Source organism: Hemibagrus wyckioides, linkage group LG13 (assembly GCF_019097595.1).
Source record: "Hemibagrus wyckioides isolate EC202008001 linkage group LG13, SWU_Hwy_1.0, whole genome shotgun sequence".
NCBI lineage: Eukaryota > Metazoa > Chordata > Actinopteri > Siluriformes > Bagridae > Hemibagrus > Hemibagrus wyckioides.
This window is the reverse complement of record NC_080722.1, coordinates 26,748,832-26,820,920: the sequence shown is the minus strand read 5'-3', so window position 1 is coordinate 26,820,920 and position 72,089 is coordinate 26,748,832. Positions and strand designations below refer to the sequence as shown.

At 40.8% G+C, this 72,089-nt stretch overlaps 4 protein-coding genes across 15 annotated transcripts in view; 3 read left to right on the top strand and 1 right to left on the bottom strand.

Moving 5' to 3' along the window:
- Window positions 1–3,524, top strand: part of exoc6 (exocyst complex component 6) — a 46,803-nt gene extending 43,279 nt beyond the window's left edge. For all 9 annotated transcript variants that reach the window (XM_058405676.1, XM_058405674.1, XM_058405672.1 and 6 more), the window contains one exon: window positions 2,000–3,524. In XM_058405676.1, the coding sequence (XP_058261659.1) occupies window positions 2,000–2,132 (133 nt within the window). In that variant the 3' untranslated portion in view covers window positions 2,133–3,524. The remainder of the gene's footprint in view (window positions 1–1,999) is intronic.
- Window positions 3,525–10,710: 7,186 nt separating this feature from the next.
- LOC131363255 (cytochrome P450 26A1) lies at window positions 10,711–13,473 on the top strand. The gene is made up of 7 exons (XM_058405599.1): window positions 10,711–11,016; window positions 11,120–11,344; window positions 11,797–12,078; window positions 12,187–12,342; window positions 12,449–12,583; window positions 12,680–12,832; window positions 12,952–13,473. Exons 1-7 carry the CDS (start codon window positions 10,828–10,830, stop codon window positions 13,288–13,290), a joined length of 1,479 nt encoding a protein of 492 aa, XP_058261582.1. The 5' UTR covers window positions 10,711–10,827; the 3' UTR covers window positions 13,291–13,473.
- Window positions 13,474–41,060: 27,587 nt separating this feature from the next.
- reep3b (receptor accessory protein 3b) lies at window positions 41,061–64,790 on the bottom strand. Of its 2 annotated transcripts, XM_058406295.1 has the most exons (8): window positions 64,458–64,789; window positions 53,041–53,113; window positions 47,797–47,873; window positions 47,396–47,516; window positions 46,400–46,513; window positions 45,157–45,310; window positions 43,457–43,596; window positions 41,061–42,170 (listed from the first exon to the last, which is right to left on the bottom strand). In XM_058406295.1, exons 1-8 carry the CDS (start codon window positions 64,487–64,489, stop codon window positions 42,090–42,092), a joined length of 792 nt encoding a protein of 263 aa, XP_058262278.1. In that variant the 5' UTR covers window positions 64,490–64,789; the 3' UTR covers window positions 41,061–42,089. The 2 variants fall into 2 exon arrangements, with proteins under 2 accessions (XP_058262278.1, XP_058262279.1); XM_058406296.1 differs by lacking the exon at window positions 53,041–53,113 and having other exon boundaries at window positions 64,458–64,790.
- A 5,357-nt stretch (window positions 64,791–70,147) lies between these two features.
- Window positions 70,148–72,089, top strand: part of jmjd1cb (jumonji domain containing 1Cb) — a 115,871-nt gene continuing 113,929 nt past the window's right edge. For all 3 annotated transcript variants that reach the window (XM_058406538.1, XM_058406537.1, XM_058406536.1), the window contains exon 1: window positions 70,148–70,565. In XM_058406538.1, coding sequence (XP_058262521.1) covers window positions 70,398–70,565 — 168 coding nt within the window. In that variant the 5' untranslated portion in view covers window positions 70,148–70,397. The remainder of the gene's footprint in view (window positions 70,566–72,089) is intronic.

Sequence of the window (72,089 nt, the reverse complement as noted above, 5' to 3'; positions counted from 1 at the left end):
CACCTGAAATCGTGACCCGCTGGGTGAATGTAAACTCCGGGTAAACACAATCCTTGACCGTTCACACTGCTCATCCTTTACTCAGAGTTAACAGTGAATCCTGTCTCTTCATAATCTGACCTTTCACACTGTACATTTCTAAACCCTGTCTTAATGTTCTTATTTGCCTATTTGCATCAACAGCTGTGATTGGATAGATACAGCATGCATCCGTTCCATTTCCGAGAGTTCTGTTTTCTTTTTTTTTTGCTGTGTATGTCATGTAATTGACCAGACCTTCATTGACCTCCAGGTTCCGCTAAGTTTTCAGTAGGTTCCTTAAACACTTTGATATTTGTGACTGGCACCCAGTTTGTCTTGAACACACTTTCTGAGCATCTGTAAAAGTAAAACTGTCTCCCCTTCGCTCCAAATGACGTGTTTTCCGTCGCTGTTTGACATCAGACAGTGTTTATTAAAGACGCTTTAAACTGCTATGACACCAGGATAAAACTGGATAAAACATCAGAATCAAAGTCGGAATATTTTCCTCTTCCGGGAAGTTGTAATTGCTCACAATTACAATCTATAAATAAAATAAGTCAAATAACGTATAAGAATTAAAATATACATAGTAAGTTAAAAGTGTAAGTGCTGTACAGTGAATGAATGTCCAATGTTATTGAAATACACTGTTCGAAACAGAAGGCAGAAAACTGGCAGACTTTAATAATTTAAAGTTCTACAAGTTATTGCTGAAAAATTATCGCACTAAATAAATTACCCTAAATATGAACATTATTTAAATGTGGCATAAAAAATCTAAAACTATATCAAGAACCAAGTGTCTCAGAGGGAGGAGTTATCTAGTTTGATGCAAAGTATCTTAAAATAAATAACTAAAAACGTTAACATTGGCAAAATGCTGTGGTGTCAGAAGAATAAACTACCTTTTAAATATTGGGACATGCAGTTCTAGACAAATGATCACATTCCACCAATCTGTGTGATGTTTTATTCATTACTTCCTTGAGCTGTCGGAGCAGCACTTAATAGCTTTCCATAAACACTGAAACTCACCGAATTCACCTCACTGTTCACGTTAACAAAGCATTAGGATTAAGGAGAGAGGGTTTTTTTTTAATCTCTTAATCACTCCATGGTCCATCTTCACACTGTAACTACAGAGGAACCAAGGAAACGACACGCTCGTGTCAGCTACACTGCAGAAAAAGCAAGTGAAAATATCTTGAATATAGCCAAAGGTGTCTAGTAATTTCTATTATAAGATTACAATAAATCTAAAAAAACATTCTTAGAAAGATTAATGTTTCATTTGTATTAATGCCAAGCTAGAAATAGTTCTTGTTTTATTGGCAGATTATTTAGATATTTAGCCAAGAGATCAAGACCTGGTAAAGTTTTCATGAGAAGGAAAAAAATGTCTAGATGTAGTTTTAATGTAGTCGCCAGAGGAGATCGTCCGAATTGCAGGTTTTGATTTTAGCACAGGTTTTATACTGGGTGCCCTTCCTGTCGCAAACCCTCTCTTTTATCCAGGCTTGAGTTTAACCCCAACACTGAGAACTAAGCCCGATGCTGAGAATTAACCCCATCACTGAGAATTAACCCTGACATTGAAAATTAACCCTGAAACTGAGAATTAACCCCGACACTGAGAGTTAACCCCAACATTGTGAGTTAACCCCAACATTGTGAGTTAACCCCTCAGTGGCTGTGTTGGTTCCCCGTCCAGGAATCGAACCACAGGCCACGGCAGTGAAAGCACAGGATCCTGCCTCTGGGCCCCCAAGGGAGTTAACCAGCCGTAGCTTTAATAATCGTACATAATAATTTGGTTAAGTGTAATCACTTAACAGGAAATAAAGAAAATAGATATCATATACATTATTCAAGATCTTCTCACTTATGAAAATTGTCATTGTTTGCAGTTTAACCACAACACAAACTTATTAAAGTTTACACACAGTCTAATCCTCCTTTTGTGTTTTTTTCCCAGGATGAAGGACACGAGCAAAAAGAATAATATCTTTTCCCAGTTCCGAAAGAACGACCGCGACAAGCAGAAGCTGATCGAGACGGTGGTGAAGCAGCTGAGGAGCTTGGTGAACGGCATGTCACAGCACTCCTAGATCATCCTCTTATCCTGCACATCCTGAATCCCACTCTCTGCGCTCATGACAGTGTGAGAGCATGGTGCAGAAGTGAGACCAACTTTAAGACTCCCTCGACTACGACGGCTCCCGTTCCACCGAACCTGAGCGACGCTCGTGCGTGTTTACAGTACGGGTTCGGTTTGACGCAGTGGGAGATGTTTTGGCAGAGGGTCCCGGGGATGAAAAAACGTCTCCCTCTGCATCAAACTCAATCAGTACTGTAAAGACGTGGATTAAAAAATAATAAATAAATACATCAACAACAATGAAGGGGGCGGTTTAGCAAAATGCAAACAATTAAGCAGTTATTTCTTCTTTTAATATTTTTTAAAGGCCAAGGGTTATGTTTTGTATATTGTGAAAGTGATCATACGGCTACTCTGGAGCGCCGACGTGGGAACGGTGAATGATGACGTCCTCATGTGAGACAGATGTTCATGCCAAGATCTGTGAGAAGTCCTGTGCGTGAAGTTTTTAGTGTAAATATTTTCAATTCTATTTAACACTACTATAAAAATCATGCTTCCCACACATCTGAAGTGAATCGATTCGGCTCAGATCATTTCAGTTTGTGACATTGGGGAAAAAACTTTGCATTAATGTTTTTGGGTTTTTTTATTTTTATTTAAGGCTGAAGATGTAATTTAATAATCTTTGTTCTTTATTCTAAACCATTTTTTCATGTAAGGGAATAATGGTCTTCAGCTGTAAACTACATTTCATCATGTACAAAACAGTTGCTTGTGTCTGAAATGCTCTGTGGAATTCTATTTTTATTTAATTTTTATTTCCTCAGGGTGAAATGAAAGCTTTTTATTTTATTTTATTTCTTTAGTTTGGACGCTTTCGAAGCGCACACTAAAGCGAAAGAAAGCGAGCAATAACTGGTCTGAATGCAGCCTCTGAAGCCACGCTGCATTTCTTCATGACTTTAAGTTGCTCTTGGTCTTTCTGCAGACTTTGCACCAAATATTACTTAAATTATTTACATGTGTATATGTAAGTTATTTACATATATATGTGTATATATGTATGTATGCTTTTGAAATTAAAATGCCATTGTACAAACCACAAAATTCTTTACAGCACTGAGTGGGCTTGAGGGGATGGGCTCGATCCTGTCCTTAAACATGAAATTGTAAAATAATAATGATGATAATTTTATGTGATGCCACATGTTCAGTTTTTCCTCCAGTTTCTTATAGCTGAACAGTACTAGTTATATTCTTCCCCTTCTTACTGAACGCAGAAGATAGCAGCCTGCTGGTGAGCTGCATTATCTCTCACACAGTGAGAACTCCCACAAGCATCACTTTTTCCCAGAATGCATTTGTTTTTGTCTGCTTTAATAAAATGTGATCAACCAAATACTGTCATCTACTTTTTTCCACAAAGACATTGTGTATTACTGATAAATGGTTGAAAATGCAGATACATCATTAATATATGAACAGGCATCAGTTCTTCTGAACATGAAGGTCAGAATATTAAACAGATACTGTACACTTAGAGCTATGTACATTTGACAGACAAGTGAAACTGAAAATGTGCGAGTCTTTAACCTCCTTCACGAATAAAGTGAAGGAAACAGGCTGAAAAATCACACTTTTTATATACAATTTACTGCAAAACTGTTCAGTCATTCGAACCATTCTAGATTTTATGTTGCCTGCTGTCTCATGGACTGAGGAGTGTCCATGGTGTTATAAATCTACATAAAACATCTCATAATGTGGATTCAAGGAGAAATGTAAATATTGAGTGTATACATTTTCACCTTCATTGCTGTAAATAGAATGAAGAACAGAGTTCGCCTAGAATTAACGTCTCACATGATCTCAGTATAAATATACCTGTTCCTGGGAGAGAACGTTTTTTTAGAGAACTTACCTAAACAAACACATCATGAAGACCAAGGAGCCATCAAACAACTTTCTGGAAAAAGATGTAGAAATGTAGAAAATAAAAATATAAATAAGTAAACAAATAAACAAATCATTCACCTATCACAAACTTTGAACATCCTGCACGTCAACATTAAATATCCATTAAATATAAATAAAAAATATAACCTGCAACCCTAAGTGCCTAGAGGAGGGTGTCAGTGACAATAAAAAGGGAAACCAAGTGCAATATGAGAACCAGAGAAGAAGCCAAAGATAATGCTTAACACAATGCTACCACCACCCTGCTTCACTCTGCAGATGATGTTCTCCTGCATAGCACATCAATGCAGCTTATTGTGTCCACTGCGGTGTGTTTTGGTGCAGTCACTGGAACTTTTAACAGAAATATTAAACAATTATCAATATTGCATACACATCTGAAGCACATTGGGAGCAGATTCCTGAATATGTTTCACAGAAATATCAGGTTTGTTAACGCATAAATTATATAGAAAACACAGCTTCCACTACAGTTCCTTCCAAAAAAGTATCAGAGTGGAAAAAGTGGAACATTTTCAACAGAAAGATTGAATTCTTACAAAAAAGCAGGATCAGGTGTTGGTTTCTTTAAGAAAGTGAAGAGATCGTATCAGCTAACACTGATAATGAATCTAAAACTATACTGGCGAGAATATGCCTTTGACTAAGGGACCAGTTCCTTCACCTTGATGCACTTTTTGATAAACAGATAAATGTCCCCAGAAGGGTAGGAATATCAGACAGTTCTGAACATGTGGGACATTCGCCTGGTCCTGATAAAGAAAACTACCATTTTCAGCCTTTAAATCAAAAACCCAAACTAGATCTGTTGAACTGAGTTTTATCATCTAAGACCTATACATTTGGAAAAACACTGATCTACTTTGCCACCTACAGTTTCTGTAATTTTAGAACAGATTGTACTAAAATGTACTACAGTTACACAGCGTACAGTTTTATATTTTTATTTTGTATGTTTTACCTGGAAAGGTACAGTTAAAGCTTTACTCTAAAAAGTAATTACAGTCCAGTTATTAACCTCACCATTATGTAGATAGAGAATGTTATGAATCTCACTGTTACCAGCTCACCATCATCAGTGTTATTCTATTTAAGACTGAGTTCTTAGAGTTCTTAGCTTTTTCATCTGGTTAATTTAATCCAAAACTCAATAACATAAAACCAAGTAGGTCTATAAATCATGGCATCTTAGACCAAAGATGTTCCTTTAGTGGAAAGTTCAGAAATAAAAATCTGTAGGGCTCACAATCAAAAGATAAAACATTATTCATTCATTCATTCATTGTCTATACACGCTTATTCCTAGGACTCCTAGGGTCACGGGGGTCTGCTGGAGCCTATCCCAGTGCACATAGGGCGAAAGTCAGGGGTACACCCTGGACAGGTTGCCAGTCCATCGCAGGATAAAACATTATTGTATTCGTTTAAACCATTTCCATGAGGTAGCTGTACTGAGGGGATCCAGAGGATTCTTATTCCAGTTATAGGGGTTATTAGCTACAACATTAGCTTAAATCTTTTTTTAAAGTTCCATGTTTCCAGGTGAAATATATATATTAAAGGCACAAAAGATAAGCAATAAGAAATCTGTACTGTTTAGTGTCTTGCATGTTTGTTATTGATTTCCTGCAACAAAAAAAAAGTGTGGCTGAATGAGAAGCACTGATTAAAATGAGCACATATTGATTCCTTTGATTCTCCACACAGAATGAGAATTGAGACATATGATGAAGTATGTTTATCATCTAGAAATGTCAGATCAGATCCCATTCCTTCACTCATCTATCTTCAGTAAGCACTTTATCCTGATCTGGTTATGAAGCAGTTACACACCCTGGATGGTGGTACACTGGTACAGCAGTGCTGAGCTCCAGGGAGCATCTTCATAAGAGAAAATGCAAAACAAAAATCAAGGCTTGGTCATGTATACATACTGTATTTACTGTACATTGTATACATCGTATAATACACAGGGATGTCCAAACTCGTCTGCTAAAGACCTTTGCAGCTGCGAGTTTCTAGTTCAGCCAAAAAGGAGCCATGAGCAGTAACTGGAGCTCAAACCCCGGAGCTGAGACAGCAACGCTACCTGCTGAACCACCACACCTCATATGACCTTCAGGAGTCTGGCCAAATTATAGGTCACCTAACATTACCTATTCTTTAACCCCGAAAAGAATTCACCTTTACTTATAATCATTCATAGATCATAGCTCCTAATTCCTAAATATAGTACACATAGTACCAGATACCTCAGTACCGATCAAGTAGTATCAGTATCAGTACCACTTCTTTGAATTCTATCGATATCAGTATGATTTCTGACACCGACCCGAAACTGACATCAGGTTTCTGTTGCTGAGTTATGAGAAGCGCTTCAGGATATTTTGTATCCTGTGCTCACGAACAAGATCTGACTTGTGTCACTCAATACAACACACATTCACCACGCATGTCTGGGGATTCAATTATTCAATTAAATATGACAAATCCAGTTAAATTGAGCCACTGATCCAGTTTTTCAGACAGATTCTGCCCCAAAACCAGTGCAGATCAGATCAGTACATCCCACTGACCATCAGTGACCTCATTATAACTAGTCAAGTTGTTAAACACATTAAAGCCATTAACTCTATAAACTGATAGTGTCTCAGTGAGAAGGCTAAGAAAACATGCTGGATGGATGCACTGCAAAAAGGACTGCATCATTTTAAGTCTGGTTTGATCAGTAAAGGTTGCTCAAATTCAAGATTCAAAGAATTTTATTAATCCCAGGGGGAAATTGCTTTGCCATGTTAGTTACAGTTGTTCTAATAAAAAAATATAAGATGGAAAGAAAGAAATATATACATCGTTATATAAACTGTAAAATAAATAAATATAAATACTGTATAAATACTGTACAAATAATAGTGTTGAACTGTAATATTGCACACAAGGATTGTAAATTGGTGATAATTTAACAGGTGATAATGGTAAAGTTGTATTGTACATGATAGAAAAGGTCTATAATTACTAAAGCACCCATTATTGATTATTATGCATGAAATTGCACATGAAAATGTCCAACACTTAAATGGAGGAACTGTACATTTTTATTGCCACAGGGATGAAAGATCTCCTAAAGTGCTCAGTGCTACACTTGGCAGTGGTCAGTCTCTGGCTGAATGTGCTCTCCTGATTAACCAGCACACTGTGTAGTGGATTAGAAGGGGTGTCCAGGACTGAATGGAGTTTTGACAGCACTCTTCTCTCAACAACAAAATATTTTAAAAAAATAAATAAATAAAAAAATATTATAACTCATAACTCAAATATTCTGCATTTATATCCTACTAACTTTATTATTCGAGTTTCCTTGATTTAAAACAAGAAAATTGGTCTAAATAACTGAAATGTCTTCAGCGCACAGAGAAGACCTGGGGGAGGTTACACCTTAAAGACAGTGGCCAACTGACCCTTTAGTGAACCGTGTGTGTGTGTGTGTGTGTGTGTGTGTGTGTGTGTGACCGACCCCTCCCTCCCCCTCCAGTATACCGATAAATCAAAGACGCTCGCGCCGCCATTGGCCGCGGATTCAGTAGCAAAGCGCGCCACGTGTCGCCTCTGACCAAAGGCTTTCTGTCATAACCACAGCCTGTGTTTATTTTATTATACTGTTATTATAATATTACAGTGTCTGAGTAAGAAAGAGCGCGCTGCCCTGACTGCTTACCATCACCTTCATCCTAATAATAATAATTTATTGTTGTTGTTAATATTAATGTAGATATTTCCGAATTATTTATTTTGCGATTTTAAATTAGATAGAAATACGCTTATTTTATAAAGTCAAGGCACATTAAAGCCATGATTAGGCACAGAGTAGGTGAGAAAATAGAAATTTTGTTTAAATTGATATCGGTTTATCTCTGGATAGAGACAAGATGGGCTCATTTCAACAGAGAAAGTATGACCAGAAGATGTTTACCTTGCAGGTCTGTTTGAACTCTGAGTGTGTGTGTGTGTGTGTGTGTGTGTGTGTGTGTGTGTGTGTGTGTGTGTGTGTGTGTGTGAGTGTGTGTGTGTGTGTGTGTGTGAAGATAATGGAGCTTATTCCCGCCGTTGTTAGTGGCGCTCGCGCTCCGTTATCTGCTTCTTTGATGGACTGTGAACTTGGCAAGGCTTGGTGGCGGAGTTCACCCGCATGTCAGGGTCTGTGAGTGCGGGTCAGCAGCGGGTCAGAGGGGGAACGGGCAGTCCCAGAGCCCGTGGAAGGGGTGGGGGTATGTTACTCCGGAGGATAAAACACGAGACACATTACACCTTATCCACAGATGACGCTAAAGAGCACGAGTCACGTGTCACTCCGGTAAACACTGCCTTCACATAGCACACAGCGCACGAGCACAAAGTGTTTCAATCTCACAGTGTTACCCTAGACCTCTGTTTCTCTCAGGCAGACCAACTGTCGATTAAAACTGTAAGAAACCAGTGTTAAATCAACACTGAGGTTCCTGAAGATCTTCAGTCCTACAAAGAAATGCATTACGGTGTTCGCAAAATGAATAGTTCTTACTAGAAAGAATCCTGCAGACTGAGATGAGGGATGTAGACAGTGGCTCTGAAACTGTAACAACGCTATCAAGGAGTCTGATGTTTGAACAGCTGGATTATGTTCACAGGGGCTTCATGAAAACAAATGCCGGGATGCAATAAAATTAAATTAAATAAGTTTGAGAGCCCCTGGTCTATAGGATAATATAGTGTAGCGATTTCACTGCGTAAAACAGAATAAATAATAATAGATCAGATGACGGTCTCCCAGTCTGAGCAGGAGTACACCTAATGAGTTGTAATGAGGCTAATGAGGTGTACTCCTGATTCATATGGGATCTGAGCTGTTATTATTTAGTTATTATTATTATTTCAGTTATTATTTGGCATGTAGAAATAAAGGCTTAATTTTCTCTTTATAAAACAGCAATAACGTGCTCAAACGTAATGTGCACCTTAAAGTTAAATTGCACTTATGCCCTTTTCTAGAGATCCAACCATCTGCTAAACACCACCTCCCTGTTTTAGGCATGAACTGTTACTAACCTTATCTCCTTTACTGTGTAAATGAACTATACTTGAACTTCAGGTAGTGTGCTTGTGGCACACAGAGGGCAAAGGACACTACTTTAAGCATTTCACACGTTGTTGTGATTCTGACGAGGAAATATCAGGCGCATCATTGCAGGTTGAAGTCTAGCATTCTGTATTTATCAAGGTTTTACAACAGAACATCATCAAAAACCAGCGTTTCAACGACATGGCCGCCCTGTTGTTTAGTGAAGGTAACCTTGTTTGAAAAGAGCTCGTGCCTAAAATATTGCGCAAAATGTGTACAGTGGATCTAAGTCGAATCAGTTCATATCAAGTCCATGTTGAGACATTTTGAAAACGTTAAAAGAGTTAATACACCGGGGAATGTAGAAATGTGTGCTTGAAGAAGTGTGCCACAATGAGGAAAAGGTGAACCACAGGGCAGCAGAGTGGCACCACATCAAAGAATGAACAACAAGGAAATCCGTAATGCGTCGCTGTAAAATCTGGAGCCATTCTGTCTCTACGCTCTGTCTCTACGCCCCCCCCCCAAACCCGCGTTATAGCTGTCGTAAAAAAGTCGCCTAATTCCGCATGCTGTGGGTGGTTCTACGTGTTTACTTTTCATGCAGGGCTACCGGTAACCTTGCTTCAGCTCCGTCACTTTTTAAACTGACCCAAGGTTGAACCCGCCGCGAGCTATCATATTGGCCGCGTCCCAAACCGCACACTCCACGGCATGGCAAAATAGGACCACATAATTGGCCACTATGCAAAAAGCTAAATTCTAATGGGAATTTAATCTGAATCACATCTACCATATTGCCTTTTGTTTAAGATGACCAGACCCAACATTAATGACATTCATTTCTTCATTTATGTGCATTTTTTTTACAATGAATTCTGGTTAGACAATCTGCATGGATCACACACCAACAAGCATTTATTTATTAACACTATCAGTTTTCAAATTGCACATAAACTACTTAACTCATACTGTCACCTGCGATGTTTTTTAACCTCACTTTGGCAGTGTGCGCGTGCAACCGCGCGCAAGGATTTGTGAATGAATTTTTTAATGCATGCACTGTATGTTCAAATATTTTTCTCTAGAACATTAATAAAGTACTACATGTAAAGTGTCTGTCTGTTTATCTGTCTATCTGCCCACGAAAGATGAAAGAGAGACAGATTTTTTTAGCAAGACCTGAACACGTTTAAATGCCTAAGCTGCTCAATGAAGTCTCTCCCTGGCATTTCAGCATGGCACCCAAGCCAGTAATGAGTGTAAACGACGGAATATCGGGAACAAAAGCAACCCGTGGACGCTTTCCTTTGTGCTGAGGAATTAACACCTTTTCAAAGTTAAATCCTCGGATTGTCCCGCTTCTACGGGAGGTGGTATTAAAATGCGCCTTCATAACAAATGGCTGCGAGTTGTCGGAGCGGCTTTTCTGGGTTCGTGGGCGGGGCGAGATGACACCACAATTAAAGATGAACTTTGTGTGAACTAATTTATCTGACCCAAGGTAACGAGGAGGCCGAGACAGGAGGGAATGTGTATATAAGGGTGCATGTAACCCAGAGAGACTCAGATCCGAGTGAAGACCTTTGCATCCGCTGCTGTTTCACGTTTTAAAAAAAAGTTGCGCGTGATGGGTCTGTACACTTTGTTGGTAACCTTGTTGTGTACGGTTGTGCTTCCCGTGTTGCTGCTTTTAGCCGCGGTGAAGCTCTGGCAGGTTTTGGTGATCCGAGGACTCGACCCGAGCTGCATGAGCCCTCTTCCCCCAGGCACCATGGGTCTGCCTTTTATTGGAGAGACGCTGCAGCTCATCCTTCAGGTAACGCGAGATTTCGCATCACCATGTTTTTTTTTTGGTTTTAAAATGTTTTTAAATGCGTTTCTACATCTGCTGATCAACATGTATTCCCTTACTCCTACAGAGAAGAAAATTTCTGCGCATGAAGCGTCAAAAGTACGGCTTCATCTACAAAACGCACCTCTTCGGGAACCCCACGGTGCGCGTCATGGGCGCTGAGAACGTGCGCCAGATCCTGCTCGGGGAACACAAGCTGGTGGCCGTGCAGTGGCCCGCTTCCGTCAGAACCATCCTCGGCTCAGACACGCTCTCCAACGTGCACGGATCTCTGCACCGAAACAAGAAAAAAGTAAGACAGACAGGGTGCGTCCTAATCCGAATCCGGACCCCCAAACCAAATGCATGCATCACGTCACCACGCGGAACGCAGAGTGTTTATGTTTTAAAGTGAATTCTAGTGCACTCACTGTCCAGCGCGGATGAGTAATAAATTACTCTATGTGACATTTTAACGCACTGTTTAGTATAACAGTGTTCGGTTTGACGCGTAGCCTAAAGCTACAATATCATGTGTAGAAGTAGTTTTGTATTAAAAATTGTTTAGTTCTTCCAACAGGTTAGGATTCATTTCGGTTATTGATTAGATCTGACAGTTCAAATGGTCTCGAGTGAGATGTAGGACTAAACAGTGGTCAAGTTTTTACTCTGTCCCACCTGGAAAACCCTGACTTCTCTTTTTTACGCAGTCAAACTTATATCGTGTCTTTAAACGCGCGTGTGTGCGTGTGTGTGTGTTTGCAGGCGATCCTGAAGGCTTTTTCTCGGGATGCTCTGGAGCACTACATCCCGGTGATCCAGGAGGAGGTCCGGTGCGCAATCACTGACTGGCTGGAGCGCGACGCGCCCGTGCTCGTCTACCCGGAAATGAAGCGCCTTATGTTTCGCATCGCCATGAGAATCCTTCTGGGCTTTGAACCAGAGGAGATCAAGAGGGACGAGCAAGAGCTTGTTGAGGCTTTTGAGGAAATGATTAAGAATCTCTTCTCCCTCCCAATTGACGTTCCATTCAGCGGCTTATATCGGGTAAATACATGAAACTCAAAAAAAGTTCACACGGCAGTTAGAAGGCTTAAAACTTACATTTTACTTGTATGGAGATTTTTACAAATAAAAATCTGACTCATTTCACAGGGCCTCAAAGCTCGAAATTTTATTCATGCAAAAATTGAGGAAAATATCAAGAAGAAAATCCAAGATGGAGACAATGAGAATGAGCCCAAGTACAAGGATGCTCTTCAGCAGTTGATTGAAAACAGCAGGAGAAGTGATGAGCCACTCAGCATGCAGGTAGCCTGAAACATTTTCAATTGTGTTTTAGTGTTTAGGTTTGATTTTATAAAAAAGTGAAATAAAATAAAAAGTGTAATCAACAGATGTACTTTCCTCATCTTAGGCAATGAAGGAAGCAGCAACTGAACTTCTTTTTGGTGGTCACGAGACTACGGCTAGTACAGCAACTTCTCTGGTGATGTTCCTGGGACTGAATCCAGAGGTGATTCAGCGAATCCGAGATGAGCTCGAAGAGAAGGTAAGGTCATTAAGTTTGAATATTTAATTTATTGTCAGACATTTGTTGCAATTTATGGATGAATGCTAATTGGATTTGTTGTTTTTTCCACAACAGGAGGTTTCAAGCATGTATTTGCCTGAAAGAGCTCTTAATATGGAGCTGCTGGAACATCTCAAGTACACTGGATGTGTCATTAAGGAAACCCTCCGAATTAACCCACCTGTGCCTGGCGGATTCCGTGTTGCACTTAAAACATTTGAACTCAATGTAAGATTTTTTTGAGACTACTTTGATATGAGAGATAATGGAAACTACTACTACTACTACTGATAATAATAATAATATTATTAATAATAATAATAATAATAATTCCCTTTATTTTCCAGGGCTACCAGATTCCCAAAGGCTGGAATGTCATTTACAGCATTTGTGATACCCATGATGTTGCAGATATCTTCCCTCACAAAGAGGAATTCCACCCAGAGAGATTCATGGCTAAAGGTTTGGAAGACAGTTCCAGGTTTAACTACATCCCCTTCGGAGGAGGAGCCAGGATGTGTGTGGGAAAGGAGTTTGCCAAAATGCTACTCAAGATATTTTTAGTCGAGTTAACAGAGCACTGCAACTGGACACTTTCAAACGGACCCCCAACAATGAAAACGGGCCCGACTGTGTATCCGGTGGACAATCTCCCCACAAAGTTCTGCCGTTACGTCAGTAATTAGCGCATTAAATCAGACACGGACTGATGATGTGGAAATTGTACAGATATACATGTATATATTTTAATGTAGATTAAATGTAATGTATAATGCTTTATATCAAATTCTTGTATATAATTTCATTCTTTAACCAAGGGCACTACTGTTTATAAATCACTATTTCTGTGAGGTATATGATGTATATTTGTAATGTAGTTTATATATATATATATATATATATATATATATATATATATATATATATATATATATACATATATAGTGTGTTCTACTGAATGCAACTTAATTTAATTTTACAATATGATGTATGAGCTTTATTTAATAAAATAATGACATTATTGAAAAACATCCTTGGCCAGCTGTTTTGTGAATACATAAATACACAAACAAATATTACAAAGAGAAATTAACATAAGGACTTGACTAAGTATGATTATGGTAGCTCTCTCTCATACATACACACACACACACACACACACACAGGCTTCCTGTTCTTCTGAGTATGTTATGAAATAAGCCGAAGATTAATCAAATATAAAAGCACCCATATATCAGTGATATTAAGTTACTCGAACGTAGCAATTCAAAGCTGAAGTTTTACACAAGTAATGTGTCAGGAGATAGATTACACACCCAGGCTGCACCACAGTAACAGTCATCAGTCCAAACCCAGCCAATCTCAGCTAATTAACTGTGTGAATTCAACGGAAGCACCACAATCATCCTGGTGTTACGTCGGCAACAGAGGCCGTGAAAGAGGTAAGAGTGGTGGAGAGTTCACACCAGAGAGGGAAATGAGAAGGAGAAAGGGAGAACGATGCGCTCACGATATCGCAAGTGCTCGTCAAAGCCGTATTTTCTACAAAAGGACAATTTCATGTGAATGCTGGGACAGGAGGCGACTTGAATGGAATGATGAAGACCCATCGCAATAGAATAACAAGCTTAACAGCTGCCTCGCCCTCTTTTGCAAGAAAATTCACAAAGTACAACATTAAAGGGATAAAAAGAAAGCAGATGAGGAGAAAAACAAGGCTGAATTGAGGCCGCCTGGGCGGGCTTGTCTCCCGGCACACAGGGGTCATGTGGAAGAGTCTTGTCCTTGCGTGACACTGGGAAAGAGAAGGAGAAAGCGAGGGAGAGAAAGAGAGAGGCCTGGCAGATGCCTGTGGTAGCCATTTCTCTACCCCGTCCTACGGGCTCCTGATTTACATCTGCCCCGCTGCATGGCTGACACCTTTATGTCCAGCCCTCCTATCCGTGCAGGTCCAGGTCCTGTGATAGATGCAGCTGAACTTTTCCTCCTATCACCTTGTAAAGAACCTCCGCCTGGCCCATTGTTTAACATCGAGGGTTGACAACGGAACTTTTTATTCTCAGAGCCATTTTTTGTCTAAATTTGTGAGTATATACGGAATTTATAGCAGCTAAATGAAAGACATTTCAGACCCTCTTGTTTTTATGGAGTTCCCCAAGCCTGGGGTCAAGTAAATCAATGTAATTGCAGCTAGACCTGTATTGTAACAATTCCTGTGCTATTTGCACAAAAAGCCTACAGTGAAGTTTTAAAAACAGAGTTTTCTTGACACCAAAGGACAAAAAAACATTCCTGGTAAATGCTTACAGCAGTAGAGGTGAATTATAAGGTGAAATATATGTTGATGGGTTTTACATATGGCTGGACAACTGTGAAATACCATAAAATCTCCCTTTTAAAATGCACAAGGCAATTTTGTGATTTGAACTCTGTTTGACTCTTGGCTGGACAAGTACCTAAAAGATAACACCACCATAGTAGCACTGCCACTTGAATGTCCCTTGAAACATAAGTAGCTCTGCCTAAACTTAACTCCACGCTACAATAGACAGGACATAGCACTGTCCCATTGACAAAGATACAGCTCTCCAGCACCAACGTGAAAATGGGTTTTTCATTACCACAAAAGTCAATGAGGACGATTCTAACAGCATTTACATGTCTGCTGCACTCTTGCCCTCCTGCCGAATCATATCAGACCTTTTCAGCTCTCATTCGGATTACCTATTAGCAACCCACTGCTATTATTTATAATCAAGAGGGGGCTTTTCACAGGTCCCAAGGGTCAGGAAAAGTTCAGTCATTTACAAAAAGAGGCATGACCTCATGGGCACATTAAATTGTCCATTTCTCAAGAGTTTGAGCTTCTGCGAGTCCTAGGTCTGTCTGTTCAGAAACGAATGAGGTTGAAAACGAATGTGAAATGACTCGTAATGCCTGGGGGAAATAAGAAGAAAAGAACATGTGAGATGATGGAAAGCAGTGAAATAGGAGAAACGCATCACGCCGTAACTGAAAACTGCTCAAGTCATAATATATAAAAGAATAAAACTCCACAAAAAAAACAAAAAAACAAACCAAAACAAAAACACATTCATGTGGCCAGTGGACTGGCATTAATGATTAAACAAACCATAAAATACTAGCTTTATATTCAATATATTTTTGTTCCTTTATGACTATCAGTCATAAGTCTGTGAACACCACAGGTGACACAGTTCAAGTGTCATCCTTCAAATGGCCCGGCAAGGATATATGGCAGTTAGCTTTCTCAGTTTTCAGTGAAACTGTAGCCTGAATAACCACCGTGTCACATTTAAGCCCTTAGAATAACAGAGGAAGCCATCAACGATCAAACCAAGCAAGAGAAAACCAATTTCCGAAGCCCTTTGGAATGAAAATGCTATTTCTGCTCAAGTACCTCAGCATCACAAGTCCATTTCGAAAGACAAAGATTAATGGCTTATACCTGTAGCTTGTCAGGTTAAGTGGCATTACTCTCACCTTTGTTCTTGCTAAGCTGGCTTCATGTCTGACCATGTGAGCAACTATAGTGTGGGAAAAGACTGAGCTAACAACAGTGATTCGGATGTGACGAAACTAGATTTCCTAACCTTCATCCTCGTGAATGGAGTGGCACAGTTGCACAACTGGTACTGTTGCTGTCCCTGTACTGTAGAGTCCTGAGCTCAGGTCACTGTTGCATGTTCTTCCTGTGTCCTCTGGGGTTTCTCCCACCTCCCCAAAACACTTTGGGTGTATGGGTGTCCAGTGGTGGATTGGTGTTAAAAACATTAAACTTATTGTTGGTTAATCCCCCACTTGACCATGGACATCTTTTTCTCTGCCAGTCTGTCCTGAATTTCACTGGTCCACATTGGTCTGCTTCTGGATGGTTGTGAGCGTAGACAATAATCATCTCTGTTACACTCTATGGCCAAAGGATTGTAGATACCTGACTATATGTTTCTTCCTCACAGTGCCTCAAAGTTGGAAATACACAATAGTTTAGGGTGTCTCTGTATGCTGTAGCATTAGAATTTCCCTTCACTCGAACTAAGAAGCTCAAACCCTGATCCCTGTGCCAAAGGGAGCTGCATGAAGACATGCTTTGTCAAGTTTGTCAAGGGAAAACTTGAGTGTTCTGCACAGAGCCCTGACCTCAAACCCCACTAAAGACCTTTGGGATGAACTGGAACACCGACTGAACCACAGACCTCCTCACCCAGCATCACTGTCTGCTCTCACTAATGATCTTGTGGCGTAACAAACACAAATCCTCAAAGCCAAGCTTGAACATCTTGTAACACAAAGGTATTGAACACAAAGGGGAATAAATATGGAATGGGATATTAAGATCATATGAAAGTCAGATGTCCATAAACCTTTGGCCATATACAGTGCTGCAGGGATATATATGACATATTTTTGTAGCCTGGACATGATCCTCACCCTGGTTCCCTCAACTAAAAAAAAAACAAAAGGATTTTTCAATTGGCTTTAGGATTATTGCAGAAAAGAAGCTTTGTGACCAAGAAAAGTTACAGTTATATAATAGATATTATGTTCTTCAATATAATCGATAAATATGGACACAAGTTTTATATATAATAATAACAACATATATAAACACATATAATAATATCATATATACACTACCAGTCAAAAGTTTGGACACACCTTTTAATTCAGTGTTTTGTGTTTAGGGATTTATTTTCTACATTCTAGAACAATCCTGGAGATTTCAAAACTATGAAATAACACACATGGACTTCAGTAATCCATATGTAATGACAACAAAAACCAGTCAGTTGTTATTTTAAGACACGAAGGTCAGGTGTTCTGGAATAGTTCTTGCAAGAACAGTATTGTCAAGTGCATTTGCAAAACCCATCAAGCACCATGATGAAACTGGCTCACATGAAGACCATCCCAGTAAAGCAAGACCAAAACTGACCTCTGCTGCAGAGGAGAAGTTCATTTAGAGTGACCAGCCTCAGAAATCACCAATTAACAGCACCTCAGATTAGAGGCGTTATGAAGGCTTTACAGAGCATCAGTAGCAGACATATCTCAATATCAACTGTTCAAAGGACATTATTGTGGATTTCGGCCGCCTTCAGCATTGTTTTACAATGTAGAGAGAAATAAACATCAGGAAAGACCATGGGATTAGAAGGGGTGTCCAAACTTTTCACTGGTAGTGTAGCTATATATATAATATAATAACACATATAAACAGTAGTTCATGAGCTTTCCGGTTTAACGTGAGGACATTTCATTTCCCTGAAAACTCTCTAGTCCCATTTAGCTACTGAGCAACCGTCTTTTTCAAGACATGTAAAAAAAAAAATCTAAAAAAAAATCATGAGTAGGTATTCCTGATGTATTTTAAGTAATAGAATAAAACCTGAAAATATCTTGAGCTCGTGTTAACCTCAGATCCAAAAACCCACTGAATTTGGGTGAATTGAACCAAATTTAACTAAATAATTTCTGGGAGTAATTCCTGCAGCACTCTGTAGTATATGTATATAGTATTTGCATTAAGAACATTTTTCTTTGGACAATATCTAGACATCCCATTAACAGCCCAGACATCCAAGCAAAGACTCCTTCATGTCTTTCAGAAGTCTTTGTGCTCGTGGTTGTGACGTCTGTTTCCACTGCAGTAACTCTTTCATATGAAGCTATTGAAAACTTCAGCATTCAGGTTATATTTCAAAGTATAAAAAGGTAAAAAATAACAATTATCCCTGTCAGCTCTTCTTCCCCCTCAGAAAGCCTTTCTTTTCAAAGCAATTCAAAAACACCCTGAGATATCCAGGCAAGAATTACAGCAACCAATTCCACACGGATCTGCCAAGGCGAGGCTTAATGACTGGCTTCCAAAGACACCATCTGCTATTGCGGCATTCCAACTGTAATGTCTGCCACGCTTCTGAAGGCAAGTTTAAACGTTTCTCACAGTTCACGACCGACAGCGGCCTCAAACTGCTCCTCTTGAAGTTAGCCGCTTTCATATTCACCAAACTCCAAACTGGCACGAATGGGAGCAGTAGTGCATGACTGTCTTTATCTCAATACCCATTGCCAATGTTCCTAACAAGATATCCACCTCATGTACCGTATTTACCTGAACGCTTGATCAGTACCTGCGCCAAAAACCATTAATCATGACGATTAGATTCAAACCACAAGAGAAATTTAAGGACAAACAAGCACAGACTATAGTTTTATAAACCAAGAAATAATAATAATGACAGAGGTAGGCCACTGTAGGCCACATTCGATAATAAGCCTCATTTTATACCTGTGGGCTCTCCGAGACCTTTCTTTTTCAAACGATAAAATCAAACAATATCTCTGTCACATCCACACAAAATAATGAAAATATTGCACCAAAGAGCAAATACCAAAGAGGGAATAGTTTATTGATAATTAAAGAAAGAAATTGAGCTCTGACTCATCTGTGATTATCTTGGGCTTATGAGTAACATCACGTATCCCAACAGGAATGGTTCATCTGTGCAATTTGAGAAATAGGGTCAGAGAGAGTTCAAACCTGTGAACTTTCATGAACCTTTTAAGTCGTCGGGTGTTTTTGTTTACTCAGAACGCACGCGTGCTTGGCCTTAGCTGAAAAAATCTCAATGGCTGGTGTGACAAAGCTCCTCTATCATCTGCTCCATCAGTGCCAAGTAGGCAAAATGTCCTAAAGTGTTCAACTCGAAACACTTGATTTAGACTGTAGCGCAATGTCACATACCACCCAAAGTTCAAAAGTTCAGCTTAACCATGAACTTTATCAGGACTCATTTGTTTTTTCCAACAAAGTTGGCATGTTTCCTCTGAGGGAAACAGGAAACAAAATTATCAGGACTTTTTATTGTTTGATCCGATCCATGGATATGTATCAGGATCTACAGAATGCTGTAAAGTAGATTTACCCTGTAGCCAAATCCCCATAATTCCCAAAACAAATGTACAGTGGCCACACACACACACACACACACGTTACAGTGTGTATACTGTTTTAAACTGAAAGCCTATCACATTTTTGTACAGTTTAATATGGATATCTTTTATGACCAGGTCCATAAGCATTTTATCTCACTTCATGTTGTGTTCTTTTAAATACATTTGCAGCTCTAAAGCTATTTCTAATTCTATCACAGGATGTCAAATTAATATATGACAGTATACAGTGAGATGAAATGCTTACGGACCTGGACATAAAACAACTGTGATAAGATAAGGCTTCTGTAACACAGAGCTTCAGAAGACGCTGATATGTTTTGAAATACACATTGCAGGGTTTGTCTTGTGTGTAGTTTTTGACTTGCTCATTCTGCACTGTCAGTGTAAGTCCTGTAACAAGTACACAACATCACTGAAAGTTGGAGTTCAGGTCAATCAGCCTCATGGAAACTCTCTGCTAATGAGCCATGAAATACCTGGGAAAGACTTTTTAGGAATCTCCAAACATAGACTGAGACTGAAGTCTGCAGAGCTGACCAAGAGAGTCTCCTTTTTTGCATCTAATCTCTGCATCAGTGTTACTGGGAAATACCTCCAGGCACCTCCTTTCATTTTAATCCCACATGCTAGGAACATGGGAAAGCCAAAAGAATGTATATATGGCAGTATGAATAACTTTAGTTAGAAAAGAAATTAAGTTGGGGCAAACAAAAAATACTGCAAAAAATGATAGAAAATGTTAACATACAGTAATAATTGATGTAGTTCATAATTGTGTAATTATGCAGATAAACATTGAGTACATCAAAGACCAGAATATTAATATATGTGAACTTAGTATGTTTAGTGACTTTGACCGAGGCATGGTTAATGGTGCTAATTTACGATCTCAAGAGATTTTACACTGGATGGTGCAGAAAACAAAAAATGTTTCAGGGAGAGGCAGATGATGAGTAAAGCACTGAGGAGCGGTGTCTAGGACTTTTTTTTTCTTATGTTCTGTAAAGCTGCTGTGAGACAATAATAAAATAATAAAATTGAATTGAAATGAATTGAATTGAGGTGTGAGAGGAGAATGATTTGAGCTGAAAAGAAGGCTGCAGTAACTCAAATAAACACTCTATATGAGGCAACAGAAGGCACAGGTTCTCTGAAACGGGGCTGCTGCAAAAGCATTACCTGGTCTGTTTTTCTGCACTATTTTGTGTAAACTCTTAAGAGTATTGTTTCTGAAAATCCCAGGAGTTCAGAGGTTTCTAAAAGAGTAAACCAGTCAACTGGGACCAAAACCGTGCCACAATTATAATCAACAATTGACCATTGTGCTGCTGCCACATGATTGGCTGATTAAACAGCTGCACAGATGTGGATTCAAGCTGAAAAGAAGGCCACAGTGACAGTGTATGCATGCATGTAGACTGGTAAACCATGTTCACATGCAGTTAAGATAAAATGTGTGCAGGTCAGCAGGGTGTGTGTCCACCTGACGCTGATGTTCCCCCATCGTGTTGTTGTGCACTCCTCCTTCCCGCTCCTTTTGCCCCCTACTCATCTGGCCTGCACATGAACCCGCAGTAACTTTCTCCCCTCTGCTCCCTACCAGCTAAGAGCAAGAGCAGCTGTCTCTGCTGACCCCACTCCTACTTTCCTGCCATCATATGTACAGAGTGGAAGGTTACATGTGTAGGTAACATTTGGCTACATATGTGGACCTTTATAATCCAGGTCCAGGAAGCTTTGGATATTTTATTCTCATCCTACATCACAGCTTAGCAGTAGTCATCTTGTTACTATGCTTATAAGATGACAGAAGACTGAAGATTGACATTTAGTCATCACACTGTGTGGGAATTATTGTTTGCTGCTTTTAGTAAATGAACTGAAGACGTGACTTTAATGGGCTCCTGTTTTTGGAGAGTATCTCATTCCGTTCTCACGGGCTGTTTAACAAACAGATACATTTCAATGATGGACCGCAAACTGTAATCGATCAAAAGCCCAGGTCAATAGAAGAGGCAAGGAAACCCTTTTGGGTATGTGAGAACAGGTAAAGGTGCTTCTCAGGACAGAGATAAAAACTTTCTTCATGTTCATCAGTTCAAGTCAGTTGTGATGATGGGTTATGAAAGCAGCAGTGAACGGAGAAGCGAGTAGCATGCCTGTGGCACATACATATGCTCAAAGACTTACCTCTCTCTGTCCTCCCACAAGTCTCCCACTACCACCATGAGAAAATGCAGGCTTTTATACAAGAGCGGTCATTATTATCTGCTCTGATTCCCACAGGGTTCAATTCCACTGCAGATAGGACGAGCGAGCTGCTTCGTTTATTTCATCTGTCCATCATCGCTAATAGAAAACACGGACCCTCTGGAAAGACTTAGCTAACACTTACTCTTCTTCCTGCTTGCACTCTATTGAAGGAAATGCTGAGTTATGATTTGTAAGCCATAGAGACATTATCAAGCCCTGAACTCACACACTCCTGGTATCTGGATGTCATGAGGACAATTTAGCACTTTTCTTGACCTCTTTTAACTTATCAGCTGTATAAAACACTGAGGGCCAATAGATTTACCTTATTCACCTCATCTTTCATCTGGTACATCCGTCAGCAGCAGCAGCCTCTCTCTCGGCCATGTCACCACTTAATCCTGCCTTTGATTCTGTTCTCAGGGTAAAAAAGCAGATGAGTGAAGTTCTCTCCGGGGTAGAACCCAGGGCTGCATATACTGCAGATACAACATATTTATGATTATTAATATTAATTTAAGTATGTAAGTAATTTACTGAATTATTAAGTAAATTCCTTATTTAAATTCCTTAAATAAAGTGTTTTTGGCTTCAGTGATGTTCCAAGCCACACATTAACCTCCTAAGGCCAAAGGCAAATTCTGTGACTGTTCCTGAAAGTCTGTCACCTAGTGACAGAAATAAGAATATTGCTAGACTTAAATATAAAGTATAAAAAATCATAGTATGACAAACTGTACATTACAGTATCTGTGTAATACTTTTCAATATGTCACATGAGAGTAACAAGTACTTATCGTTCTGAAAATCTTATTAGTCAGAAAGTGTTGATTAATAACTACTCTAAATAAAGTTTGGCTACACAGAAAATCCAGTACCATGTTTTCGATATAGTGAGGGTTTCTGTAACAAAATGTTCATTTAGGAGTTTTGTGAAGGAGTCTAAACATTCAGAGAGAGAGAGAGAGAGAGAGAGAGAGAGAGAGAGAGAGAAAGAGACAGGGAGAGATAGAGATAGAGATAGAGAGAGACAGAGAAATACAGAGAGAGACAGAGAGAGAGAGACAGAGACAGACAGAGAGAGAGAGAGAGAGAGAGAGACAGAGAAATACAGAGAGAGAAAGAGAGAGAGAGAGACAGAGAAATACAGAGAGAGAAAGAGAGAGAGAGACAGAGACAGACAGAGAGAGAGAGAGAGAGAGAGACAGAGAAATACAGAGAGAGAAAGAGAGAGAGAGAGACAGAGAAATACAGAGAGAGAAAGAGAGAGAGAGAGACAAAGACAGAGAGAGAGATAGAGATAGAGAGAGACAGAGAAATACAGAGAGAGACAGAGAGAGAGAGACAGAGACAGACAGAGAGAGAGAGAGAGAGACAGAGACAGAGACAGAGACAGAGACAGAGAGAGAGAGAGAGAGAGAGAGAGAGACAGAGACAGACAGAGAGAGAGAGAGAGAGAGAGAGAGAGAGACAGAGAGAGAGAGACAGAGAGAGACAGAGACAGAGAGAGAGAGAGAGAGAGAGAGAGAGAGAGAGAGAGAGAGATGCTGGCGATGCTGCTGTTTATAGCCACTAGACTAACAAGCCACTTTCTATAAAGAGGTTACTGGAGATGTGCTATAAAAATATAGGAGAACTGATCTGGGTACTAGTTAAAAAGTGGTATGGAGAATAAATGAAATATAGATGACAACATAAGAAGGTGTTGAGTTGCTCTAAGAGTGAGTTACAGCAGGAGCTTCTTGTGTAATCATGTGTTAGGAAGAGCTTTCACAGACCAGGTGATTATTTTGTGGACATTTTGTTATTTGTTAACAAGCATACAGACGGGTAAACATCATCAGGAAAGCATTGTTCAGAGTAAATTCAAAACTAATAAAATGACATGTAATATTTATATCTGAAGCAGGAACTAGTTGATGGACAGCGAAACCTAAAACAGAAAAACTTAAGTAACATTGATCATGCTACTATGATTATACTGTATGTATATAAAAAAAACATACAGTGTGTATCATAACTGTACTAAAAGTATATGCATAAAAAGGAGTACTATCACACATCTGGCTGAGATTTAATACTGAAAATCTGAAACTTTTAATAAAATGATTTGCGATATGCACACAGGCAAAAGGTAGAAGTGCATTACTTTACCAAACCTAAATGAATTTGGCTCAAAGTGATTCACGCAAAGTTTGTATATAATTTTGCTTTTTGCCGGATGGATTCTTCTCAAAAAGATCCAATCTTTTTACAGTCAGCTGATGGGTCAGCTTTTAAGGAACTGAGTGACTTGAACGTCGTAGGTGTGGAGGGCACAGGACCCGGCAGAGCAGAGGAGTGGACTCGAAACATGCTGAGACAGACAGGGACAGATGAGGATGGGGACAGAGAACCTCACAGCTGGGAAACCAGTCAGGGCCAGGGCTTTCTGAGCAGAGTGATTCTGCGTTGACTCTCTGCCTCCTCACTCGGAGCCCTCCTGACCCGAACCTAACCTCTGTGATGCTAATGCTTATTTATGGCCCATTATAGTGCAATGCTTCATCCTCTCTAGTAGCACCTTGATTTATGCTAGACTCATCACACCTCACGGCCACTGTCACACCATTCTGACAGGATGTCCACCACAGAGCTCTTTGGACACAGATGTGTCTAAGACTGAACTGAAAACATTAATCATATTAGTAAGGGTGATTTGAAACAGTGGGTCTCTTGCTAAACAGAAATACACCAAAGAAGAACTTTGGTATATCACTCTGGATAAGGGCGTCTGCCAAATGCCGTAAATGTCAATGTAGAGGACACATTGGGTGCAAAATGGCATTTCTGAATATGATGCTTAGTATGCTTAACATGCACGATTCTTTTAATAAGAAGGGTTACAAACCTAGAACCAAGATAAATCAAATTGTGCTGTGATAAGCAGAGGGTGTCGTTTAACAACACGGGAGGCACAGAGACGTTTGAAACGGTACCTGTTAAGTGCCGTCATTAAGCTGGAGTCAAAGAGTCTAGATGGCTGCATTGTGTTGCACTGTCCTTGTTTCCTGCTAGCTCTGTAGATGTGGATTGTCCTAGGGCCCTTCACGACGACAGGAGTGGGTAACACGAACAGGACAGGCGAACCTGGGAGACAATGGAGAGTTGACAGGGACATAGCACTGTGACAAATCTGCCATTCCCTGCCATTAAGTCTAGTCATCCAGTCTGTCCAGCTACTGTGGCTGTCTCTCTTGTCTTGTTGATGGCTAGCGTGAAGTTTACAGTAGTGAAATGCAGAGATGCCAAACCCACCGTTCACACTTTCAATTAAGGATATATTACACAGGACGACACCTCACCTCCTTGTGAAAAGGATAGACAAAGAGGCAGGATGGCACCTCTGGTCCTTTGAACTGCTGCCCTCCCCTTCGTCTCTGTCACCAGGCTAGTTTGCATTTTACACCAGCGTGAGGGCAGCCTGACCCACACTCAGGTTGAAATGAGGGTCTGTATGGAGATGGCTGCCTCAGATCTTCAGCCCCTTTGGGAATCATAAAGGTGGTGCGATCAAAGACAGCCTACCCTCCATAAACACACTTTGATACACTCACTTTATGGGCCATAATTTGCGGGTGAACCAGCCCTGCTTCAGTCATAATGCAGGCCATACCTGTTTAGGCCTCAGACCTATTGATCAACAGCAGTGTAACAAAAGTCTTCTTTAGACAGAACAGGTATGTTCCGATTATTTGATCCCCTTTATCTCAGAATAAGGTATAGCTAAAGATAAATATTTTGACTTTTATAATGTTGGGGGTCAGAATGTATATATTAAATGGGTGATACCTTCACATTGTCTCTGAGGAAACACAAAGTGCATGTTGAAAGTATGATGGATCATCATGCCACGCTTCCATTCCCACTTTCCCTCCTGAGTTGCAGGAGCAATTTTGGCCTGCTTTTCTGAAATTGTCTTTCTTTTGAAACATCCATTAGCTTGTTCTTTCAGCTCTGAGACCTCCCAACCCCTGTGTGCTTGGCTATGCATTCATCATCCATTTTCACTTTTGTTAAGGCCATGCATCAAATGATCAATCATAGCCAAGTGTTTGCTTTAGCATTGGTCATCTTTCATTGTCACCATCAAAGGACTGTCTTGTCTTCTTTGTAGGGGTGAAAGAGTGAGAGAGAGGGGTTAAACAAGAAGAGTGCAAAGACCCATCCTCACAAAAAAAGAAAAAATTGCAAGGTAGGTTGACTATTTGAGAAGCCAGGTTACCATCGGCGGTGTGACGTGTCTCAGGATCTGCCCTCTGGTTCACCTTAGTGGGCTGCTGAGACTGCCATCCTTCTCCATCTGTCACCGGCAGAGACGGTCTGTTTTACTGCTGCCCGAGTGGAACACTGCAGGTCCGAGTTTAGCCAGGATTCACGAGGAATGCACTTATACAGTGCATAAACTGCTGCTGACCTCTTTCTCACTCATCCACACTCTTTTCTTTTCAAATTCAGAGAATACATATTAATGAGATCTTCTTAGTGTAATGGAGGAGACACAGTGTTGAAACATTGAAAAATGGAAACTTTGTTGTAAAGCACAATAAGCACTTCTGCACTATATTCCAATCATCCAATCTTAAATCCTAAAAAAGGGGAAGATATTTTAAGCAACACAAGTGTTTTTACATAACCGGTCTTATACTATACTACATCGACAAAATGTAATGTTCTAATAGCAAAGGGTGAAATGGCACATGAAGTGTAGTGTGATTGATCAGAAGACAGTCAGCAGAGTCAAATGGACAAAGAGCTGATAGCAGGATTAGCAGGTGAAGGCCAAGAGGACCGACTGGAGCCGAGATGGCCGGTGATGATGATAAAGAGACAAGTTCTAACCTGGGGTGACTGGGCTGCTTCAACTAATATGTATGTTGGACAGTCAGTAAAACGCTTTAAAAGTAAACAGGATTTAGGTTTGTTTCTGTGCGCCGATGCACTAAACCCCAGAATCACATTTTTAAAGCCTGCAGGACCGTCGGATCTCAGGTCATTTAGTCATTACAAATAAGCATGGTTAAACAGTGTTAAATAAATTTCTCAGATTTTGTGTTCCAGGCCATGCTAGCATTGAGCTTAAAAATATCTGGTTTGTGCCAGCTGAAGCGGACTGATTGACCACATAATCATGTTTTTTTTGTACTTCATTCCATTATACTTTTTAAATGAAGACTGACCCAGCTGAATCATGTGACACTGGTTGGACCTCACTGTTAATTCTGGGAAATTCATTAAAATAAAACGTGGACTAACTGAGTGATTTTTACTCTTTTAAGTTCTTGACATTCATACAAACATACATTTGAATATCTGACAGTACCTAGCTGGTGACTATGAAACACTTCAGTGGGTGATTGAGATATATTGTCTTAAACATGAGTGGTGCTTAGTGCAGTATAGCTGTTCATAAACTCTGCCTTTGTGAATTGTATATCCTTTGGTTCAGGGCTGCCTCTGATAGTATACAAGATTTTGTCAGCATCTTTACATTAAATCAACAGATGCCTCACTTACCGTAACATGTATTCCCAAGAAACTTCTGCAAGTTTCTCCTCAAGGTAAAAATGGGATTTAAAAGGGAGCACATGGCCACATGATGTGATTTTTAGAAATCTAAGAACATTTAATGCACCATATCACTGGAAGAACATTTGCCTATAATAATTCCTGTGATGTAGATGAAAGAATATTTTGAACTCGTCATCCCTAATAGGAATTATTTGTAAGGAGTTTGCTGTATATTTGGTTTTATATTTGAGATGAAGGGTTTAGTGCTGCTTTACTTGTGGTGGGAGCAAAAAGCTTAAAACTATGTAATATTAAACTTATCACCATAGTTCAGGGGGAAACAAGGCGTGCATTTATGATTTACATGAACCACTCCATAATGCCTTTTAGCCTCTCCCACTCTTAAATCTTAAAGAAATCATACAATTAGCATTTTCAAATGATCCCAAACTGTTATAAAAAAAAAGGCACAGGCACACCAGACACAGTGGGCACAGTGGGTACATGCATTAAAAAGGGAAATAGCAAAAGGACAAGAGTGACAATTTGGGTGTACTGAAAGTGATCACAACAAAATCCACTGATGGCAAAAAGAAAACTGACTTTCCTTCTAAACTATATAAGGACAAAAGGGACAGTTTGGGTGTAATGAAACAGATCATAGCAATGTCCAGTGGGACAATGGGACAATGACTCTCCCTCTAAACTATATTACTATATCAGTTTATTTATATATATATATATATATATATATATATATAGAGAGAGAGAGAGAGAGAGAGAGAGAGAGAGAGTCACCCAGAAAAATGTATACACATGTATGCAATGTACACATTTCAGGATTTAAGAAATTTTTTTATACAAAAATTTGTATAAATATTGTATTACTAAATTTATTGCTATACATTATAGATTGATTTATATGATGATATTATGATAACATCATTCAACATATCACAAATTCCTTCACAGTTTCACATCAGCCATGTCCTGACATTATTCTCACTGATTTTCAACCAAATCAGATGAAAGTAAGGGAGAACATTAGAGATTTCTAAAAGTGACACACTTCCTGCTGCCAGTAGGTGGCGCTATGACTGACACTCACAGTAGTCATGTCCGTGTGATCAGCTTTTTTCTCTTAACATAAAGTTGAGGTTTGATGTACATCACACAATATACACTGAAGTTATTAGCCACTTCCTGTTTCCTTTAATTCACCATAAGTTTAAGGGCTCCTCACGGCTGAACTGTTTGAGATCAAAAATCCCTCATCAACTTTAGATCCTCAATGTCTTCAGATCATATTAGCCTGGGTTTGGTGGCGGTTGTATCAATCCCCTAGGAGGAGTATATCAAATTCCATTGGGTGCGTTTTGCAAACAACTCAAAATAACTCACTTCCTGTGGATTAGCCTTAATGACATGCAGTGTGAAAGTTGTTCAGTTGAATGAGATCTAAGTGTGTACCAAGTTGTACATGGATACGTGCCAGTGTGTATCAGCTATGCAGCAAGATTTTCCAGGGGGTGCTGTAACGGGTGTGTGCCACGCCCAGGGCCGAGCCACAGTGACGTCCTAATGGCCGCAGATTCCAACCTTTCTGCTGATTTTCAAGAGTTTTTGAACATGTTAAGGGGTCCAAAATGCCCCGAAAGTTTGAGAAAAAATAAATAAATAAAAATAAATAAATAAAAATACAATAAATATAAAATTCTAACGAAAACAATAGGGCTTCCGCACCTACGGTGCAAGGTCTCTGGTCTCTGGCCTCTGGCCTTGCTCCTTCAGTGCTCGGGCCCTAATAAACGTGTGATGCAGCCTTTCTCCAGCAGAACATATGAAATACAATCATAATTGAGTGTGCACTGAGGACACATTCATAAAGCCAGGTGTTATTAGCTAACCATCTTAGCTGTCCACTTGTGATCTGGTCATCTTGGATGCATGTTAATGCCAGGTATGTACAGGGCCCGATAGACTGGACACTTAGGCCAGGATATGTGGTGGCTCACCACCAACCGGTTTCTACATGGTATCGGTTGTTGTTAGTTCTGCTGTGAATATGGATAATTTGCCCAAGGTGCCTTTGTGGGTATGCTGTCAGAGCTTTGGACAGGAGAACACAAGAATCAGAAAACAATCAAAACTAAATGGAACCTTGAACTTTTAGGTAACCAAAAATTGTTCTCATGATCCATGCCTGTTTATACAATCCTTAGGGAAGGAAAATCATGCTCTTGGGCCTCTAACAGGCATCCGTGTGCCTCCTGACCAGTGTTGCTGACCAGGCTCTAAATATCTCCCTTCACCATAGAGCAGGCTAGTGACAGGACACAATGTAGCAGAAAATACCACCCACTGGGCTGTAACTACATCAGATCAGTGGGTCTTGATGACAGTGTCACTGGGATACATAGTGAAGTCCTGCTGCCAACCCCCAACCATTTTCAGGCTCAGGGTCTTGTCAAAAAGATGGGTTCTTAAAAAACTTCACTTTGTTGTTTACTAAAATTGTCACATTTCTGTGTGCCCTTTTGTCTGTTTCCTGTTGGTGGACCAGTGTACTACTTATTTTCAAGACCCGTTTTCCCAAAAACAAGGAACAGAGCAGCTTTTTAAAGTTTGCTATCCAAGGGCAAGCATACCTAACACTACCCTTTGTTTCATGGGTGTTTTCATGATGCATGCAAATGGCCTTGTGTCCCCTTATGGCCAGTAAAATCAGTATACTGCCATACTTGGACTACTATCACCTATGGGCCCTCATTGTGGAGGAAAGGTTCTTTATTAGTGTCTTTGAACTACTATTTTTTGTAATTAATTTCCCAGCGTTCCTACAGCCTGGGATAGAGCAATACTGTCATACTGTTATGATCTTTTACAGCTTCTTCTTGTTGCACCTGCTGCTTCGGGCAAGTGACCAGCAGGCCCAGCGGAGGCCATTTTCCGCCCAGCAGCTCTTGACATGACTGCCATCGCGGCCTCAGCAAGACTGTGTGTGTTTGGGGGGTGATGGACTGTTTGAGCGGTGAGATAAGGGGGCTTGCATTGTGGGGGTCCACTGACAGGATGCTCCATTACACGGTGTAATTACAACCAGAAGCTACGTCAAGTGTGAAAGCGACTGATAAGATCAGGTCAAGCTGGCGGGCAGGAGTTCAGCAGGAGCACAGGCCGGGGTGAACAAGACACCTCTGACATGTTTTCATTGCCCTGGCCAATACATCGCTGCCCACATGCCTGAAGCAGACTCACACAGAAAAACACCTACCCCCTTCCAGCCTCATCCTCCTCTGCTGCCAGCATGTACTGTACTCCAGTGGAGGGATGTGAGAAAACAACAGAACTGGGATAGTGCAGTCCTCTGTGTACTCCACACCCACAACAAACACACACTCATCTTCTGAGTAGATAAGGTCGACAAAGGGACAACCACAGGAAACCTCTCAAAGACACACGAGCAATCTTTTCTCTCCCTCTTTCTCTCTTCTGCCCTCCACTTACCCTTACCCCCTCCGGCCCTGGCCCAGCGGCACGTGCTGATTCCACAATCAGATTTGTCTGTCTTATTTTGAGGTCCTGACCCTGCTGCCTTTGGGAATGTGAACTTTTCTTGTTTATTGGTGGCCGTCAGGCCAAGGCTTGCGAAGAACAGCTGTGTGTACACGTGTGTGCGAGTAAAATGCCTCCATTTGGCTGGATGTGGATTGCTCCTGTTGAGCACCAAAAGCACAAGGCACTCGTCATTTCACAGACAGACCGAGAAACCCATCCAAATTTTCACACTTTGCCTAGTACACCTCACACACGCTCGTGAGCTGCCAATCCCGGCATCGTTTTCGGACCCGGTGGCAAAACCAAGGCAAGTTGTGTAAGAAACATCGCCATCTGTACGTCCAGAAAAAAAGTCCCGAGTGAGAGAAGGGACGAACCAGGAGAGGCCATGCTCGTCTCCTACACCTGTGCCAGGGCCTGCTGAGTTATTTGTTTGCCGCTTGTCCGGGGAGAAGGCTGGGAGGAGCAGTGTTTTACAGAAGCTGAGGAGGTGCTCTGTCTGCTGTCACCGACCTCGATTTATGACGCATCCTCTTGCTTTGAAGGCCAGCTCTGTTTGCTTAGCCCTCGCTAACTGTTTCGTGTAGCCTGTCTCAGCACATGTTCAATTACAGTCTTTAGTTCAGTACCACAAAAGGGCATCCCGGGCCACGTAACAGGACCGTTTTGTTTAATTTCCTCATTTTAATACATTTAACAGTATGTTCACTTCCGCCAAATTCAATTACAGTGATGTGGGGCATAATAAAGAGGTTTATGGGAAACACTGTGTGTGCTGAAGACTGACCTCTACATGAGCTAAAGTGGCCTGATAACAGGCTGATACAGATAGTATGCTGTGGACTAACAAGAGAAAGAAAGGAGGGACCATCTGCACCTTTCTACAGCAACACACACACTCACTCACACACACACACACACACACACACACACACACACACACACACACACACACACACACACACACACACACATACACACACACACCATCTAACACAGCAACAGGAAGTCTGTGCAAAGTTCAGCCACGGGTCAGCATAGACATTGCTCCTCCCCTTTTAGCCCCCTTCCCCCAGCACATCACACACACATCCACACATACTCCCACCCACCTGAGCGGTCTTTGAGGGGTCAGGGGGACAACCGAGGGGGTGTAGGGCAGAAAAAGGGGGACAACTACCATATAATTCAGACAATTAAGGAAACATTTCGTGAGCAGCAGTTGATGGTGCTGTGCGTGTTAAGTGTGTGACTGACCTTTTCCTGAACCCATTTATGAAGTGTTATTTTGCTTCCTGGGGTTTGTATGTGTGGCACATGTGTTGCTGTGTGCCGGGGTTTCATTGACCAGGTAGAATTGCTGCAAATTTGGTTTGCCAGAAAATGAAAATATACATTAAACCAAGTTGGAAACAAATAAATAAATAAATAAATGAAATACAATAGTCTTTATACAGGAAACAGTGTATAAAAAGTGCTTCCCAAAATCATTAGGTGTGTTATCCATTTTTCAAGCAGGATGCTGTAAGTGAAAGTAACTCAGGACTAGTGTTGTACACAAACTGGTTTAGTTTTTAGCAGTGGCCTAAGTGTTGCTCAGATGTCTAGGACCTTGATGTGTGTTCCTTCAACTGACCCTGCTCTAGAAAAATGTTCTCTATAGTGTATGACTCCCATAGGGCCCCATAACCTCTTGATCATCACAGAGTCAAAGCCTGGTCACAGTTCTAATAGACGAGACAGTTTAAGTAGGTGTGTTCAGAGCCTAGTTGAAGAATGTGCTACGAAAACATGAAGGTCTCCTTCTGTAAAATAGAAGCTGGGATTTGAGTACTTACTGCTCATCGAGTTCATAGAGAACATCATCAAGTACCAAGAGTTTCATATCATGTGGATACCAGGAGCTTAATATCAAGCTTATTATTCTTGTACATGAATATTATATGTGTCCTAGGTTGAATGACTAGTGGTTAATATACCGTAACACACACATGACAGGGTATAGAAATTTGTTCTCCAGTCTTTTTACCAACAAAATAAGTGCTGCAGTAGCACCACCCTGTGGACACAAAATTGGCTGCTGTTCTTAGCCACACTAAATGGCCAAAACTTTTAGGACACCTAAGCATCACACCCATATGAGGATCTTTTCCAAACTGTTGCCACACAGTTGGAAGCAGACTTGTCTATAATATCTTTATATGCTGTAGCATTACAGTGTAACTTAGTGTAACTAAAAAGTCCAAACCTATTTCAGCATGACCATGTCCTTGTGCACAAAGAGAACTGGCTGAATTGAATTAACAACCAAGTCAAAATCTAGACGAAAGTCTTCCAGGAAGAATGGAGGGTCACTAAATCAAAGGGTCACTAAATCTGCAATGGAGAGTTCAACGAGCACTTTCGTTTGTGATGGTCAGGTGTCCACAAACATTTTGGCCATTCTCTGCTGTCCAGTGATCTCAAGAAATTTTCTTGAACCACCTGCTCAGATATTAACAGAAACGTCCTGTGTTAAAGTAAGGAAAACACTGCAACATGAAGGACGACTGACCTGTGGAGCTCTTAAACAGAAGTCAAACAATTGTCAGGTGTCATCAAACGTCAGGTCTCTTTGTGGGTTATGAGCGTTTGAGGCGGCGTATTCCCAAGTCAGATAAGAACAAAACACAGACACTTCACAAATATATCAAACTAAAGAGTGAAACAAGTCCCTCCCTTTTGGACAAACGTTTTAATAACAGCTTTATAAGAAACTCCTTTAACGCTGGATCCAATCCTCCATGTAAATCAAAATGGCTTAAACCCCATTGTATATCTTGGCATAGCATTTGGACATTACCATATAAATATGTTATTTCTGAAGTATTTTATAAAGTACTTTATAAAATTATTCATATCCTGTAAACACAGCTGTTAGTAGATGTACTCATAGTGTTTGTGATAAATGTACCTTTTGTAAGATATCAGATGAAGATGTTGAACTTTTATATTTCTATTGCCCTTTTTCTATTTCATTCTGGGTTGACTTTAAAATGGACAGAACCAAAAAAATGAAACAAAGCCCTTAATGATATTCACAATATTTTACTTTGCTTTCAAATCCCATATTTTTCAGATAAACAAAATAACATCATTAATCTGTTAATTATCATAGCAAAGTATTATATTCATAAGACAAAAATAATTCTAAAGAAACTATCATATATTACCTTTTATAACACTGAACTTAAAATATATTTTGAAACCCTTTCTAATGAGGTCACAAAATAAGAAACTTTCTAAAGCTTCAAAAAGTTCTAAAGCTTTTCAAATTTATGTAACTGCCCTTATATGGCACTTTTTTGTCCTGGTATTCATATATTTATTTTAATTAGGGCCCGAGCACTGAAGGAGCAAGGCCAGAGGCCAGAGACCTTGCAACATAGGTGCGGAAGCCCTATTGTTTTCATTAGAATTTTATATTTATTTTATTTTTATTTATTTATTTTTATTTATTTATTTTTTCTCAAACTTTCGGGGCATTTTGGACCCCTTAACATGTTCAAAAACTCTTGAAAATCAGCAGAAAGGTTGGAATCTGCGGCCATTAGGACGTCACTGTGGCTCGGCCCTGGGCGTGGCACACACCCGTTACAGCGCCCCCTGGAAAATCTTGCTGCATAGCTGATACACACTGGCACGTATCCATGTACAGCTTGGTACACACTTAGATCTCATTCAACTGAACAACTTTCACACTGCATGTCATTAAGGCTAATCCACAGGAAGTGAGTTATTTTGAGTTGTTTGCAAAACGCACCCAATGGAATTTGATATACTCCTCCTAGGGGATTGATACAACCGCCACCAAACCCAGGCTAATATGATCTGAAGACATTGAGGATCTAAAGTTGATGAGGGATTTTTGATCTCAAACAGTTCAGCCGTGAGGAGCCCTTAAACTTATGGTGAATTAAAGGAAACAGGAAGTGGCTAATAACTTCAGTGTATATTGTGTGATGTACATCAAACCTCAACTTTATGTTAAGAGAAGAAAGCTGATCACACGGACATGACTACTGTGAGTGTCAGTCATAGCGCCACCTACTGGCAGCAGGAAGTGTGTCACTTTTAGAAATCTCTAATGTTCTCCCTTACTTTCATCTGATTTGGTTGAAAATCAGTGAGAATAATGTCAGGACATGGCTGATGTGAAACTGTGAAGGAATTTGTGATATGTTGAATGATGTTATCATAATATCATCATATAAATCAATCTATAATGTATAGCAATAAATTTAGTAATACAATATTTATACAAATTTTTGTATAAAAAAATTTCTTAAATCCTGAAATGTGTACATTGCATACATGTGTATACATTTTTCTGGGTGACTCTCTCTCTCTCTCTCTCTCTCTCTCTCTCTCTCTCTCTATATATATATATATATATATATATATATATATATATATATATATATATACACTATATTGCCAAAAGTATTTGCTCACCTGCCTTGACTCGCATATGAACTTAGGTGACATCCCATTCCTAATCCATAGGGTTCAGTATGACGTCGGTCCACCCTTTGCAGCTATAACAGCTTCAACTCTTCTGGGAAGGCTGTCCACAAGGTTTAGGAGTGTGTTTATGGGAATTTTTGACCATTCTTCCAGAAGTGCATTTGTGAGGTCAATTCATCCCAAAGGTGTTCTATCGGGTTGAGGTCAGGACTCTGTGCAGGACAGTCAAGTTCATCCACACCAGACTCTGTCATCCATGTCTTTATGGACCTTGCTTTGGTCACTGGTGCACAGTCATGTTGGAAGAGGAAGGGGCCAGCTCCAAACTGTTCCCACAAAGTTGGGAGCATGGAATTGTCCAAAATGTCTTGGTATGCTGAAGCATTCAGAGTTCCTTTCACTGGAACTAAGGGGCCAAGCCCAGCTCCTGAAAAACAACCCCACACCATAATCCCCCCTCCACCAAACTTTACACTTGGCACAATGCAGTCAGACAAGTACCGTTCTCCTGGCAACCGCCAAACCCAGACTCGTCCATCAGATTGCCAGATGGAGAAGCGCGATTCGTCACTCCAGAGAACGCGTCTCCACTGCTCTAGAGTCCAGTGGCGGCGTGCTTTACACCACTGCATCCGACGCTTTGCATTGCACTTGGTGATGTATGGCTTGGATGCAGCTGCTCGGCCATGGAAACCCATTCCATGAAGCTCTCTGCGCACTGTTCTTGAGCTAATCTGAAGGCCACATGAAGTTTGGAGGTCTGTAGCGATTGACTCTGCAGAAAGTTGGCGACCTCTTCGCACTATGCGCCTCAGCATCCGCTGACCCCGCTCCGTCAGTTTACGTGGCCTACCACTTCGTGGCTGAGTTGCTGTCGTTCCCAAACACTTCCACGTTCTTATAATACAGCGGACAGTTGACTGTGGAATATTTAGGAGCGAGGAAATTTCACGACTGGATTTGTTGCACAGGTGGCATCCTATCACAGTTCCACGCTGGAATTCACTGAGCTCCTGAGAGCGACCCATTCTTTCACAAATGTTTGTAAAAACAGTCTGCATGCCTAGGTGCTTGATTTTATACACCTGTGGCCATGGAGGTGATTGGAACACCTGATTCTGATTATTTGGATGGGTGAGAGAATACTTTTGGCAATATAGTGTATATATATATATATATAAACTGATATAGTAATATAGTTTAGAGGGAGAGTCATTGTCCCTTTGGACATCACTGGACATTGCTATGATCTGTTTCATTACACCCAAACTGTCCCTTTTGTCCTTATATAGTTTAGAAGGAAAGTCAGTTTTCTTTTTGCCATCAGTGGATTTTGTTGTGATCACTTTCAGTACACCCAAATTGTCACTCTTGTCCTTTTGCTATTTCCCTTTTTAATGCATGTACCCACTGTGCCCACTGTGTCTGGTGTGCCTGGGCGGTGATGGCACCGTGTAGTGATGGCCCATAGTGCGAGGGCCCGTCATTGCTGCTTGCAGCTATATTTTATTATTTGTTTTGTTTGATATTTATGCTTATGTTCATTTTATGTTTTGTTGTCTTGCTTTAAACTGTGTGACATTGTTTTGTATCTGCCCTGCGCTTCTTATACTGTACCTGTGTGTGATGGAATTAAATTTAAAAAAATTATACATATATATATATATATATACATATATGTATATATATATATTTATATATATATATATATATATACATATATATATATATATATACATACATTACCAGTCAAAAGTTTGGACACACCTTTTAATTCAGTGTTTTGTGTTTAGGGATTTATTTTCTACATTCTAGAACAATCCTGGAGATTTCAAAACTATGAAATAACACACATGGACTTCAGTAATCCATATGTAATGACAAGAAAAAACAGTCAGTTGTTATTTTAAGACACGAAGGTCAGGTGTTCTGGAATAGTTCTTACAAGAACAGTATTGTCAAGTGCATTTGCAAAACCCATCAAGCCCCATGATGAAACTGGCTCACATGAAGACCATCCCAGTAAAGCAAGACCAAAACTGACCTCTGCTGCAGAGGAGAAGTTCATTTAGAGTCACCAGCCTCAGAAATCACCAATTAACAGCACCTCAGATTAGAGGCGTTATGAAGGCTTTACAGAGCATCAGTAGCAGACATATCTCAATATCAACTGTTCAAAGGACATTATTGTGGATTTCGGCCGCCTTCAGCATTGATTTACAATGTAGAGAGAAATAAACATCAGGAAACACCATGGGATTAGAAGGTGTCCAAACTTTTCACTGGTAGTGTAGCTATATATATATATAAGGGATGTCAAAATTAACGCGTTAATAACGCGGCACTAATTTTATTAACGCGTGATTAACGCATCGCGCATTTTCTGTTTGACCCTCGGCCTTGCCCGTAGTTTGGGAAATGGGAGATGCAGCAGCAAGCCGAAATTGAGAAAGAAAAGCGTCTTCTTTATACATAAAACGATGTCTGATGGTTCTGTCGACGAGACAAAAGTCTGCATTTATTGTGGATGTGAATGAAGTTCTCACCGCAGCACCTCGAGTTTAAAATATCACTTGATGGTGAAGAATACAGCTGATACAGAGAGCTCTCCTGCCCCTCTCCTGCCCCTCGCCAAAGGCAGACAACACTAGACTCTTTTCAGTGGAGATGGAATGTGAACCTGTGTTCTGTTCTTTTCTTCATGTGTTTGTTATGAACAAGTTATTTGAAAACATGTCTATGTTCTTTATGCTCTATATTTAAGGTGAATAAATATATATAAATGTCGAGTCTGCCCTCTAGTGGTCAGGGAATGAAATTGGAACATCATTGCAAGGTTATGATCTCGACTCAATTTACACAACTTAATATAAGGCTTGGCCACTAAATAAGGAACGCTGTACCCCTGCTCATTTGTGCACTTAACCCAATCAGCCAATCATGTGGCAGCATCTTAATGTAAGGCACTTTAGTAAATGTTCATCAAACATCATATAGGGTAAAAATCTGATTTCAGCAAATTTGACCATAGATGATGCAGCCAGATTTGGGTATTTCAGGGAATTTTCACACAAAATAGCGTCTAGAATTTACACACAATGGCAATTCTGTGCATAGAAATAGCTTTTCGATGAGAAATGTCAAAAGTGAATGGACAGAAAATGTATGTTGCCATGGCATGCTCTAAAGCATCTCATAATCCATAACAGGTTCTGTTCCCATCAGACAAGGACAGCAATCTGAAGCTACAGGGCGGTTAAATATTGGAAAAAAAATATTGCCTGGTCTAGAAAAACACACTTATTGACACACATCTACACTAAAGACAGGGTTTCCTTTCAAAATATTGAACTTAATACATAAGTTTGCTGTGAGTGCCTATTACACAAGAAAATCCTACATATTTAAAAAATGCTAATCTCAAGCATTTTAGGTATGCAATAAAATATTCTCCTTATTAAAAAAAGATAGTGGTCCCTTAATATTTCCAGCCAAACTCTTGCTTACAGCAAACTCTTGAACACTCTCAACAAATGAGTCTTCATAGAACAGGGCTCCGTGACTTACAAGACCATCGGTCAGCTACATGTTCTCACCACCACAAACAATTTCAAAGCACTAATATAAAACATTTTTACACTGACCATGTTTAGGTCAGGCAATTTAACTGTAAAAAGGTGTTCAAGGTCAAAGTCCAGAGGTGTTTATTGCCATTTCAACCATATATATACTATATTGCCAAAAGTATTTGCTCACCTGCCTTGACTCGCATATGAACTTAAGTGACATCCCATTCCTAATCCATAGGGTTCAATATGACGTCGGTCCACCCTTTGCAGCTATAACAGCTTCAACTCTTCTGGGAAGGCTGTCCACAAGGTTTAGGAGTGTGTTTATGGGAATTTTTGACCATTCTTCCAGAAGCGCATTTGTGAGGTCACACACTGATGTTGGACGAGAAGGTCTGGCTCTCAGTCTCCGCTTTAATTCATCCCAAAGGTGTTCTATCGGGTTGAGGTCAGGACTCTGTGCAGGCCAGTCAAGTTCCTCCACACCAGACTCTGTCATCCATGTCTTTATGGACCTTGCTTTGGTCACTGGTGCACAGTCATGTTGGAAGAGGAAGGGGCCAGCTCCAAACTGTTCCCACAAAGTTGGGAACATGGAATTGTCCAAAATGTCTTGGTATGCTGAAGCATTCAGAGTTCCTTTCACTGGAACTAAGGGGCCAAGCCCAGCTCCTGAAAAACAACCCCACACCATAATCCCCCCTCCACCAAACTTTACACTTGGCACAATGCAGTCAGACAAGTACCGTTCTCCTGGCAACCGCCAAACCCAGACTCGTCCATCAGATTGCCAGATGGAGAAGCGCGATTCGTCACTCCAGAGAACGCGTCTCCACTGCTCTAGAGTCCAGTGGCGGCGTGCTTTACACCACTGCATCCGACGCTTTGCATTGCACTTGGTGATGTATGGCTTGGATGCAGCTGCTCGGCCATGGAAACCCATTCCATGAAGCTCTCTGCGCACTGTTCTTGAGCTCATCTGAAGGCCACATGAAGTTTGGAGGTCTGTAGCGATTGACTCTGCAGAAAGTTGGCGACCTCTTCGCACTATGCGCCTCAGCATCCGCTGACCCCGCTCCGTCAGTTTACGTGGCCTACCACTTCGTGGCTGAGTTGCTGTCGTTCCCAAACACTTCCACGTTCTTATAATACAGCTGACAGTTGACTGTGGAATATTTAGGAGCGAGGAAATTTCACGACTGGATTTGTTGCACAGGTGGCATCCTATCACAGTTCCACGCTGGAATTCACTGAGCTCCTGAGAGCGACCCATTCTTTCACAAATGTTTGTAAAAACAGTCTGCATGCCTAGGTGCTTGATTTTATACACCTGTGGCCATGGAAGTGATTGGAACACCTGATTCTGATTATTTGGATGGGTGAGCGAATACTTTTGGCAATATAGTGTAGCTGCTGCAGTACACGATGATGAAAGAAGAGTAAGAGGATGGAGATCGAAAGAGATAGCAGCCTTCAAAGATTCTGAAGCTTTCTGTCAGAACAGAGCACAAAGCCTACAGACCACACAGAGGCTGTTCTCTACAGGTGCAGACATCATCAAGCCAGTTTGTTCCAAACTAATAGAACACAAAGTACATTATCTTAAAATAATATTATATTTTAATAGAGTTATATTTCTGCAATGCTTCCATATTTCTAAAAACCCAAAGTGTCAGTGAGGCTATATTATTTATCTGCTCACTCAAAGGGCATGGTTCAGTGAGATCCGACGGTCACGAGAATACAGACATCTGAGATGTGCGGTTATTAATCCCCATCAGGCAGCGGTCAGGCCGCGAGGGGGTGTGGACGGTGGACAAAGGCTCTGCAGACAGATCTTCCTGTCAGTCTGCCTCTGTAGCTCAGAGCTACTGCTGATCTGATGTCTGCATTCTGTTAAATCCCTCCATTAATACTAATCACATCATGAGCCTCTGCACTACACACAGAGCAGCATGACATCTGCTGCACCACTGCGAAGAGATTACATGCTCTCGGCTCTTACAGAATCAGGACACTGAAGTGTTTCGGAGGCAGTGTTCAATGGCAAACTCACAAAGTTTATTCAGTTGCACCAGTACATTAACTTAGAATGGAACATTCAGTTTAGGCACATACACACCACAAAACTAGATTTATCCTCCACCAGGTACAGTGGATTAAATCACTTTGGTATGAAGTTACAGCATGTGGTCCTTTTCCCAGTAAAGAATACATTCTGCATTGAGATGACGTACAAAACCTTTAAATATTCAAAATCAAATTTTTTTTATTAGCCTTTATAAAATCATCAATATCCATCAAAATTACGTTGTACCTTTTCACTGACTTTATTCTTTATGTCTTTCAGGAGAAAGGACACTTTTGGTCTGATTGTATTCAAGTGTGTTGGTATGACAATGATTTAGCTAATCAGCAATTGGAAAAATCTACGTGAATAAAAAACTAAAAGGCAAAAAAAAAAAAAAAAAAGGCAGCATAAGAAACATACAAACGATACAGGAGTATAAAAACCCACCTCCATAGGAATACACCTTTAGTTTTGAACACTTTAGAAAACATAGTAAATACAATTTAAAATACTAAAAGCCAAACTGAATTCAAAAATTCAGAATAGGCTACAGCAAGGATGTCCAGTTTTATCCAGAAAGGGTCAATGTGTGGTGCAGGTTTTCATTCCAAACAAGCAGAAGCCACACCTGAGTCTACTGAAGGCCAAGATGAAGTGATTAAACAGGTGGAGTCAGGTGTGTGTCCTGCTCGATCGGGACGAAAACCTGCAGCACACGGCCCTTTGCGGACTGGACGGCCCTGGGCTACGTCATAAGAACAACATCTACATTCAGCACAAAACATCACACTGCATTTTCTCTCTGAATATTCTTGCAATATACAAGCTCATGTCATTTGTTTGGTTAACTCTGAAGTTCAGAAATAAATAGTGTTGAAGCCTTAAAAACCTACTGGATGTTTGGCATGAATGATGAAAGAGCCCACAGCCACTTAGAGGAGAGGAGAATATTAACACTCATTAGGTTTCTGTAGATGAAGCTCTATAGGGTCAGTAGTCACTGGTCAGGGCTGGTATAAGTCGTTGCGTTCAGTGCAGGTCTCCGTCTCCCTTTAATCTTCAGAGATCCATAACGAGGCTGTGACACATACACATGACCATGAGTTACAAACAGCGGAAAACTGTCCCATTTAACTTGGGCTTATAATCTCCACACCCAGACATCAGTGACTCATAAAGCCACCCGAAACATGTGTTTTAAGACCATAAAATGGTTTCTAAATTGCACATGTTTCTCGACATGATGGTTCTCCAAGCTCAGGATTCTGAATCCTTCCAAATTCATATTTGATGATGCGACTCCTGACCACAGATTCAACAAAAACTGCTTTTTAAAGACTAATAATAATGCAGTTCACATACCTTTGGTGGACTGGGGAAAACGTTTTTCTAGGTTTTCTACTATATACAGATAAGAAAACTGCAGCCTGTCCTGTAGAGAAATCTCTTCCTCCTTTGCCTGTATCTCAACCACATGTAATGTAATCTTCATTGTACACTCTGGTTACTGCAAAAAGTTTTATATAAAACATTTATATACTCAACTGAGAGCAACACACTGACTGTCTATAAGACAACTGCTATAGACACTCTTCCTTCTGCATTTAATGTGACACGAGGTATAAAAATGATAAATCTGACCATGAGAAGTATATCTAATCGTATACCTGTAGGTGATATTTGCAGAAAACTACGCAAGTTTAAGAAGAAAAGCCGTAAAGCAGATTGACAAAACTATACAACCATTTAAAAAAATACTATACATTAAAAAATATTAAATAATCCAAAAAACCAAAGAAATAGAAAAATCATTGAGGGATTTCACACACTGTAAACTCGGGGTAAACATGTTAATTTGTTAACTTGGGTTAACCTGGGTTAACTTTGACCTTTCACACTGCTCATTCTTTACCCAGGGTTAACACTGAATCCAGCTCTTCGTAATCTGATGGTTCACACTCTACATTTCTAAACCTGTTCTTATTTACATACTTGTGCTGTCAGCAACCATGACTGGATAAATACAGCACGTAGCCGCTTAAAACAATGGCTTGTCCCATGCTTTTGCATCAGTTAGAAAAAATGGACAGAGCTAGCGTTCTGCACCACAGCAGGTATTGTTTTTCACAGCTTCCAATCTAATAAATTCTAAAAATAAAAAAAAAAACTTAAGGTGACTTTATAGAAAAAGAAAACCTACAAACTCTTTACTTCTGATGCCAAGCGAGCTCACCTGAACCAAATGAGATAACATAAAAATAGAGCTGCGTATAAATGTTTCCAGTAGAGCTAAAGATTTGGCAGATAGTTTAATCTCTTCTTGCTAAACAATCTAATCCAACATTGTATTTTTAGCATACGTACATCTTTGCGAAGTTTGGAGCGTGTGACTTTGGTGCTTTGAGATCGCCTGAGGCCGCGCTGAGTTACGGCTTCGTCTTCAGAGAAAAAAGACTCGTTCTCATCGTCAACTCGTTCCTCATCAGCATCATCATAATAATAATCTGAGGAGGAGAAAGATATTAGAAAGCAATAGAAACTTTGTTAGCACAAAGTAAAGAAATACCAAGAATAAATTCAACAGACAGAGAAGAGAGAGAGAGAGAGAGAGAGAGAGAGAGAGAGAGGCCTTTGTCCTAAGCTCAGGCTGTTACTGGCACAGCTTTCTCCCTGAGTGCAGTTAAGACTCTGGAGCACCAGCCTGTGCCAGTGTGCCACATGTCAGAGCAGCTCAGGACACTCCACTCTCATCTCTCACCATACTGCAAATCCAACAACAACGCCAGTGAGCAGGCAGTGAACGTATGGACGTCTCTGTATGCATTGTGTTTGACCACATGGGGGCAGAAGTGATACAGCGACTGCCCCAGATTTGGCTTTGAGCTTCCTTTGTTTGCCTGCACACCCCAACAAATGTTTTCCATTAGTGAACTAGAACAACTTCCTCTGACTATGGCAGACAAACTGTCCATTCTGCAGAGCTATTTTTGCCTTTTTGGGCTCAAATAATACACAACCTAGTCAGGAGGTCTGTAATTACTGTGTCTGTAAGAATACATCAGACACAGCCAAGTGATTATGAGAAACCAGCTGCTGACAACACACACTGAGAGATAATGTGTCAGGATGAAAGTAGATACTTCCCTCGCATTAAAAACTGCATTATGTTCTATTGTGCTCCATTTTCAGGGCTTTAATCCAACAAGAGACGGTAGCATTCGGATCTGGATGTCCGCAACACCTCGGGCCTCGCATGACTGAGGAATGTGAGCGACTGCATGAAAGGGAGGAGGGAAGAGGACGAGCGCCTGAAGCAAAGAACAAAGGGAGCCAACTTGCCACTTTGACGGTGTTCCCTCAGCTGACCCCATTCCTTTACAAACACCAAAAACGGGCTCTTAATGAGCACCGACTGAACGACACAGCCGCTTTTGTCTTCTCAGTCATCTTTCTGAATGAAGGGAAAAATAAATTCTACAATTAGCGGCTCGCTTCATCAGCAGACACAACCTTGGCCGTCTCTTTCTGGCGGTGGCATTTTGAAGTGACTCGTTTTATTGTGGCTCCATCGCAGACGAGATGAAAATGACCTGGATGCCGGTGGAATTTCAAATGTGACTAGTGCATTAGCATACTGAGATAGAGTGCATTAGGTATTCTGCTCATACGACAGCTCGCGTCGGCCCCAACCCCCCACTGCCGCCACCGCAAATTCACACAAAACAGGCTTTCTTGCTCCGAGTGTGCCGCCTTCGCTTTATTATCCTCTAACGCTTGAGACAAATACGAAATCCATCCTGTTTGCTGCAAAGAGTTGGGAGCAGCTAACAATGAGCTAACAATGTGGTCAAAATAGATGCTGCGAGACCAGTGTAGGCTTTTACATTCCGTACAGAGCATTGTCCGTCTTGCTAGACAAGATCAAGTTCATATTTACCCCCTACAGAAGTGGCACTAATTAATCCTCAAGGCAGCCGAGAGTGGACCACCAGCATGAGGCAAACAAGACCCGGAGCTAAGTTAATCATTAAGCCAGCATTTACAGTAAGCCGAGATAACAGTACCGGCTCCGTCGTGCTGGGTGGAAGCTATTGCTCTCCTGGCAGGATTGGAGCTTGTGTAGGATGGGTACTGCTCGCCACCCCCATCATCCTGCGGGATCTGGGTGAGGTCGGCCATACTGAAACTTCTCAGCTTTTCGGTGATGGCGCCCTGGCCCTGAAGAGAACAGACATCACGTTAAAACCTCACATGCCGACCTTTACTGAGCATGACATGATTGCACTACCATCACAAACACAAGAGAATAAACAAGCATGCATGGGATTGGTTTAAACGTTATGACCCAAAATGGGGGTCTAAATGTGCTACAGAGATGAAGACCCATTGCTAGTGTAATTATGTGAGACCACATGAAAGGTAGGCTTTACTGAGCAGACCTAGAGTGCACTACAATGGAGAGATCATTAGGGGTTAACACTGTATGTGCCAATCAGTTGGAAAACTTGAAAGGAAAAGAAATGAAACAAAGGAATTGTTTAAATGAAACATCTTTTTCCATGCTGTAGACTGGATACCATTACCTCCACTGGAGAGAGCAGGAAGGCAGAGTTCCTATAGGACAGTATGTCAGTAAAAGGTGAAGAGAGAGAGAGAGAGAGAGAGAGATCAAAACGACGGTTAGGATTCAAAAAGAAGACAACTAACATGGTAAGAAATAAGGATGAAGAAGAAGAGGATAAAAAAAAAAAAAAAACAATGCTTAGAAGATATGGGAACTGTCCCTTTAAGGAAACACATGCTGCTGCTTACAGCCACTTCCTCCTGTGTTTAGAAACCAGGTAAACCAGATGGGTGCTAATTTTAATTAAGACATCAGCTGATTATAGACTGACATGTTTTGAAAAGGATTGGAGATGTTTTCTCCTTAGTAATGGATGTCAGTGTGCTTTATTTTAAGCTTTTGGAGATGCTGTAAATATGTAATATCACACACACACATTTTTATTTATATATATATATATATATATATATATATATATATATATATATATATATATAAAATATTTAATGTAGATTTATATTGCAATAAGGGAGCCAAAACTTTAAGGAAAATACTTCACTGTTTAAATTTCCACACTGAGGGGCAATGCTACATGCATAACTAACAAGAAGGAAGAAGCGTGGCCGACAAACATATAAGCCCATAGAAACAGCAGATACATTTACACAAACACACCCAGTGACAGGAGCTGTAGTGCACATGAGCGCACACACACCCACACAGTCATGCAGTTCGTCACTTGCCTTGACAGCTGCAGAGACAGCTGCGGTAGCTGCTATACTTAGGCCCTGCTTGCCGAAGTGAAGCATTGTTTCGTAGCTGCGCTCTTTAGCTTGAACAATGTAGTCATCGATTTCCTTGAAGCAAAACAAAGTGAAGATTAGAGGTCCATACAAGCAGATTCAGAACAAGATAATAAATAAAATCCAGACAATGATCAGCCAGAACATTAAAACCACTGAGAGGTGACGTGAACAACGCTGCTGGGATATGTTAGCCAGCAAGTGGACAGTCAGTTCTCGCTGTTAATGTGTTGGACGCCGGAAAAACGGGCAAGAGTGAGGATCTGTGCGACTTGACGAGGACCAAATTGTGATAATGACTGGGTCACAAAGGGGGACCTACACTATCAGGCAGGTGGTTTTAATGTTATGGCTGCTGGGTGTAAACTTTAGGTGTCCTGAAGTGCAATCACGAAACGGTAACATCTACAATGGACAGTTTTGTTTAGCCGATAATTCAGCATACTGCTACACCTCTACCGTCAACTACTACAAATTTACACATTCCTACAAATTACTGAAACCATTCTGAACAAATGAAATGGAGTACTTGTGTCTGGTGAGTGTAGTTAAATTAAATGAATATTCTTCTGTTTTTTATTGGTTAACTATCAGCATCAGACATGAATTTATGGAAGGATATATTTTTATAAAAGTGAGGACAAACTTGCCTTTGGTATAATTAAGGAATAATGATTGAGAACTACATTAGTAATGTCCACACTTTATAATCGCCATAAAAACAGACACCATCAAGAAGCAAACTATAAAACACACCTGTATTGTGTGTGAAACACGACACCGTGCCACGACACTCAGTACTGATCAAAAATATCAAAATATAATTATACCAAGTTTAAATACTGTTATTATAATTTCATATTTAATGACGACAATAACATAAGGGATATACACCATCAGTGGGAGCAATTAGGGTGAATTAAAAAGCACAGTTACCCTTTCTTTCGAAGTCAGTAGAGGATGTAGGACCTTTCTGTAGATTAAACTGGCTCCTCTAGTGTAGGGAGACACGAGCCAGATCACACAGGCAATCTTGATTTCATAATAGAGTGGAAACCTTCATACACAGAGACACAAATTGCATCCTATTAATCAGACAAAATAATTACACACATTAAAGTGTGTATTCCAACAGACTGATTTCAGCAATCCCACATTAAAAAGGCAACTTAATTTCATTAGAGAGATTGTCTTCCCGCACGCCCTGAGCCAGGACGATAACAGCGAGTCCCTAAAATCAAAGGACGTGTGTGTTTGGTTTGAAACCGATCACGTGCAAACGGAGCATCGGAGTCAGGAGAGATTAATAGGTGTGATTAGTGTGCTGTCAGACTTACCAGGCTACGGTGAGGTCCGCGATGGTTTCTGCTACAGTATAAAGTGCAAACACAATCCAGTACATCATCCAGCGGACCTGCGTCAAAGTGGAACACAGAAAAAGGAATCAGGTCTTCAGAGAGATTCAGAATGTACATATCCACGTGAAAAATACCGAACTGTTTGTTCAGGTGGTTTTTAGGTATTGTGTTGTAATTTACTTCCTGATTTAAAGGTGTATCAGGTAAGATTAGTCCCACCCACACATTTCAGACCATTAGTCGTTTTGCTAAAGTCATGACTTAATGCGCTGTTTGTTTTTTAATTAAGAAGACTTTGTTTCTCACATATACATTACAGCACAGTGAAATTCTTTTCTTCGAATGTCCTAGCTTATAAGGAAGGAAGGTCAGCGCAGGGTCATGAGACAGTGCCCCTGTAGCAGACAGGGTTAAGGGCCTTGGTCAAGGGCCCAAGTGTGTGGCAGCTTAGCAGTGCTGGAACCCTCGACATTCAATCATTAACCCATAACCTTAACCAGAGAGCCACCACTGCCCTGTTCTAATTCTAATAAATAAGTAAATGAAATCAACTATTGCACTTTAACAAATTATTACATATGTTAATGCCATGGGATTTTTCTATTCACTGTACAGATGAATGCCAATGTGAACAATTGTGAATATGAAGCCACTACAAATATGAACTCTACTCTAAGACAGAATTAATTCACAACTTGTCACTTCTCAGAACTGCAGCCATCATAGAAGAAGAGTCCGAGTTTCAGAATATTAAAAACCCGGTCTGCTTATGAGCCCCTTTACATTCAGTGTGGGCAAATGCCTAATCACACAGAGTGGCTTCCTAACGCAAATCCAATCACATGTCTCTTCCTGGCAAGAGATGGAACACAGTCGAGTGTAACAGAAAATCATTACGGCCGTGACTTTAATTTCCAGCCCTGTTCTCGTTCCTTCATTCGTTTTCTCTCCGTCCTTGTCATTCCCCCTCGGTGTAGCTCTCACTCTCTCTTTCTGGCTGTGACAGGGCCTGTTTTGTATGCTCCGCTGTGCGTACCTTGTCTCGGCTCGGAGCAGCGGCAGGCTTTCACAGAGCTCCTTAGCATTTCAATTTCAAAAGGTAGCAGAGACGGTCATGTGATTCCCAGCCTTGGGCTGAGCCTCTCCCTAGTATTAGGTGATATTTTCAGCTTGGCTGAACAAAGTAAAATGAATCCATGCACAGGCCATGTCACTGGCCTGACAGGAGGCATCACATTTAATTGCTGACCTCCCGGTGAACCTGCTGTGGGTTTGAGAATGATCGATGTATTGCATCAGCCCGGGGGAATCACTGTTGTGTGGTGGAGACACACTACCGACTGAAATCAGCTCGCTATCGTGTCCATTTCTGCTTTTCACTGCAAACAGCAATAATAAAAATATGACCTCAATTAGGTCAAATGGCGTTTTTTCCTCCTCGTAACCCTCCGGACAGCGATCACCTGGCTTTCCTTACAGAGGTATGCAGGATGTAAGCATAAGCATCAAGTTCTACCTTACAGATGGAGGAACATGAGAGAAGGGGGCTCGAGAGCTGCAGCCATGGGCCGCCGTCCAACTCGAGGGTTCCTTTCCCGTCCAACCCCGCCTGAGGACTCGTGCTGACGGCTCCTCTACAAATCAGGCTTAGAAACAACCTGGTCCTGCAGCTAGCTTGTGCGTACAAACACTACCCTCTGTTGGACTGGTGTATGAGACATGAGACATGCTTTACTACCGACACACACCAGTAAAAAACGTACTTACGCACGAGGAAAACCATAGGTAAAATACAAAGGCCTGAGCTTTTGTTAAACCTCCTTTAAACTTCTGGAAAAACAGTAATCTGACAAGTACTGTTAAAAAAAAAAAAGACCTGAGCACAAAGCATAATTTGTCTGGGCTATTTTGGAAATGATTTGAAGAGAGTCCCTGAATTACTGGTCTGCCATGCCGTCTGCTCTCAAAGACGAGAGCAACCGCAGTCAGGATGTGTTTGGGGAGTTTGAAAAACTGCTTTTGTGGTAGAATGCTCTTTATTCTGTTTTCCAGTGCCAGTTAAATTCGGCCTACGTTTACTGAAATGTACTTTCCATTTCATCACTTAACATTTTTGGGAATGGCATAAACATCTGTAAGCTTAAGCTGTGCTTTTCTCCCCTCTGTTAATTTGCCACCGCTATATGTGACCAGTGAAGTCAGACAGCTCAAACCAGATATTTTTTTCCTGGAGGGTGATGGGGTAAGTGTTTTTTTCTTCTTTTGGTTTGCAGTGTGAACAGTAACAGTGTAAAGCCACATTTGCATGTGATTTTAAATCATTAATCCGATTCGGGATCATTGGAATGAAAGTGAATTTGAAGTGTTTTTTCACCGTGTAGTGTACGTCAGATATTTGCAACAAGAACACAGACAAAAATAAAGTACTGTGCACAAATCCATCACTGAGGACAAGTAGTTCCACTGTGTGAGAAGCGACACACATCACACTCTTTAGTTTTATTTGGTGTGATCTGAGCTGAACATGTGACTACACATCATCTCTCATCATCACACACGGCCATTACAATAAATTTTAGCATCTCTATTTTATGGTGTGCCTTTTACTATGACAACAGAAACACACAGTCCATTGTCACTCTGTTGAGGTTAGCTGTAATCTGCAATGGTCACTCTACAGTAAAAACCTTCAGGTTTGTCCTGCTATCCGAACACAGATCAATCTATTCCTCTCCAGTTTCTTTCACCACTGAGCGATGTGCTTAAACCACCTGTGTATTGTTTCAAGCAGTAACCAAAACAGAAATACACAAACTGAAAAGTGAATCAGAGCATCACTATGAACATTCATATCCAATTTTAAATCTCATTCAGCAAGACTGAGCAATGCCCCTTGCTGACAACAAGCTTGCACAATGTTTTTATGGTGTCCCAGAAAAACCTTGTGGGTGGAAAGAAACTTTTTTAAACATGGACTTTCTGTTTGGCTGTAATTAAGCTCACATGCAGCAGGATTAGAGAGAAGCACAGTTTAGCTCAGAAATCCAGCTTAGTTCAGCATTAAAGCCCAGGCTTCTCTCTTCATCATGGGTTAATGCTTTTAGGCAATAGAAACAACATCTTTTAACCATTTTTAAAGAAATCTTTGAACACGCGAGCACACACACACACACACACACACACGTTTAGGAGAGAAAGTGCAAAGTAATATAGACTAAAACAGTGTTTCTCTAATGGAGTACACACATACCACTAAAGGCAGTCAGTGAAAAGGAAACATTTCTGGGAAATTCTTTTCATAAATTAATTTAATGCTGCTAAAAGAATGAAGAGGATTAAATCGATTTAACAACTTCATAATTAAATGCACCTTATTTCAATAGGATAGAAGGCGTGTGTGAGTGAGTGATTACAGTACATAAGCCTCTGCAACTTTTAGGCATTTTTAAGATAAAGGACGCTAGCAGGAGTACACAGAAATACACTAAAAGACAAGCTTCTTCTACACAACAGAATGATGAGCAAATGGACATGATTAAACTTGAAATAAAAATCAGTGAAAAGAGAAGAAAGAAAAGAGCACAGATTTATACTTCAATGTGTCAAATTTAATACTTAACAAAAAGTAAGGGATTGTTATTTATTTTACCTTTCCTGTGTTGAAACATTTTGAGTAACAGAGAAAGATGGCCATGTAGACAAGTGATAACTTGTAAAGGACTATGAAAATGTACTGTTTTGTTTCTTGATACTGTTTATTGCTGAATAATCACCTAAACATCTACATTCACTACTGGCCAGAAAGCAGTACATGACTGCACAGATGACATTATTATTTTTATTATTATTATTATAATAACCGAGGACAGAAAGCAAAACTATCATGTATCGCACAAGTATTTATAGATTTTTGTCATATTGACCTCCTCTACTAGTTCAGTATTAGGATTTAACCTATAGGCACCCATCGGTACGACGTGGCAATCCAACAAACAAACACACACACTCACACCTCCTTTTCTTTTTTACGACTTGTGATGTCTGATCAGCCAGATCACTCCAGCTCAGGTGACAATGCTTAGTTATTTCCCTGTAAATAGAAATGGTGATTGTCCAAGGTAACCTATCACTACTGCGCAGTCACATTAATGTTTAAATGATGTGATATTTTATTCATGTATATACAGACAGGGAGAAGTATACCAGAGATCACCAAGAAATGTGAGACAAAAAAATGCAAACACACAGCGTTTAATCCATGTGCGCTAAAACATCAAAACACACTTAGAGAAAAACGACACTGCTTCAGCAAAATTCAGCTAGTTGTCAGTGTGTGTGGGAGTCGAGGCATTGTTTTCTAAAAGCGCTGCAGAGTCTGACGTGATCGGGTTTAGCGTTTCAGTTCAGCACCTGTTCGGTTCGCTGCCATTAAGCACACTGAAGACTCCTGACGCAAATCATCGGCACGACGCGTCAATGTCGATCTGATCCGGGCCCGCAGGCTGCCGTCCACACACGCCCTCACACATGCGTGGGCTCGCATAAAAAAACACTGACAGCCAGAAGAACATACCTCGCACATAAACTCTGCTACAAAACAAGCTTCCACTACAGAGAAGAAGTCACCTTAGATGTGCCATCACACACACACAGCATATCCAAAAGTTTGTGGACACCTGACAATCACACTCATATGTGCTTGTTTAACATCTTACTTCAAGTTTATTCCATTATTTACTGTATATATATATATATATATATATATATATATATCCTTCACTCTTTCCACTAGACGTTGGAGCATGACTGTGGGGATTTATTGCATTCAACCAGTTAGTGGTGTTCTTGGCGAAGGCCCACATATGGGAGTGATGGTCAGCTGTCCACAAACTTTTGGCCATGGTGTTGGACTGAACTGAATCGTGGTGTCTCTTTTTCCGCCTCATGTGTGGATAGTTTATGGAGGAGAGAATACAGCAATCATGCTTCAATATGCCGTGTACTGTGAGCAGAACAGTGTTAGAGAGTACACTACTTTCGGCCGTACACACACCGTCAGCCAGTGTTTGTGTTTTTTTTTTTTTTGGTTGCTTTTGGGTTCATTTAATCATGCGTAGTGTGAAAACAAACCGAAACAAATAGCAAACAAAGCAACACACAGACAACTTCACTCTGATTCTGCCTCAATAGGACAGACCAATATGTGCTCAAATATTTACTTACATATTCTTTTACATTTTTAGTTTTCACTGCTTTGTAAGAGTAGTATGCTGGGTACAAGGTTCCAAACAGCAGCCTGCAAAGAAAAAAAGAAAGAAATATTAGTTTCTTCGCATGACAAATTGCCTGTCAGGAGTACAAGTGATAGTCATGTTTATAATAAGTGATCTTTCCAGCCGGCCGCTCTGTGTGTCCTGAGCTATTGAGAGCCACCCACTGAATTTCCTCCCACTGACTGTATTCACAAGATAAACAATGCGTTCCTTTCACCTCTCAGCTGAAAGCAGCTAAAAAAACTACAATCACAAACGTTGGGGAAAGAGCTCAGGAGAACAGAAAAAGACAAAGAAAAAGGCAGATAATCATATTAAAATACATAACGTAGCCTAAGATCCATCTAACGTGGCTCAGCCCAGTGCAGTATGAGCTCAGCCGAACGGAGATCGGCTCCAACAAGAGCAGACGGGCCCGGAGCCATACTTTCATCTGGAGGCTGAAGCTCTCGGTCTCATTTACCACGATCCACTCGGCCAAGATCGTGGCCAAGCTCGTGGAACAATGTGAGGTGGAACCTGCCAGAGAAAGCAGTCCCTCTACTCCACACCCTCTCCCTTCAAGCTCCCTGGCACCATTTAGCCATTATCACATGGTGTGCAGTTTCCCTGCTACAACCACAACATCTACTACTTTTTCAGTGGGAATATAAGCCAGAGCAGGAAATGGGAATTATTACCATTGGGTTGATACGGACATTTCTGTTCATAATTACAACATTGTGCTCTCATATTCTGGTAAAAACTGGAAAACCCACATACGACAGAATCACAGGAATGTGAAAAACGTTACAAGTTACATAAAAGAAGGAACACAGAGCAACGTACTGGACAAAACTCAATCTGTAGAAGTAAAACCTGATATCAAATCCACCAAGCCACACACGTCTGCTTTTCCTTACTAGTATCTATACTTTACATTGCTAAACTTTACATCAGAACAGTGTGGAGCCTCATTAGCTCTAATTTCACAGCTGTAAAATCTGTCACTTGTTACTGATCAGCTATTTAGCCACTAACACATGAGGCATTCTAGAAAACCCACCAGATGTTGCTGCAGTAAAATAAAATACAATTTTTTCTTAGATAAAAAAAATCTAATATTTTACCAACTTTTCCATCTGCCTGCAAAAATCCTCCAGGCTCAAAAGCCAGTTTTTAGGCAGGCCACACACAGACAGTCTACTGTAAGATACACTGACCAGGCATAAAATTATGACCACCGTTTGCTGCCAAAACAGCCCTGACCCGTCCTGCACTGTGTATTCTGACCCCTTTCTATCAGAACCAGCATTAACTTCTTCAGCAGTTTGATCAACAGTAGCTCGTCTGTTGGATCGGATCACACGGGCCAGTCTTCATTTTTCATGTGCATCAATGAGCCTTGAACACCCATGACCCTGTCTCTGGTTCACCACTGTTCCTTCCTTGGACCACTTTTGATAGATACTGACCACTGCAGACCGGGAACACCCCACAAGAGCTGCAAGTTTTGGAGATGCTCTGATCCAGTGGTCTAGACATCACAATTTGGCCCTTTTGGTCAAACTCGCTCAAATCCTTACACTTGTCCATTTTTCCTGCTTCTAACACATTAACTTTGAGGTCACTTGCTGCATAATATATCTCACCCACTAACAGGTGCCATGATGAGGAGATACTCAGTCTTATTCACTTCACTGTTCAGTGGTCAGAGTGTTATGGCTGACCGGTGTATTTCATGTTTAACAGTTTAATACACTGTATAATTACAGTGCTAGTAGCTAAGCACAATGAGTTCCACACACACTAGATACAAGAGCTAATAACTGTAATCAAATGTCCATAACACCATCAACTAGAGAAGAGTTTAAACACTGTTTAAAAAAAAAAAAAAAAAAAAAAAAAAAAAAAAAAAAGGATTTTAAATGTGTAAAAGACTTTATAATCAAAATAACTCCTTTCCTGTTGTAAAGTTAATTCTTCACAATTTGGCAGTGATGTTTTTCCGGAAGTTCACTCTCAAGGACCAGCAGGTGTCTTACATAAAGTAGATTTTATTGCAGGAAATAGAATTAAAAGAAACATAGATGCCTTATAGTTAAAAATTGTTTACAACACAAAACAGTGTAATATCAGCTATTATCCCAGATTCCATTCTGGTACATTCCTATTTTTTATAAACATTGGACTGAAATGAAATGAGGGGAATAAAGACGGCATGAGCAGCAATAACAACGGATCGAATCAAATGTGCGGGACATGATGAAAGAGCTGAGGCGTTTGGGTCGGTGAGTGCTAATCAATGAAGTGCTGACAGATGAAAAAAAACCCGGAACACAAAGAGAGAGTCGTCACTCTGTGTTTCCTTCAGCCAGGGATCAAGCACAGACATCTCCTGCTTAATGATGGAGCCCTGAGTAACGTTTACAGTGTACTAGGTGTATTGTGTTTCAAACCGATTTTGAGCAGGCTCAGTGTTCTCTCTTTCGGGACGTGGTTGAATTGAGCAAGGTGTCACTTGTGTCCTGCCTGCTCTGAGGTGACCGGTGGCCTAATGTTAAATTGCCACTTCTGAGGATGTGGAGTGTGTGCTTGACTCAGCAGCATGGTTACCAGAAATATACCTGGCAGCTCAGCGTGGTCTAAAAACACCGGCCTGCCAGTTATTCATAAAATGACTCGAAGGTCCTTGCTGGGGTCTGTGCTTTGATCCTGGTGTGTAAAAAAAATCCATGCACTCCAGTCCCAATGAAATGCTGCATGATCAAAATATATATAAATAAACACAAACAGGAATGATAAATATATTATAACACCAGCCAGATCTAAGACACAAATACACGCTCGTCTTTTTTGGTAAAACGGCTGGTTTTGTCGACCGCTTTGGTGAAGCCAGCTCGTGATGAAATAGCAGGACGGGATATGAGGAGCCGTGATAATGAGTTTCAATGTACGATGTTTTCCAAACTGCCTGCAAGACCTCTTGGCACTGAGCGAATGTACCGAGCTCAGATGCGTATAAGGGAAAAAAGCTTCCCCCGTCGTCTGTTTCATGGCCCACATCCACAGATCCACCTTGGCAGCGGTTTATTTTGCTGTTGCTATAGAAACAGCAGAGCCACAGGGTTCCAACAATGGTGTTTGGTTTCCAGTGTGTTCACGTACACACCCCTCTTTGCTCACTTCCAATCTGCAACACTGCAATTTTAAGGATCGTGTAAGTGTTACTTCCTTTAATATGGTTCTGGGGTAAATAAGGGGTATTTTTTTTTCCACCCTTTTGACTGTTGACCTAATCAGCTTTCCATTTAGAATTGATTGCACCTGCATGGTGTCAAAGGGAGGTTTTAAAAACACTTTGCAACCCAAAGATTTTCTGTCCTCGTGTGATGACATCATCAGACTTTTAATTCATTAAAAATAAAAAGTTGGCCCTCGTCAGTCAGTTGTGAAACATTTCTGAAAGACATCTTTCAGGTTCCATATCCTGTTCTCGTTTTACCTGCTACATGTTACATGATTCAGACCAACAGTATGTGCATATAAACAGCATTCGGAGTCAATGTTACCATAGCAACAAGAATATTTACAGTTCTTTCACAGCATAACAAGTACACAAATTCTAGGTGGATAGACCCCACCCCCACCCCCCAGGGACTACACTACCAATAAATAATTTACCCCACTGCCAATTCTTTACCTCCTGAGGTACTTTGAGCCCGGCCACCACATGCTGCGTCATACAGCAGCTGTGCAAACAAGCTCTAACTGCCCTCTTCCGAATACGTGAGCTCACGGACACCTGTGATTGGTTAGTGTGGCTCTGAGTGACAGAAGAGAGACAGTAATGCCATCCCCAGTGCTTTCTGGATGACCTCCCTTTAGGTCTTACTAACAAGGCAAAAGGATTTCTGTTACACCACTCGCAACATAAATCTGCAGTGACCTAAATGGTCAATCCCAGCAACACATGAATCCTCCACCAAATAATAACACCTTGTAACCAGTTTTATTATTTACATGAAGAATTCATGACGCACAACCAAACATAGACTGTGTTACAAAACAACAACTTGGTTTTACAGGAGTGGTGAAATGGACCTGTTTAATCACCACATCATTAATTACCTCCTATTATATTCTGTACCACAGCAGTCACCATGGGTGGAGGACCAACTAAACAAAAAAAAACCAACTGCCACATAATGCCATGGCTTAAGGGCAACTTCAGCCCAGTGTTTCATCTTTGTCACATCATCGTTCTGCTCGGGGTTTTCGCTGACTCGTTTGTCGTTGTGTTTACAGCTGAAACCATGGGATAGAACAGGACATAGGAACAAATAATCTTTTCATATAATGAAATGATTGATACTTGTGGCCATACATACAACGTCATTACAGAACAATACCAGAAACTGGTCATACTCAGGTTTTAATAATAACTCATAAACAAGGTGATGAATAAATGCTTGCTGCATTACCCAAGTAGTACCTTTAGTATCTAAGCCCACGATGAAACTGAAATAAATCTGTATAAACTACATGTGCTCTGTGGTGAAGAGCAGCAAAGACATTCATGGCTTTATCAGGTTAGTGAGTCCAGACAGGTAAAAGTAAGATACATCAGAAAAAGGTGATTTGCTGCTCTGCTTTGCAGTCAGACAGCAGGTTATTAAACCTCATACCAGACACAAAACAGGCAAAAAGGAAACGAAACAGATTTGACTATTGTTGATCCTCAAGCTGCAACTCGACAGTTGGAATTTATCTGTGATTCCCGATACGATCGTCCCAAGCCTATTACAGCCCGAATCGTGGACTCCCTTTCAAAAAATATATACCTACAGGTTCCGGAAGTGTGGCCAGAAATGTGTATTAGAAAATTTTCAGATTTGTGTGTGGTGGGTGAGCACAGTTTCTGGATCATATCCTCCAGCTCTACAAGAAAGCAAAGACGGATCAATACTTTGCCTAGAAGAGAGTGGCGTCAGACGAGAAAGGAAAAGCGATGTGGACGTGTTACGGCTTGTCCAGTCGCTGCATTAAACTGGATTACAAACGACTAACGAGGAAGGATACAAGCTTCAGAGAAAGGGAAAGAAGAAGAAGGAGAAATGAGAAACTGAGAAGCAAGAAAATAAACAGAGTCCAAACGGAGAGTAGAGGATTCTTATCTTAGCAAGAGCAAAAGGAAGCTGTATACCAAAACAGGATGAGGTGTGTGTAGAGGAAAGGAAAAACTGATAGCTGTTATGCTGTAGATATACAGACATGCTGTGCCATGAGTTGTAGGTCTACTTCTGCTTGCAAATCAATGTAATGTTTTCAACACCTTTATCTTGTGATGAAATATTTGTATTCTGTTGTGGGAGTGGTTCTTTTCCAGGATAATTCAGGATAAGTTCTGGCTGAATGATTTCATCTGGATGATGATGATGATGATGATGATGATGATGTGAATCATATGCCTTGGCCTTTGCAGTCACCAGATCTTAACCCAATCCCAGACCCGTGGAAGATTATGGAGTGATGTGCTCTCCAAACATCTTTATAGAATGGTATTCAATGCTAAAGATCTAAATAAAACTACAAATGCAGGAGAAGAGTCAGGGATTGTCTTTGCTTCCAGAATTCCAGCATGATTTCAGTAACATCACGGCCAGGAATCAAGTCTAGACATCTCCCTGCTAATGAGAGACTTTAGTAGTGCTCTGAGACTTGAAATGATTTGAGAAACTCACCAAGGATGCTACAGTGGTGCTCGAACTTTTAGTGGAAATAAATATAGAAAATAAAAATATTTTGGAAGTGTTTCTACACTATAAAGCAACAGAGAGACATGCAGCCTTTTACTAGAGAACAAGAGCTCTAGAACAGCAACACATAACCTCTGAACTGAGACTAACATCATCTTAATTCAAGATTCAAGAACCTTTATTGTCATTTCAACCACATATATCTGACGCAGTACAGAGTGAAATGAAACAGCGTTTCTCCAGGACCTGGTGCTACAGAAACATACAACATAAAGAGCAAACACAAAACACAACACAGAGCTAGGACAGGAGTTTTTGTCCTAGCCACATAAAGTGCAAAGTGTGCAACTAGGTGCAAACAGAGCAAAGACAAGACAGTGCAAAACCAGTAGGTACAAAAAGACAACACAAAAACAAGACACTTAGCACTGAAAAAGAAAAAGAACATGATAACGTAATGAAATCTCAACGTGACAAATCCAAACATTTGGCTTGAATGTTTCCTCAGACCAGTCCTGAGGAGCTCCACCATGTGTTTTCAACCCCTATATCCATGATTTCTTCTTAACATAGACACGACCTCTTGTTAAAACCATGTACAGAGTTTTCTCAGGTAGAAAAATAACCTGGCAGTTTGTACTGGAAGCAGCTGAGGTGGTTGGTGATTGTGGGCAGTTAGTACAGTTATGCCCCGCCTACACTTGAACACGCCCCCTCAACTTCAACTCGACACCTCGGGGCTAGCAGCTCGATGTTAACAGAGTGATATAAAAAAAACTCAACATGGCCATGTGCTCTTTGAAAAGTCCTCCTCTACTTCTAAAGTGACTTTAGATCAGTTAATATACAGACACAATACTTGGTATTAGGGATGTCACAATACTCAATATAATATTGAAGCATTCGGTACGACCTCTGCACCGCCTGTTTGTGTTTGCCTCTACTGTATGTCTATGCGCTGAGACAGACACGCCTCCCTGTGAGTAAATATCCAATCAGTAAACGCTGAAGTTAGGGGCGCTTAAAAAGTAACTGTCCCTAGCCGATTCCTTCCAGCATTCAGACACAACTGGTTCCGAGAGACACAAAAAAATAACAAAAGCAGTAGGGGTGTTCATTGCTAAAGATTTGCAGCCGTTTTCAGTGATCGGTGATGTGAGCTTTCCACACCTTTTAATAGTGCTCCACCCACATTACACACTACTGACACATACTGTTTTTTTAGCACTGAGGTAATTCCCAAACCTCTACAAAAAGACGCACACAAAAAAATCTAAAACGAATTAGCTAAATCACAAAGCCTTGCTCTAATAACAGATAGTTGGACCTCGGGGACAACAGAGAATTATCTCACGGTGACTGGTCATTACATGTCAGACTGGGAAATCAAGAGCGCCATACTCCAAACCCATCTCCTGTAAGAAAGTCATACAAGTGCTAATTTGGCAGAAGAGTTGATAAATGCAGTGAATACGTGGAAGTGGAGGAGGCCGGACATGTTACTCCCAGTAACCACAGATAATGCTGTAAATATTGTGCCTGCAGTTCATGAAGCTGACGTGCCGTGAGCGGCCAGTGTTCATTTTTTATATATCTTTATTTTTTCTCAATATTTTCAGTACACTATGAATGTGTACAAGTTGATTTTTGCATTTAAGTAAAATAAAGAGAATTGCAATTAAAAACACTTCTTAATATCCTACTGTTTGTCACCTAAGCAAAGAATAATGTAAAAACACTTTAATTTGCCAAGCCATCAGAACCGAACCGAACACAAAATAACGAGGTACATATTGAACCATGGGTTAATTGTACTGTTGCATCCCTACTTGGTACAATCTAAAACATCGACTTGTTTTGAAAACACAACATTAGAGTTATAACTATATGTTAGCATATTGCTATGCTACTCACTATTGTCTTCTAGCCAGCTTGTTACTAAGCTACTCGCTATAGTCTGCTGTACTGCCATTTCAGTCCAAAACATCACATGAATGTCTGAAGCACCATACAGTAAAACAGAACCAGTAGCTTCTCAGGCCATTAGGTCTAGAAATGCAGTTAAAGTAGCTTCTCAGGAGAGAAGTGAAAAAGATGCACTTTAGTGACGGTGTCTTTCCTACCCCTTCATCACGCAAGTCGAGCGTCCTGAGATGGGAACTTGCCGCTTATGAAGCCTACCATGTAAGATGTCAATCAAACCAGCAATCCTCTCGCTGATAAGTGCTTTGTTTAATCTGTTTCTCTAGTGAGGTTTAAGTGCTGTGTTCAGCTAATACCGTTTCTGACTGGTAATAAATAAATAAAATGAACAGTTTACGCCCACGAGCGACTGAGTGAGTGAGATGCTGGTGCGGACGTAGGTCGAAGCTGTTCAAGCCGGAAAGATATTAGTTACACCCTCATGGGACAGAATTATACAGTAGTGGAATATAAATGGCTCAGATACAGCAGTATTTGACACGTAGCCACACAGTATATGTAATTAGGTGGTAAAGGGCAGCCAGACGCACACAGAGGACTTGGACTATGAGCGGTCCAATGTGTCCGTGCCTCGACGACCTCTCGCGGATATTACTACAGCTTTAACATACATAATCATCAAACTTGGACTGGTGCTGTGTGAGAAATAAAGAACCGTCCACGTGTGCTCTTTGTGCTTAGTCACTGCCCGTTAGACAACTTTATAACAAAGCTACACACGTGGAGCTCTCTTGTACGTTTACTCAAGGCTGTGCTCATATGTGTGTTCGGTGATGATCTGCTTCGTGTCAGTGGCACAACAGCATGACCTGCATGGTCCTGTAGCAGGTAAATAAATGTGCAGCACATCATCGGTCATTTCCACGGAGGGGGACAAGCTCTCCCCCCGGAGTCGTGGCTCGGTAGGAAACGGACCCCGCTGAGCGAGTTCTCGAAAAAATTTCTGCAGAATCTCACTGTATGCAGCTGAAAAAACACTGCTGTTAGACGGACCTTGACTTTCTGTTTTAGGTCAGCTCTGAGTTTCCTGCTCAGAAACACCGACGCGCTCCACCCACTCGGCCCGAGCCAGACGGACGCTCGTAACGAACTAAAGCTACAGCGCCGAAGTGCCTCCGCCTCGACATCTGGTTCAGCTCACAAACCTGGACCTGTTTTTTTCCCCCTAAAAAGGCAAGAGAGTACCAAAGCAAGCGCCGATCCGACTCTGCTTTACGGTTCTACAAAAAGCACGGCTCGAGCGTGACTGAAATTCTAGCCGGACTCTTAATTGGCAAAACATTAATATTATGCGAGTCCTGCATGCTAAGTATTTTAACCGAGTGGATGTCCTTAATAAAACTCTTATTATGCAGAGGCTGTGTGTGAGGAGAGGCTAGAGTTTTCATTACCACAGAGTACAGCACAAACTAAATCAAACCTCCGGTCATATTAACCTGATTTGCTCATCAGAACGCAATTGTGTTTCGGAGACCTGAATCTGAAATCCAGCAGCAAATGAACTGCGCTCCTCGTAGTCTGGTACAGATCTCAACACAAACAAGCCTTAATATCAAGAATGCCCTGAAGCCACTGGTGAGATGGCATTTTCCCCACAATTATTCACAGGCTGGACTAAACAAAAAGGAAAAGTAATACAGAGCTTGAGATGATGAGCAGTGCTGTGAGATTTAGAGTCATTCGGGGCACTGATTCAGAAAGAAACAATGCGATCGCTCCTGTTCTGGTTTTATGTGTTTAAACGCTGATCAGGAGCTGCAGTGTACATGAATCACAACTTAAACAACAATGATTTTATGTGTAGGATTACACAAAACCAGTCTCTCTCTCATGTGTACTGGGTTTTTTTCTAAGTGCAAGGGGAAGAAGACATGAGACACGGCAACACGAGAAAAGCCTGAGACTTTTAGGGACATAACACTTTATTAAACATTAAAACTTTAAAAGAAGCTAAAAGACAATATCTTTAAAATCTTTTTCTTAATTAAGTCTTAATGCAGAAGAACTGAAACCCCACTCAAGTATAAGTACTGAAAAGACCTTTAAAAACACCTCCAAACAAAAACAAGGTTAAAATGTTTACTGCTGCGTCCCAATTCACCTTCCCATACCATACACTACAACATCTTCAAACTTTACACTAAATCTACATGATCTTTTCAACAAAAAGTACACACATTTCAGTGGGTAGTAAAAGAGTGTGGATGTACTGGGACATCCTGAAACACAAAAGAAGGTTGTTGCCTAGTCACACACACACACACACACACACACACACACAGTAAACACACTCCTCACCTTCTGTCATTTACAATGTATCATTTTAATTTACTTTCCCTTCATTTATTTATCCACATTTCCCTCACAGCTCTCCAAAATACATTTTCTAAAGCACAGAAGGTGAAGCTCTGACATTGTGTTACACTCGTTAGCCATGTCTGCAGGTTGAATTCAGTAAAGAAACCAGTCACAAGACATCCTCCTCCTCCTCCTCCTCCTCCCTGATGCAAAGAGTTGTGGGTAATTTTAGCTAAAAAAAAATGGTCAATGGATCCACACTTCAAATAAAAATAAATAAAAACAAGCTGTATGATGTACACATCCCAGATCAAGAGAAAAGTGGCCATTAACAAAATTTTTCAAGTCACTGTAAATGAGATAAACAAAAACATTACCTCGTAAAGCAAACGTGCTATTAAAATGAGCACTAAACCCTGGGAAGACTCGAGAATGAGAAAAGTTGAACGATTAAAAACACCCGTTATCATCCCTGGGCTGATTTCAGATCAACTCGTCCCATTTTACAGCTTCATTTACAGTTTTATAAACATGAACCTCCATGTGTCTGGCTTCATCTCTCTCCTGATTTCACTTAATGTTATATCATCTCTATGATTTAATCACACTCAAAGACTCCTCAGGCATGAGAACAGGTTTAACATTTCTTTACTGTCCAAAGACACACACACACACACACAGTGTCACCCCCCCCCTAGAATTTTCAGTTTAATCTTCTCAAAGTTAATATGATTCATGAAGAGCCACGCAGTGACCACAACACGAGGACTGAAACTACACATGACATTGTTGAAGCTTATAACCTGTTAATAACAGCGTGCAATAACAGCGTTATAAAAAGATGTGCCCTGACACAGCGAGGACAAACACTCAGCGTCTTGTGAGAACTCGATGCGGCCTTCAAGGGCAGAGTGTTCCGGATTAACCCTGGACACCTAACCCAGCTGAGGTCAGAGGATTTGTTAAGTAAAACACGGAGCTTCTATAATGTTGAACACACCCAGAGCTCGCTGTTTACTGTCTGCGTGATGAGACAAGACACAAGGCGCTATCAGCTAGCTAGCCAAGCTAACAACCTACGCACAAAGACTAGCTTTTCTGTTCTAGAGTAGCTTCTGAGCTAAGTGTATCGGAACAGAAGAGAAAAATAAACAAGCTCTGAGGGTTTACTTTAAACTTTAAGGGTTTACTTCTGACACAGAACCGAGCTCAGATTCGGACCTTTGTGCTTAGCACACAACAGAGATTAGTTAGTTAACGGTTAGTTAGCTAGTTTAACTGGTAAGGATAGCTACATGCTGAGGGTGTAGATACCCCTGGGGTTTAGTGTTTAAAAGAGAGAACTTACACCACGGCCCTCGATATGATCCACGACACCATGTTCCGTCAGCTGGCAGCAGGGCATGAGAAGGCAGATCCGGCCCGGAAACACCACAGCCAGCTAGGCTAGCTGTTAGCTTTATGCTAGCACCTACCGCAGATTAAACTTCTGTTAGTAGTTCAACAAATACGGTTCGACTGTTGTGAAGCCCCGTGTTTCATAACCCAGCAGCAGTGTGTGTGTGAGAGAGAGAGCGGTACTGTCTCTGTAAATAACAGGGTTTGTTTACGGTGTCCTCGAGCGCTTTCTCCCTACCCGACACTGATCTGGGCGGAACCAGCTCGCGCAGCAAGGTGCGCACGTTGACGACTGATTTTTTTTTTTTTTTTTTTTGATTTACTAGCCCCGTCCCTGGGGTTACGTGATTGGTCAATATATTGTGTTTACAAAAATATCGTATAGCGATTGGTCGAAAGCCATGTTCATCAAACGCGTCATCGTGTTAGATAAGCGCCGTGACAACGGTTCAAAGTTACACTCCTCTAATGACTGTAGGAGCAATAACTTACACTCTTCTTATATAATAGGAAATATATCACTGTGAACAGAATAGAAAACAAAAGTAATTCGGTATAGAAACAAAAACAGACATAAGCCATAAAAATATAACCTATAAAAGCAAAATAGACATATACCAAAAAAAAATAACATCTAGAAATAATAAACACTTACTACATCATAACAAATCATACAGAAACAAATGAAATGTATTCCATAAAGAATGAAAAGAAACATAATATATAAACAAAATAAACACATGCTATAACGAAACAAAAACCCCAAATATATAGAAAGAAAATCAAAACAACCACAAGGATCAGGATAATGTGGGTTTCAGCACTGCATGAATGGTTCAGGAACGGTATGAGGAACATGACATAGAGTTCACGCCTGCAAATCCTACACATCTCAATCTGACTGAGCTTCTGTGCTGGACAAACACTTCTGAGCCATGACGGTCCTCACAGCGAGACTTAAAAGATCTGCTGCTGATGTCCTGGTGCCAGATACCACAGCACTCCACCTTCAGGGATCTAGTGTAGTCCATGCCAACACTTCACCTTCAGGGATCTAGTGGAGTCCATGCCAACACTTCACCTTCAGGGATCTAGAACATTAAAAACATATCACTTACACGTCATCACCACAAGCAGCATCACAATAAACCTCCCAGAACACAACATGGCCTACAAACATGACTAATAACTCACAAATCCCGCTCTCCTTCAACACACATCTGTACACGTTTATCTTCAGAGTATTTTTTAATCCTTAAATAAGGATTTTTTTGTACTCTCCTGTTTTTATTTTATTTTTTTTCTTATGATTCGGATTTGTCCAGAAGCTTTTGTTTCCCTGCACATTTATACAGAGCAGTCTCGTTGGAGAGCAGCAGCAGCTTGATGTCTCCACATCACGATGACTTTCACACCAGCTTCTTAAGGCGACACTCTCTCTATCGGTTTTTCTGTGATCCGTGATCATGCACGTGATCCTGTTGTCTGTGGAGGTTTCGTGGTGTGTGTGTCTCGCCCCCATGTGACCTTGTTTAGTGGACAAGCAGTAAAGAGGCCCAGGCCATGGCTGAACACATCAAGTAGGACCTGAAATGAGTAGATCCTCCATCCAAGTAGAAGAAACTGGATGGCATGTGGCTCTGCATAAAATACTGAAGACTGAGTCAAGTCACAATGCCTCTGATCCCCTCTGCTCTGAGACAGCTAAGGAAGGACAATATCTTATCTTCAAGTTTGACATACACACTTTGTGTGTATCCTCAGGGTTGATGAATGGAAGATGGCCTTCAGCACCACCTCTGGTCACACGAAGTACTGCATAATGGAACGTGGGTTCTCTTCAGTACTCCAATCTCTCATCACTGACATTCTGTGATGTCCCAGGCAAATTTCTTTATAGCATACTTTTACTATACCTTTATTTGCTCAATTTAATCAAGTAAAGAAACATGACTTTTCCATGTCAGAATTAGATATATCAGATTAGATCAGATCTTGTTTGGTTTGAACCATGTTCAAGATCTCATTTTTAGACTGCATCTTCAGCCCAGAAAGGTTATTTATGGACCAGGACATGGTCACTGCCATTGCCTATTCCACCCACTGTCGTGGCACTAGAAAGATTCTTTAAGTTTTACTTCAGGTAGGTTCATCAACGGTCTCAGCATCATCGCCTCACCCCTAACCTCCCTGCGTGAGACCGGTCCCAGGACGCATCAGTGAAACCCCTCATTAAACCAAGCATACAAATACCTTGTGGAAGCCATCACATCAGCCACTCTTAAACACCCTGATCCCTCAAAGCTGTTCTTGTGGGAGGCTCAGTTTCCCCTGAGCATTGCCTGCTGTCAGTTACTGACTTTGACTTATGATTTCATTTGTGTCCCATCGTTTTTAAAGAAAGGACCTGTATGTCTCTGCTGTCTGGAAACCATATAGGAACAAACATAAAGATCTACTACATAAAAATAAAATGCATATTGTACGCAAACAAAAAAATAAACAGTAGAAACAAAATGACTGATATTGTGTACATTTTAACAATAAGACCCTAGTGACATAACTGTATTTGATTATTTTTTTTACACACTGAATGATTTTTAGATTCAAGTTTTTCAGTCTCTAGTGTTGATTAGAAACATGTGTATTTTGAATTGATTGAAATACATGCATTTGCTGGATAGTCTTGTTATTATTCATGGGAATTTCCTTTCCTGCTTCTTATTTTATTTGAACACACACGAGTGCTGAATACCTGCAGTCAGCCTGGCACTGGAGCATTGTGAATAACCTAGCACGCCTTCCATGATGTAAAAGACTCATTATTGTGTGTCAACTATTTAATTTCTTTTGAAAAGGTTAATTTGCCCAAGGTGGGAATTCCATGCCTTTTTGTTCAAGGTAAAAATGCAATTACGTCTTTTCACACAAAGACCGTTTAATATTTAAATAATACCTCATTAAGCCGAGGTGCCGCTGACGAGGATGTTACAGCAGCCCCACCTCCGAAGAACTAGGCGTATTGTAATACAAGTTGTAAAAAATCAACAGCGTTATTTTGCCGCATATCGTTACTCGGGTGGGCGGTGTAGGGGGAAAAAGGCTGGAATATAAAGCGAGGTGTTAAATTGCACTAGCCAATTTGTTCTGGTGTTGATTTGCTATTCTGCTTGCAGTGGAGCGTCTTCATGACCAGACAGGTGCAGTTTAACAGCCGTCTCAGGAGCACTATGATTTGTGATTCTATCAGCAGCAGGCTATCTTTCTCCATCTATTGCTCTGACCTGAAGGAGACACAGGGCTGATTGCCAGTGGACATGCTTTACATACAACAATACCCCCACTCCCACTTTATTCCAACTGCTGCACAGCCCTGAGGAGCAATAAACCTACAAAGAGAGAGCGCACATGTGCACATGACAAGCCAAGGATTTTTATCAAACACTCAAGAAAAAGAAAATGCATTCAGTTAGTTTGAAGATTATTTTCAATAAATTGCATATAGTCAGCTACAGGATTGTATTGGTACCTTTGATAATGAATAAAATCTTTATGACAAGATGTCTTTTATTTTATATATATACACACACACTCTGACCACTGACCGGTGAAGTGAATAAGACTGAGTATCTCCTCATCATGGCCCCTGTTAGTGTGTGGGATATATTAGGCAGCAAGTCAACATTTTGTCCTCAAAGTTGATGTTAGAAGCAGGAAAAATGGACAAGTGTAAGGATTTGAGCGAGTTTGACCAAAAGGGCCAAATTGTGATGGCTAGACCACTGGATCAGAGCATCTCCAAAACTGCAGCTCTTGTGGGGTGTTCCCGGTCTGCAGTGGTCAGTATCTATCAAAAGTGGTCCAAGGAAGGAACAGTGGTGAACCGGTGACAGGATCATGGGCTCATTGATGATCGTGGTGAGAGAAGACTGGCCCGTGTGATCCGATCCAACAGACGAGCTACTGTTGCTCACATTGCTGAAGAAGTTAATGCTGGTTCTGATAGAAAGGGGTCAGAATACACAGTGCAGGACGGGTCAGGGCTGTTTTGGCAGCAAAAGGGGACCGACACAATATTAGGCAGGTGGTTATAATGTTATGCTTGATCAGTGTATGTGTGTTTGTGTGTGTGTCACCATGATTGCCACCTTTTGTGCAGCTTGATGTGATCTTTTATGAAAATCCAGCCATGGATCTGAGGTTTCTTAATACAGAATTTCTCTACATCCTCAGACTGTAGGACAGATCGGCATCCTGGTATGGCCATTTTAAAATCATAATTCTGAGGTCAGGGAATCATTTCAGTGCAGATTTGGACATATGTTTTGATTATCATTATGTTTTTGGCAGATTCAGATAGATTCTCCTTTAAAATCTGCTCATACTTCATAGAGTCGCGGATGTCAAGTATCCTAACAAGGTTCCCTGGGCCTTTGTAGGAAGAATAGCCCCAAGAATATCACAAATCTTTCAGCACTCTTAATAATAAGGGTTACTTTCTTTCCTAACTATTTTATAACTATCCCTCCTCTTTATAATCCAAAGCCACTCAGAGTGTTTGTGTTGAGAAGTCTCTGTTTTTATCTCATCTGAGCACAGAAACCAGGTTCCACACAAAGCACTAGAAGTGTTTCTATGCGCTCACATTTTGGGTTAAATGAGACGGAAAGAAAGGCTTTCTTCTGGCACAAGTTTTCCCCGTGAGGAATTATTATAAATAGATCTTATATTGAATAGTTTGCAGGCATGGAAATGGCATCTAATTGTAGCTTTGGAAACTTGGTGACCCCAAAATACCACAACATTTACCACCATGTGTCTTGTAGAAATGATCACCTCTCTGTGTATGGGGTTAAAGTCCATGTGTCCACATCTCTCTTCATGTTAATCACAGCACCAGTTGTGCTAATGTTTTTATTTTTTGTTATAGAAATGTAGCTACAGTTATGGCCATTGAATGATTTGTGAAGGTTGACATGCTTTTCTCTTAATTCCTTTTCGGCCCTTAATCTTCTGAGAACACATACTGTAAGTGAACCTCAAAAAAATAAATAAATAAATAAAAATAAAATAAAATAGATAAAATAGATCAATTTCTGCTAGCAGGGCAGAAATAAGCATTGTCTGTGTAAAAAAGTCAGATCTCAATTTGTATTTCTTGTCTATAGAATGTGAATGAAAGCTACATTACAGATGTTTATATTAACATCAGCACAGCTGTGAGAACCACCGAAATACAGCTGAAACCCTCAAGAACCACAAGTACAGTACTGCTATTTATTACAATACAAAAACCATCTAAATCAGTTCTCTCCATATTTTATATATATATAATGATATGATAATTAGAGAACTGTTTTATTGTTTGTTGTTTTTGTTAACCTGAATACAGTACTTACTATTTTCAGTAGTCTAGTAACAGTAATAGTAGTGTTCAGTACATTCAGTGAGATAGTATACGGATCATTTCCCTTGCTGTTGTCCTACACCACGTGCAACTGCACTAATCAGTAGGCTTTAAACCGGGTGCGCGTGAGCGGCTGATGTGTGTCGGTCTCCATACTGCTCGGTACAGTAGTATGCGGTGTAGTGCGCGGCGGAGGGATACCAGCGTTACACGCAGCTGTGACGCGTCTCCAGTGTAGAGTGTGGCGGAGTGAGAGAGCGGCTGTTTGCGGGAGGAGGCTGAAAGAAATTTAAATCCCCCTCCGGGTTGCGGTCGACACGCTAACGAATAAATCCTAGCCTTTCTTTTTTCTTTCTTTCTTTTCTTTTTTTTTTTTTCTTTTGTTCTGTTTACCAGTTCTCCCGTAGTAAATGTCCGATCGGTAGGGCGTCGGCGCTGAAGTTTCCGAGGGGTTTTTGGCTCTCTCTGTGTGCCTGAAGGGCCATGGCGGCGGCGGCGGTTGTGGAAGCGCGGCCGGAGCTGGTGGGGAAGCGGTTCCTGTGCGTGAGCGGAGAGGCGCCGCCGGAGCTCGAGGAGATCGCGCGCTGGCCGTGGCGTGTGGGGGTCATCCGCGCCGTGAGCCACCGAGACACCGACAATCCCGAACTCACGGTAAGAGCCCGCGGTGCGCTTCTTATAACGCGTTATAACTCAACACTTCACACGGCTTGACACCTCGCGCATTTTTATTTTTATTTATTTTTTGTCCTGGAAACCTTCTCGTATTTTGGACATTCTGCTTAACGCAGAGGTTTGGTCGCTGCCTTTGTATTTGTGTCGGCATTTTAACAAAAATAATTCACATTTCGTTCAAAAGTTGTCATTTTTCGTGAAACAAACAAAATAACGAAGAAAACGGCTAGAGCAGTGTGTGTGTAGTAGAAACTCCTCATGTAGCTGCTAGCAAAGCAGAAACTAGCCAGCTCTGAGGATGTCCAGCAGAGGGTTAAAGCAGATAAAACTCCACATTTCCAGTCGTTTTCTCGGTTTATGGTGAACTGTGTTGGTCAGTGAGAGGGTTCCAGTGTAGAAATGACTCGAAGAAAAAAGCTGTGCATGTGTGAGTGGCTTCAACAAGTCCAGAGAGGCATGTTTACATTGTGTGTTTGATTTCTAAACAAGATGACAAAACACAAGTTTGGCTTTTATTGTGCTGACAGAATCAGCCCAGAGCCTGGAGAGGGCTTTATTTCTTCTGAATAAATCTCATCTCTCTTCTCTGCCTGCACATGAGCTGATATTAAATGTGCTAGACCATATTCTCTCAGATTTTTTTTTTTTTTTTAAAGAAGTGGATTTTTAATAAACCTAGGCAGCTGGGATTAATCTGACATTTTTTTCCCTTTCAGAAATGTAGACCAAAGGTTGCGTCTTTTGTTCTTGTCTTTTATCCTTTATTTTTTCCAGTGACCCTAGTAAATCTTTAGATGATTACTGATTCCACCTCCATGTAGACAGTGACACGACATAGAGATAGATACGAGGTGTTCAGATAAACGTCTGTGGCTCTGCTGTGAGATCGGAGATGGTCTCCTCAGACGGACTAGAAATGCGGACGGTCACTGGAGAAAGTCCTGCGTAGCAGGCGATGGGGCCGGAGCGCTCGTCTGGACGGAGATGAATGGAGAGGACCGTGCCATTGTGTACGCCGCTCTGTGTGTACAGTCTGGTGCTAGTTTGTTTTCAAGGGATGTGGCCCGAGGTCAGCTGCATTCACACTAATCAGCAGAAACCGGGCACGGGAACGAATTTTCCATGCCGGACAGCCAAATTGGAGAGGTGCAAATGCACACCCTGGCATCCTGTACTCTTGAACCAGTGCTACGACTAGAACGGGAGTTGGAAATCGGGGGAAAAAATGTTTTCACGTTCAGGTGTTTAATTCAGCATGCACTGAATTCTGGGAAAATGTTGGACTATTAAGTTTTTATGCATAGATTGCGAAATGAGACGACTGGCCATTAGAGAATGATTTTCAGTCCCTCAGCCTCTGTGGAGTTATTCTGTATTTGCAGTGTTGTATGTTTTTAATCATTGCAGTATTTATCCAGATCAGTCTTATCCGTGAGAAAATGATCCATCTCTCAGGAACCTATTTCAGACCACAGCAATTTGCATTGCAGTATTTTTTGATTA

Bases quoted from the DNA above. Each gene is read 5' to 3' on its own strand.
- reep3b (XM_058406295.1), bottom strand. From the start codon at position 64,489: ATGGTGTCGTGGATCATATCGAGGGCCGTGGT. The intron at 46,514-47,395 runs GTAACTGTGCTT...TTTTGCTTCAAG, and splicing joins TACTGACTTCGAAAGAAAGG to GAAATCGATGACTACATTGT. The intron at 42,171-43,456 runs GTACGTATGCTA...TATGTGTCACAG, and splicing joins GCTCCAAACTTCGCAAAGAT to CCTCGTTATGGATCTCTGAA.
- LOC131363255 (XM_058405599.1), top strand. From the start codon at position 10,828: ATGGGTCTGTACACTTTGTTGGTAACCTTGTTGTGTACGGTTGTGCTT. The intron at 11,017-11,119 runs GTAACGCGAGAT...TTACTCCTACAG, and splicing joins CGCTGCAGCTCATCCTTCAG to AGAAGAAAATTTCTGCGCAT. The intron at 12,833-12,951 runs GTAAGATTTTTT...TTTATTTTCCAG, and splicing joins TTAAAACATTTGAACTCAAT to GGCTACCAGATTCCCAAAGG.